The sequence below is a fragment of the Prionailurus bengalensis genome, chromosome E1, assembly GCF_016509475.1.
Source record: "Prionailurus bengalensis isolate Pbe53 chromosome E1, Fcat_Pben_1.1_paternal_pri, whole genome shotgun sequence".
Lineage (NCBI taxonomy): Eukaryota > Metazoa > Chordata > Mammalia > Carnivora > Felidae > Prionailurus > Prionailurus bengalensis.
The window spans coordinates 56,520,876-56,591,571 of record NC_057347.1 but is presented as its reverse complement, the minus strand read 5'-3'; the positions used below and the strand labels follow the sequence as shown (position 1 = coordinate 56,591,571).

The window sequence follows — 70,696 nt, the reverse complement described above, 5'->3', positions numbered from 1 at the left end:
TAATGTCCGATGCGTGGCAACGTGCAGCGACAAAGCAAGACACGGCAGGGAGGCGGAAGCCATCAGACAAGTCCCGAAGGGGGACGCTCCACGAGTCACTTGCCCAGGCTCTTCCGCGGTCGACGCCATACAAACCAAAGGGGCGTGGTCTTCGTCTATGTGACAAGTGACATAAGACACCTGACGAAGGCGCCGTCCTTCATCAGGTCCGGGTCAGAACGGCCAGCTGAAAAAGACACTTGGGGGTCACTGGGCAGGCCCGAGTATGGAGCGGGCATTCCCTGACATCAGAGAATTGCGGTCGGTTTCGTTAGTTGCGATAACGGTCTCGTACGAACTGGAAAAATGTCCTTTGGTTTTGAAATCAGGCTGTGCCCAAGTACTTGAGGCGGAAATGTCGCCAAGACGGTAATTTACTTTGAAGCGATTTCGATCTCTCGAGAATGAAGCAGGTCTGGCAAGATGTTAGCAACTGTTAAATACAGGCGACGGATACACAGGCGTTCATAATGTTACGCTCTGTACTTTGGAAATTTTGGAAATTTTACATGATAGCTTTTTAGACTTAATAAAAGTACGGATCGCCTGGAGAATGTGGGATCCAAAATAGATGTACCGAGGAAACAATAAGGAGTAATTTATGGCTCTCACCAGGCTAAGGGCAGCGATGTGGCTGTGTCGGGAGATTCCACGTGCGTGCTTGTCCGAGGGCGGAGCCCTTGAGGCCCCCCCCGGGGGTGGGGCACTTTCTCAGACTCCCGGATTCCCAGACAGAAGCTGCTCGGGACAGCGGGTGACCCAGGATGGCACAGACAGGGGCCAGGCCTTGGACTGGCCCAGAGGATTCTGGAACTGTGGGGAGGCTGCTGTCCTTGGGTAACAGCCCCCCCACCCCAAGACCTCTACTGTCTTCATCCATTGGCTGCAAGGCCAGGCTGCTGTTCACCTGCTGAGGCTTCTGGCCAAGTTCAAGGCGTTGAATCACAGGCCTGTGCCCTGACTCACCTCCAGTCTCATGGGGACGATTTCCTCTGTTTCTGGAAGGAAGCCGTCATTTGAGGCTGGCGGAATCTTCTGGGGCACAGCGCCACCCCCCCCCCCACCCTGGCCACCAAACCATTTCAGTTGAAGAGCCTCTCAGCTAGTTCCCACAGGTGTGGGAGCCTCTCCAGGAAGCGATGATACGTTAGTTGCTGCATCTGAAAAAAGTCACTGGATTAGAAGCTCCCTGGTGACGGCGGCGAATGGAGCGGCCTGGCCGCTCCGTGAGCCCTCCCGGGCCGCCGCACCACAGCGTGCACGGCAGTCCCTGTCAGAGGGAGGCACAGCGAGCTGTCCCCACGACAGACCCCGCCCCCCGATACCAGACTTAGGGACCAAGGTTTCGTGGGTGCTCCTGTTAGCACGGGCTCAACGCAGGCCCCGTGCACCTCCGCAGGGTTCTCCAGAAGGCCCAGACGTGCTGGGTAACGAGCAAGCCTGGAGCTGGCCCTCTGGACATGCCCAGGGCGTAACGTGAAGTCCCAAGTCAAGGGGAGCGTCTCCAGGAGGGAAGGCGCGTCTACGGGGCCAAGTTCATTGATCTGTGATGATCTCATGTAATTCAGCCACAGGCACGGGAGAGTGCGGACCTTCACGTTGTTACTGTTTCAGTTTGTTTCCCAAATACCAGGTGGCCCTCAAGGGGGCCTGAGCCCCTCAGGAGGAGCCCCCCCCCCCCTCTGCTGGGCCACGAGGGGCTGTGCGGCGGCCCGCAGGGGGCTTTGGGCCGCTTTCCCATCCCGTATCCCGTCCCGGACCAGAGCTGCCAGAGAACGGCTCTCGCCGGGTGCACAGCCAGGCTGAGTTTTGCTCCTGTGTCTCTCTTATCTCCCCTCTGAGACCAAACTGGCCTCCACCAGCTGTGAAGGAACCCTGAGGACAGCAAGGTGCGGCAGAGAGCCTGTGACCGCACCCAGCCGGCGAGGGGAGCGGCTCCGGGGTCCCAGCTGCAGCCGAGCCCTGGAAGTGTCGGGTCAGTTGTGGTCACCTCCGAGTGTGTGATCCCAAGGGCCTCGAGCCAGCCTCTCGTTGCCATCGTCTGCCTCCTCCCAGCAGCGACGGTTCCAGCACACTTCCCACGCGTGTGCCCGGCTCGATGCCCGGACGCTCGTTTCACCCGGAGAATAACCCCCCTGGGATTCAGAGGTCTGACATTCAGTCAGTGGCGGCGCTGAGGCCTGGAGCCCCCGTGCACGCACAGGCTCCTGGCAAGAAAATCCAGGGGGGCTGCCTGCGTCTTGGTCCACAGACGGCCAGGCAGGACGCAGCCCAGACCCCCGGGGCCCTGGGAGGGGCTGGGACAAAGATAAGAGACCCGCACGTGGCTCTGTCAGCTGGCGTCCCAAGGGAGGCAGGAAACCGGGGCTGAAAATAGAACCGAGGTTTGCTCATTTGCATGCCATTTCCCTCTGATTTGCATATTGTGTACCAGAGCCGCTAACTCTAGGACAGTAAAATCAAATGCATGAATGAATCTATGTACAGGATGTTCTAATCCACACAAGCTCAGTCTGTATGTCTGACCGCTTCCAAACCACACACACACACACACACACACACACACACACACGCACGCACGGGTCAGTTATCCCCACCTCCAAATAAATGTGTTAGTGCTTTCAGAAAATTGCACGCTGTGCTCCGTTTCATTTATTTCATCGAAAATCAGGACGTAATCATCAGGGAAATCCGGCATCACGTGGGGGATTCCTACAGGGGTTCCTTTCAACAGCTTTACCCACGTTTTAACCTGCGCTCTGATCTACCGGGAAGGCATTTACTGGACAGGCCGCAGGCCCCCTGTTTCACAAGAACAAACACGTCAGGCACTCGCGGTTTGCAGGATTTATTGTTGATGGTGACGACGATGAGGACGACACCGCTGTGACGTGAAACACAACAGCCAGGATGAACGCCGGCATCACGTGGAGGGGAGCCCTTCGCTATTTCGGCCAAGTGTCCAGGCCCCCGAACTGGAAGGCTGTGTTTTCCGTGCAGGATCGGGGGGGGGACAGGGTCCGTGTTGGGGCCTGGCTCTCTGCACGGCCAAGGACGTGAGTTTTCTGCGCTGCCCGAGCACCCAGGACCCCCGTGATCTCCAGGGGAGAAGAGGACCCTAGGTGAATTCCAGCTGCACCTTTCGTTAAAATTGTGCTCATCACATACAGCTCACAGCAAGGAGTTACCCCGCCCGGAAGGTCAACCATGCTGAGGCTGAGAGACCCTGGAGTAGACAAACCCCTGCCCATTCTGAGTCAGTATCGGGCCATCGGGACGAGACAGGACATGACTTACTGGGCAGGATGTCAACTGGGGAAGTGAAGAAGCCTCACTGCCCAATACCATGCTGCCCCTTTAAACTGATGGAGGCCCACCGTATATTTCCAGAGGGAGAGAAACCAATATTCTTGATTTTATTTTGTTTTTAATGTTTATTGTTGAGAGAGAAAGACAGAACATGAGCAGGGGAGGGGCAGAGGGAGAGAGGGAGACACAGAATCCGAAGCAGCTCCAGGCTCCGAGCCGTCAGGACAGAGCCCGACGCGGGGCTCGAACCCACGAACGGTGAGATCATGACCTGAGCTGAGGCCTGATGTTCAACCGACTGAGCCACCCAGGCGCCCCGCCTTTCTTCATTTTAATGACAACCTGCGTGCGTCTTCCCGTCCTGCGCTGGGGATCAGAGCCCGTGCAGGAACGTCCACCGGGTCCAGACGCCCCGAAACCCATCCCCGGCGGGGCAGGCTGGCGTTCCCGGGCAAGGGCAGCCAAGCATCTGCCGCTTGCCGTTTGGGTCTTCTCTTACGACTTTCCAAACCAAACAGCTTCTTGGGAGGCACGTTGAAGTGTTTAAAAATGAGGCAATAAAATAAATCACTCGTTCTCGGAGGGCCGCCTGTTGGTTATTAGGCTGCATGTTTCTGCTGACGGAATGCTGACCCAGGAATGCCGATGGCAGGGCCTGGGGGCTGCACGCGACCTGCACAGGCAGGGGCAGCAGAGGTCGGCGGGCACGTGGGCCCTCTTCACATCCTCTCTCGGCCGGGGCGGGCTGTCACGGAAGGTGTCCGGGGTGGACCCCGGGCTAACTGGCATTTCTCCTGCACGACGTCAACGCTTCTGAGGCTCGAGTTGTCCACGGGCAGCTGCCAGCCGGCCCTGCCCTCCCCGGGCACCGGCTGATGCCCACCTGCTCCTTCCTGCCCCAACCAGCCGCAGCCCCTAAGGATTTCTCCAGAGAACTTTTTTTTTAATGTTTATTTTTGAGAGAGACAGAGAGAGACAGCAGAGAGAGAGAGAGAGAGAGGGTGGGCAGGAGCAGGGGATAGGCAGACAGAATCCAAAGCGGGCTCCAGGCTCTGAAATGTCAGCACAGAGCTCGATGCAGGGCTCAAACTCACGAGCTGTGAGATCATGACCTGAGCCGAAGCCGGACCCTTAACCAACCGAGCCCCCCAGATGCCCCAAGAGGGCTTTTTTTTTTTTTTTTAAGAATTTTACTTTTAAGTAACCTCTACACCCAACACGGGGCTCGAACTCACAACCTCCAGATCAAGAGTTGTGTGCTTCCGACTGAGCCAGCCAGGTGGCCCCAGGAGGGTTTTTAAGGGCTGGCAGTGAGCTTGGTCGAGCGGCCACGGAATCTAGAAAAGCACTCAGGATTAATCAAGTCATGGCGTCACTCTTGGCCCAATGTCAGATGCATCAGGGGTTTAAACGTGAAAAAATAAAACCATGAAAGTGCCCGAAGAAAATGGAGAAGAATTTCACACGGGGAAGTCCTTTCTGAGTTAAGAGGTAAAGCCCAGAAGCTGTTAAGGAAAGGAAAATAAATTTGATGTCGTAAAGATTAAAATTTTCTACTGGGGAACAAACGAACAGAAGTCCGAGCCACGTGACAAACAGAAGCCAGCTGCTCCCCGTCGCCGGCAGAGTTGAACCGGCCAGCTGGTGGCCTGGCAGGACCTGGCCGCCCCGCCCCCCACCACTGGCCTCACCCCTGTACTTGTCAGCACGGGTTCCTTTCTGCAGCGGTGACGAGCAAACCCTGACGTAATGCTGCACAGATTTACTTCCACTCGTGCAAAGTCCCGGGGTCAGGCAGCTCCCCAGGGTAGGAGCCACGCGGCCACCCGGTGGCACCGCCCCCCAGAAGCGACATCGCCCGCTGGCAGGAGCTGGGCACGTGGGTTGCTGGCTGCAGGGGGCAGGGAGGTTCGGCCGGGCACGGGGCCTGGTGCACTGAGCTTCCCCTGCCACGGTCCCCCCCACTCCTCCTCTTTCGCTCACTCGTCCAGCTACACCCATGTCAATGCTGGGGCTCGAAGGCGGTCCTGTGGCCTGTCCCGTGGCCTCTACATGAGTTCCTCCCTCTTTCTAGAATGTTGTTCTCCTGGAAATCTGCTAGGCTGGCTCCCTCGCCTCCTTCGAGTGAGGCCTTCATTTCCCGGTCACCCTGTTGGAAGACGACAACCTCCCACGCCCATCCCATCACCGTCGCTCGCCGCGCATCACCGTCCGGGACGGCATGCCGGGCGCGGTCCAGTCGGGAAAACTGAGATCAGGTGTCCCAAACAAAAAGATTTCATAGAGAAAACGGGCTACTCGGGTGCACGACTGGACAGGAACACCGTGGGACTCGCGTCTGTGGGCCGCAGTGGCTCACCCCGAGGCGGTGGGGCTTCTGGAAGCTGGGCCTTGCCTGCGGCTCAGGGCACGGCACTCGACCGTCTGCGAGCACCGTCGAGGGCACTCGACCAGCTGCGGGGTCTGAGGGGGCCCAGTCTGGGGGCAGATCTCAGGGAGGGCCGGAGCCGGCAGTGTGCTGCACTTGGTGGGTCATGGTCAGGCCCGGGCTAGACTGCGAGGCTCTCGTTTCTAACCAGCGGCTCTACCCACCCTCCTAGAGCCGCCCAGCACGCAGTGGACGTGAACAAAGGCGGGCGTGAATGAACGGACCGATGGGTAGCTGGGAAAATAGCTGGACCCCAGGAGGACCGAAGGACGCTGTCCTGAAGACGTAAGGAGCGCTCTTCGGTCTGCTTCCTGGCAGCCGGATCAAGAAACGGACCCAGGAGGGGCGCCTGGGGGGCTCAGCCAGTTAAGCCCAGGTCATGATCTCACAGTTCCGGGGTTCGAGCGCCAGATCAGGCTCTGTGCCGACAGCTCAGAGCCTGGAGCCTGCTTCAGAGTCTCTGTCTCCCTCTCTGCCCCTTCCCCACTCACGCTCCGTCTCTCTCAAAAATAAACATTAAAAAACAAAAAAACAAAACGGGCAGAAAACAGGAAGGGACATTTCCCCACAAAGGCCACCCCGATGGCAGATAAGCCGCGAAAAGATGCAGATCTGTGGGAACGGCCAAAATGGAAAACAGCGCAACACCCAGTGCTGGTGAGGATGTGGGGAGACTGGTCCTCTCACCAGCGGTGGGGATGGAACGTGACACGGCCTCTCTGCAAGGCAGTGTGGCAGCTTCTCGTGAGAGCAGACACGGAACACAGATGACGTGGTGTGCATGCACACGCGTGCGCGCACACACACACACACACGATGGAGAATTACTCAGCCATCAAAAAGAATGAAACCCTGCCATTTGCAATGATGCGGATGGAACCAGAACGGATTGTGCGAAGCGAAATAAGTCAACCAGAGAAAGACAAATCCCGTGTGATTTCCCTCATATGTGGAATTTAAGAAAAACAGATGAACATATGGCGGGGGGCGGGGCGGGGAAGAGAGGGAAACAAACCACGAGAGACTGTTAACGACAGGGAACAAACTGCACGTTGCTGGAGGGCCGTGGGTGGGAGACGGGCTGGACGGGTAACGGGAGTCAAGGAGAGCACTTGGGACGAGCGCTGGGTTTGCACGTAAGGGACGAATCACCGAATTCTACTCCGGAAACCATCACTGCGCTACATGTTAGCTGCAATTTAAATACTAAAAAGACGCCACCACATCTCGAGAATTAAAAAGAAAAGGAACCAGGCAAGCAATTACCGTACGACCCGGTAAGTGCACTCCTGGGCTGTTATCCCAGAGACGGGGAAGCTTCTGTTCACGCAGAGCCTGGAGGTACACAAACCGGCTGTCTTCGCGGCACACAGAAACGGGGGGCAAGCCCGGGCCCGTCCGTGGGCGAAGGGCTGCAGACACGGGTGGGCGCGTGGTACTCGCTCCTCCGCCACGAGGCACGGGCCACTGACACGCATCACACCCCCGGGGAGTCTCCACGGAGGTGTGACGAGCGGAAAAGGCCAACTCCGAAAGGTTACAGGCCGCGTGGGCCTCCTCGCGTGGCGTTTTCGAGACGGCCACGTTCCCGAAGCGGCGGACGGTGGGGGTTGCTGAGGGCTGGGGACCGCGGGGACGGCAGGAGGCGAGGGCAGCCAGGAGAGGGCGACGAGGGACGGATCCCTGGGTTCTACTCCTGAAACCACTAGTACACTGGATGCTAACTGACTTGAATTTAGGTAAACACGTTTAAAATACAAATTGAAAAGAAAAAAAAAAGGCGACGCAGGGATCTCCGGGGAAGGTGGTGTTCTGTGCTTGGACTACGGTGGTGGGGGGCACGTGAACCTACACGGGGTAAAACGGTATGGAGACAAATACCCACCCGCCAAGGACACGGGGGGGTGGGAGAGGACGGGTGGGCTTGCGTCAGCTGGATGACCTGGGTGTGACTGACAGTGACTCACAGTTTTGCAGATGTCACCGCTGGGGGAAAGTGGGTAAAGGCCATAGAAGATTTTGCTTTCGGTGTTATTTCTCCCAACTGCGTGTGACGGCATCTGTAATCATTTCAACACACACAAAAAAAAAAAACAAAAAAAAAAAAAAACAGGCACAAGGCTTCTCCTTCTTTACTATGACACCTGATTCAACTGATTCATTTGGATTTGCTATTGGAAAAAAATAACCCAGGGGCGCCTGGGTGGCGCAGTCGGTTAAGCGTCCGACTTCAGCCAGGTCACGATCTCGCGATCCGGGAGTTCGAGCCCCGCGTCGGGCTCTGGGCTGATGGCTCAGAGCCTGGAGCCTGTTTCTGATTCTGTGTCTCCCTCTCTCTCTGCCCCCCCACCCCCCCCCCCCCGTTCATGCTCTGTCCCTCTCTGTCCCAAAAATAAATAAAAAACATTGAAAAAAAAATTTTTTTAAAAATAAAATAAAATAACCCAGAGTGATGTCATCAGCAAAAAAAAAAAAAAACCCAAATTTGCATTCTTACAGTGTGACTAGAAATGCTGGCTTCTGTACAGACTTGGGTCCCTGTTTAATTTGCCTCTGGGCCTTGGCGGCAGGAGGCGCTCAATGGCACTATGGTCTGAGCACGTCCACAGGCGGCTTGTCTGCTCAGTCATGGGACCCCATCCCTAATTAGCTCGGTCCTGCGGTCACAGAATCCACTCACCCCGTAGGGAGAAAATATTAATAGGCGCCTGTCACGGAATCGCACAGAACCCGTCCTGCTTCGGTTTCCCACGCAGAACCCAGACCTGCCCTCTCTCTGGTTTCCAAGCACAAGGGCTTCCCGCCTGTCTGTCTGTGGGGGGGTCCGTGGGGACAGCAGAGAGCAGCGGTTCTGAACGCAGGCGCACCTCCCACCGTGGCCCCGAGGTTGTCTTGGAAACGTCCCAAGCTGGAAGCCGCCCACTCCTCTGTCTGCGGCCCTGGCAGGTGTCAGCCGGCCCGGAGGCTGAGAAGCAGGTGTGGGGCTCTCTCCCCCGTGGCCCAACGGTCGTGGGAGCCCAGGGGCTGGCACCGGACACGCGCACACCAGCGGCAGTGCCTTGACAGGTGTCCAGCCTGGGCCGAGGCCCTCAGGGCCGGGCACGAGGCAGGGCTGGTGCAGGACAGGACGTAGGACACCGGCTTCTTGTGAGGCCACGCTCAGCAGGGACGACGTCCTCTGTCCTGAGATGAAGCCCATCCTCCTGATGCTACGTGCCCGCTCTTTGCCCTTTGGTGAATGATGGGAGTTAACATCCCACGCCAGGACTGTGCGTGCAGCGTGTGTGTGTGCACGTGCGTGTGCGTGTGTGCACGTGTGGGAGCGCACACATACTCCCCTAGGTCACTGCTCACGATTTCTTTGGAAATGCGCTGGTGCGTGAAATCTGAAGCCTGAGGACCCCGGACGAGAAGTACTCTGGCTCCATTCCAGATCACGGGGGTCCCACCTACTGCCCTGGGAGGACCCGCCTTCTCCCGGAGGGGCCTCCCTGTATAACCCACTAACACTTCCCGTGGGACGGTACTGTGCTGGGCCCCGGTCCCACCCCCGAGCCACCCCGAGCCCACAGAAAAGCTTCTAGAATGGGGCAACAAGCGAGATCCACAAAAGGTCTTGGCGTAGCACGGAGCCCGTGCGGGGTTCTCTCCTTCCCAGTGGGAGTGAAGGTCCCGGGCAGAGGGAACAGCAGGAGCAAAGGCGTGGTGGCTGGGCAAGCGTGGGGCGTGGGGGAGGGGACTGGAGCCGTGTGGGGCCAAGCGGGCCTGCAGCTCCTTTGCAAACAACACTGCCTCTAGGAAAAGGGATCGGCGTGGATTCCGCCGGGGAGCTTTAGACAGGCCTTGGTAGAGTCAACGCAGAATAAATTAATTTATCCGTCCGCGCCTCCGGACAACACTCGTGCACCTGGGCCCCGCTGCACGTTGGAGGCCGTGAATAACGGCAGTAAGCCAAGGTCTGCCCCCTGCACCCCAGCACGGCGAGGGGCACCTGCCACCATCACGATCCTGCTCCCCCTGGGCCAGCCCTGCCTTCCTGCTAGAGAACTCCACCCATGGCTCTGACCGGCAGGGCAGAGCTGAAGGAAGAAAAGACCATCAGTGGCCCGGCTGGGGGCGGGGGGATGTGTGTCTCCGATGTGGCCACAAGGTGGCATCGGGGGAGGACATTCCCTGGCCAGAGCCGCGGCTCCCTTCACCTTCGGCGGGCTGGGAAGGCTCCCGAGCTTGGATTGCACTCGGGCTGTGGCACCAGGACGGTCAGGACGCGCCTGCAGACTGGGTTCAACTCCACAGGGATCCAGACCGCTCTGCAGATGGGAGCTGGGAGCATCCTTTCCGCAGCCGGGCCTTCGCCCCTCGCCGGTCCCCAGAAATAGCCCAGGGACAGCAGGCGGCGGATTTGTCTCTCTCCTTCACGACCTCACGGCAGAGAGGTCGGGCTGGTGCATGAAGCTCAGTGATTCGAAGGTCCAAGGGCTCAGGAGTTGCTCCGTGGGTGCCAACACCGGTCCTGGTGGCCGAGTTCTTTGTTAAAGCCAAAGGCGAGGTCACAGCGGGACACTGTCCAGTTGCTTCTATCCGAAGCAGGGATGGGTTGTGGGCAGCACCTGCAATGGCAGGGCTCTTGTGGGGCCAGCCTCAGACCGTGTCCTGGAAAACAGCAGGGCGCTTCACGGTCACTCACCGCCAGCTGGTCTGCTCAGCTCTGCTGTCCTGTGCGCGTGCGTGGCCACCCACACAGGCTCGACCACGAGCCGCGGGTCACAGCAGTGATTTGGACAAAAGAAAGGAAGCCTGAGTCCCAGTGAAAGAGCCAGCGTTACCTTCCTTCAAGGCAAACCACCTGTCTAAAGCCCTAACTGAATGGGCGCCTGGGGGGCTTAGTCGGTTAAGCGTCCGACTTCGGCTCGGGTCATGATCTCACGGTTTGTGAGTTCGAGCCCTGCGTCGGGCTCTGTGCTGACAACTGGAGCCTGGAGTCTGCTTCTGATTCCGTGTCTCCTCTCTCCCTGCCCCTCCCCTACTCATGCTCTGTCTCCGTCTCAGAAATAAACATTAAAAACAATTTAAAAAAAAATAAAAATAAAAACAGAATAAAATAAAAAGTTTTCCAACACAGAGCTTGTAGCCAACAAGTACCACACTCTCCCCATCTGCGACCTCACTGGCCTCGGGCTGGCAGGTTAAGAGCCCTATAGCCCCCCGTCCTCGGTCTCTCCCACCACCCCGGCGATCTGAGGCCCCATCGAGACTCCGCAGGAAGAGTGTGTGGCCACCTGATTCCGACTTGCTGCAGGGACACCTGTGTGCAGTTTTGCTGGATGTAAATTCCTCGGCTTCCTCTTTCTTTCCCTGAAAATCCTAACTATTCCATTTCTTCCCACCTAAAGCTCAGCCTTTGAAAAGCCTGACCTCCCCCCGCCTTTTCGCCTCACCCTTACACTGCGGCCGCTTCGTTCATCTTCAAGACGCGTCCCCTTCTGAATGTCTTCTCCTTGGGGCGCCTGGGTGGCTCACTTGGTTGAGCGTCCAACTTCGGCTCAGGTGGTGATCTCACGGTTCCTGGGTCTGAGCCCCGCGTCGGGCTCTGTGCTGCTTTGGATCCTCGGTCCCCATCCCTGCCCCTCCCCCAGCCTGTGCTCGCTCGATCAAAAATAAACATTTTAAAAGAAATAAATAAACGTCTTCTTCACTTTGGTCCTTCCTTTCTGATTCGTACAATCTTCCTCTTCGGCTCTTTTCGCTTCTCTTAAAGCCTGACCTGCTGTATTTTTCGGTTTGTGTCCTTCCAAGCCAGTTTTCATTTCTGAAGCGATTTCATTCATCTCTGATGCTTGGAGCGTCGCTGCATTTCCAGACTTTTCTAATGCACGCTTTCCTTTCACGTCTGTTTTCTTAGTGACTTTTAGTTCAGGAAAAAAACACAAAACCCAGAAAACCGAAACCAGACTCAACACAAAGAACCAACCGGCGGTTGTCAGAGGGGGCGGGGGTGAGGAGGCACAGACCCCCAGTGACGCAGTCAGTCCTGGAGGCGAGCAGCACAGCACGGGGACTGCCGTAAGGACGCTGTGACGCTGTTGGACCCTGACAGGTGGCGAGCGTGCTCGCACAGAGCTTTGAGTCTGTATGTCGTACACACGAAACTATTAACACGTCGTGTATTACCTTCCATCAGAAAGCCCAGTTCACGTCTGTCCATCGTCCAGGCACGTCCTTCTGGCGGGCGCTCCTTCTCTGGAGCAGACTATTCTCATTCTCAGATTTGTATGGACTTGACTTTGATGCTTTCTTTTCTTTTCTTTGAGGGCGCAAGTGAGCGAGGGCAGAGAGGGAGAGAGAGAGAGAAGCAGGGCTCACCAGATGCGGGACTGAAACTCACGAACCATGAGATCGTGACCCGGGCCAAAGTCGGATGCGTGACCGACTGAGCCACCCGGGCGCCCTGATACTTTTCTGATACTTATTTTTATGTCAGATGATGTCATGAACTTCCAGAACAAAGCGGACTTTAAGAGAGCACTTCTATTTCTACAGAGTCCCCCCTTCTGCTGTTTTTGGGAAACTTAAAAAATGTCTATTCGCTTCCAGGGGTTTCCTGGCTCCTGCCCTGCGGCGGCCCAGCCCTTCTCTTTCCTTCCTGTCCCTCTCCTGATTACTTTTCATTCCGCTCCTGGCAGGCTTCCCTCAGTGTGGGGCCCTTCCTGGCAGGGAGCCCCGTCAGGTTGGCGCTGGGCGTGGCAAGGGCGTGGCTGCCCCACCCCTCGGACTCCTCACCGGCGGCCCTGGCACCCACCGTCAGAAGGGGCGCAGCCCGGGTCCAGCCCAGCGTCCCTCCTGGGCACCTGCCGGGTGGCCTGGACCCTGCTCCCGTCAATCAGACACTCCACCACTGAACACGGGGGGCTCAGGGCTGTAGCTGGGTTGTGCGGATCCCCGACCCCCTAGTTTTGCTGTGAACCACGTCCACAGGGGCGTTTACCGTGGCAGAAGATAAACAACAGACTCTGCCACCTTAACCGTTTTTAAGCACACGACTCCGATGTCCTCGGGTTTGGGGCTTTGCAGTCTCGGTGCTGTTTTCCTATGGGGACGCCCCTACCCTCTTCCCAGAAGCCCTGCTTCCCAAAGCCCTGACTTGCGGATTCATCGGCTCTAGTCATGACATTTTACTGAGAACACCTCTGTCCTGCCCAGAGCGCCGAGGGGTGCCCCATGGCTGTGCTCGGCAACCAAGGGGAGCGACGCGCGTGAGGAGAAACACGTATCGCGCGTTTGGTGGCCCGACGTGACACGGTGACTGTTGTCCGGGACCTCCCGCTCCGTCGCCACGCTCTCTGCGACAGCCGAGGGATGGCCGCAGGGGACAGATGCTCGCTGGATTCTCACCTCCGCCGTCAGAGTCCGATGCTAAACCAAAGGCTTGGTAAAAGCGGGCCTGACCTGAAGACAGGGAGGGACCTCAGAGCACGAGATGATGGTGTAAACCCTGTGCTTCCTGCAGCCACAGGCTAAGGCGTCGAGGTCCTCGCGTTGCCAAGAAGAAGGGGACGGAGACCGTCACCGTCTCCTCTGCCGACAGACCCAGCACCCAGACTGAGCTCGCGACACGCAGACGCTCACACGCCTGCTGCCCATGCCACATCCCCGGCCGGTCCCCTCGGCCAGCTCCCACCCACCCTGACTAGAAAACCAAGTGACGGCTCCCGACCGAGGCGGCAGTCCAGCGCCCGCTCGGCCCTCCTGGGCCCTGCCACCCTGCACCGGCCGGCAACCAGCCGCGGGGGAAAGGGGGCCCAGGTTTCTGAAGGTCCACACCTGCCCATCTTCTTCCTTCTGAAGCCTCGGGATTAAAGGATCCGTTTTATTACTGAAGAAAGGGCGCATCGGACACCCTGCCCCCCGGCCGGGTTTGCCTTCACGGAGTCCAAGAAACCTACGGCAGGTCCTCTGACGGGAGCGAGGCAGCCGCCAGCCCCGGGTCGCCTCTGTGCGCCAGGCGCTCACAGCCGCGATCTGGCTCCTGCACCAGCTGGGCACTGCTCGGGAACTTCTAGAATACCAGCACGCTGGCTCCAGGTCGGCCTTGGCCCCCTGAAGTCTCCTAAGAACGTCAGCCTCTTCGAGGGAGACGGCCGCTCTGCATTTCACAGTAAGAAAGAGACATCCTTTTCTTTAAACGGTTCACGTTTATTATCGAGAACAGTAAAAAAATCTTTTAAAGACTATCAGTATTGTATTACCAAGAGTGAGGTAATATGTTTACAAAACATTTACAGAATTTGATATGCAAATAAGGAACTTAGGAAGAAAAAGGAGTTAAGACATTAGTAAAAGAAGGGAAGCCAAAAGAACCCTTAGTGCAGGGGAGAGGTGCGGGGCACTGACAGTCGGGGCTCGGTCCAGACCCGTGTGCCCGCGGCCCCTCCCGGGAGAAGCAGGTGCCGTGGCCGTGAGCCAGCCCTACAAACGTGCTCCGAACTCTCGGAGGCACTCAACTCCCTGGGGACAGGACAGGGACACTTCCGAGTCAACTTAAAAGGAACACATCTTCAGACTGGGGGAGGGGGTGGCTGCAACTCAAAGAGTTCTACAAACATCCCTGGGCTGAGGTGGGCTGTGGAGGGAAGTGTTTTCCTGACAGCTGGCAGCAAAATCGCCATCTGAGACACAGAGAGAGAGAGAAAGAGAAGGAAGGGACCACCTTCGGGTCCTTAGAATCAGGAAGGAGGAAGCGCTGATCGGAAGCAGCGCGGGTGTAAGCAACCCTCCCGTGCTTTCTGGAAACAAGGCTCTAGGTGCCAATGACGAGCATATCTTTTCAAAGGAAGCCGGTGGCTGCGCCCCGGGAAGGCCGGCAGTCCCGGAGGGGCCCAGGGCTCAGCGTGCAGGCCACCCCGGAGCCACACTGACCGGGCGCCCCTCCCGCCTTGGTGCTCGCAGGGGAGCACAGCGCCCTCCACACGCTCCTCCACTGCGTGGCCACCCCACCTGGGCCCTCAGAGCAGACCGCGAGCACCGCGGCCCGGGACGCACGTGCCCCTCACGCACACCCAGAGCGGCCGCGTGGGTTTTGGCACGGATCTTTAAAGACACAGCCTCTTCCGACACCACCCGACACGTCACGTCCTTATCACAAATGCGAACCCGATGCAATCTGCAGTCGGATCTGTGAATGACCCGTGTTTCCCGTAAAAAGCCGAAAAAACCACGGGCCACCACGAGACGGACCGTGCTCTGTCGCCGGGGTCAGAAAGAAAACGTAAAAGGCAAAGCAAGCCCACGTTCTGATTTGCTTCTAGAAGAATCCCTTGTAACTTGGACTCACTTTCTACTTGCCCGTTTCTCCCCAGCATCGCACTGCTGCCCCCCCCACCCCCCCCCCTCAATGCCACCCACTCGTGCTCGGTCTCACACGCACGCGCCCCCCCCCCCAGTACTGACTCACACACACCCCTGCACGCGTTGACACGCGTCGACATGCACATGCGCCCCAGTGCTGCCACAGGCACCCCCACGGTCACACCCACTCGCACCACTGCCACCCCCCACCCGCATGCCCGCACCCGCAAACACACCCCCAAAGTCCACACTTTTCTTCTACAAAACAGCGGGGCTCCCGTGGGCCGTGCGCTCTCCCGGAGCGGCCACACGGCAAGAACACGGTTGGCTGAAGTGGACACCGGACGATCTCAACGTGGCCAAAGCGACTGGGCCTTCAAAATACCCCTCCAGCGAGGAGAAGGACCACCGGGGCCCCGATGCTGCTAGGCTCTGAGGAGGCACCGGGATTAACGCTGGAGGGAGTTCTGAACCAGCGTCCGCAGGGAGAGAGGACGCCACGCCAGGGGAAGAGGGCAAGAATCCCTTCCCTGTGGGTTCGCTTACAGAAAAATCCTGCTCTGAAAGTATCAAAAAGGTGTGAAAAGGAGGCAAGAGGAAGTGTTTAATGACGGCGGTGGTTTCCTGGCGTCGTGGGGGAGTCCCCGAGGGTCCCCTGACCGCGGACGCACCTGCCCGCGGGGGCAGAGCTGGGGCTGCCACCGGCTGCCCCCGAGGCCTCCCGGAGTAGCAGGTCTGCCCTGGGGAACGGGGGTCGGGGTCGGGGTCGGGGTGGGGGGGGGGAGGAGGCGGCCACTCAACCTGCGGGCCGGGTCGGCTGTGCGACGCGGGGTGGGGACCAGCTGGCAGCTTCCGCTCCGTGGAGGGGGGTGGCTCGTCTCTGAAGGACGGTGTGGGGACCCACCCGCTAACGGGCAGCGTGTGGAGGTTGTCGGAAACGTTTTTTGCATCAGCTTCGGAGACAAAGTCAACGTCTTAAGTGTACACGAGCTGCTCGCCTTTCGAGGGAGCCCTTGTGCTCTGGTTTGATTTTGTGCCCACTGTGTACAAAATCTATGGCTATCGAGTTAGAGTTAAAACTACCTGCCGAGAGGGTCTGGGGCGGAGGACTACGTCTGCCGGCTGGAGAGCTATCCGCTGCCTACAAGGGGACGAGTCGGCACAACGCGGCCGCCGGCAGGGGGCGGAGCGCGGCGGGCCGTCCGAGGAGGCGCGCTGTCCCCTCCGCGCACCGGGCACGGGCGTCGCGGCACTACCTGGAAACCATGGAGCCGCAGTGAGACTGGCTGGAGGACGTGGTGGCGGCGCTCAGCTGCGAGAACCCGCTGTGGCTGGACTCCAGGCTGGTCATGGAGCCCCTGCGAGCGGCACAGGGAGGGACGAGGCATCAGGACCCCGCGGCGGGCCGCCCCCGCTCTCGGCCGCCCCGCCCCCACCGCCCCCGCACACGGAGGACGTCGCGCGCCGGCCGCCCCGCTCGGCCCCCGAGGCCACGGCCACCCGTACGCGAGACCCGGCGGCCCCGGTGGGAGGGGAGCCCGTACCGGAAGTCCTCGGACCCGATCACCTCGGTGTAGTACATCACTTTGCACTTGTGGGACGACACCTGCAGCGAGGCCAGCACGTCGTCCACCCGGGGCAGGTTGGTGGCGGCACACGCGGGCATGCTGTGGAACTTCCACTGCAGGATGTAGAAGCCCGGCCACCGCGTCACGTGCGAGCCCTGGAACAAGTCGGGCGGTGCCGGCTGAGAGCTCACTTCGGAGCCCCTCCCCCACGCCCACCCACCCCCCCGGCAGACGCCACCCGGAGGCTGGCCCCGGTCATCGCGCTCCGCAGTGACCGCGGGCCATCTCGGTGGGTGGCCCGCCTGCGGGCCCCGCGGCGAGGGCCCCGCTGGGCGCCGAGGAGGACCTGTGGCCTCACGGGGAGGACGGCCACAACAGGGGCAGGCGCCTGGGGGGCTGGGTGAGCTCAGGCCACCCTTCGCTCAGCCCTAAGGGGCTCAGAAAAGGTCATCTGACCAGGCGACGCTCTCCTGGACCTGCTTGCAATCATCTACCTAGAGCATTCTGGTGAAAAGGATGTCAACCTAGGGGCGCCTGGAGGGCTCAGTTAAGCGTCTGACTCAGCTTAGGTCATGAGCTCACGGCTTGTGAGTTCGAGCCCCGCGTCGCGCTCTGTGCTGACGGTTCGGAGCCTGGAGCCCGCGTCCGATTCTGCGTCTCCCTCTCTCTCTGCCCCTCCCCCGCTCGTGCTCGGTCTTTCTCTCTCTCTCAAGAATAAATAAACACGAAGAAAAACCTTATAAAGGGTGTCCGTCTAAAGTAGGACTCAACGTCAACGTGGGAAAATGACCGGAGCCTCACCTTCGACTGTCCGTGACTTTTAAAACAGAGTAAAAGCCTCTCTTTTACTCTACTTCTCAGACCAAACACTGACAGGCTTATCCCTGAAAACTGTAAAGGCAGCAAAATCACACACCTATTATGCAGGCTAGAAGCGCCCAAGGACCACTGTTCTTAGTACAAGCACTGAAAATAACCGGCCACGACTTAACAGATGAACCGACAGAGCATTTTTCAACGAATTAGAATGCTCAGTAACGACTGCGGAGAGCTCCCGAAGCACGTGCCTCTCCCCCTGCTGATTTAGGGCACTCTTCCTCTCCGCGGAAGCCGGCATCCAGCTGTACAAGTGCACAGAATGCCTCTCCCTTCCCACCACGTCACTTTCGTGAAAAGAACTTCTAAAAAAACCTCGTGCACTTCAGATCCAAGTCATGGATTCAGTCCAGAACCATCTCTCAGGTCTGAGTTTTCTTCGGGGTCTCACTTGGCTTCCTGAGAGTCGTCCTGACCGGAACGGAAGCCGGACACAGCTACGGGCTCGCCCGCGGATACACCGCGCCAGCCACGCGGGGCATCGGTGAAGCCCGAGAGCCCTCCTTTGCGAGACGAAATACGCAAGCTGCAGGGAATCCCGGACGGGCCTACCTGCACGCTCTCCCCTTCTTTGCAGATCAGAGGGGACTCGACCATGCTGTAGTCACGGCCCGGCTGCCAGACCCGGTCTATCAGCTGCACGTTGTTCCCTCCCGGGGAAGTGATGCTGTGCGCCCCCAGGGAGTCCTTTTTGGGAGGCTGGGGCGACCTCTTGGAGTGGTAGATGTTGAAGACGATGTCCCCTTTGCACACGTCAAAATCCCAAGTGATCACCGAAGAGGCATCCACAATCTGAATGAGGATCTGGAAGAAGAGGTTGCATGAGGCGACCAAGGGAGCACGAGGCCGCCCCCCTCCGCCCCCGCCCTGTGCTGCCACTGCCACTGTGGTGGCTTCGTCTCCGGAGGGGCTTTCTGGCCCAGCGGTGTGGGGAGGGAGTCGTGGGAGGAAGGCAGACGTGTCACGTCGGCCGTCTCTTCACCCACATCCCCCTTCCGGCCACCCAGCCTTCCGGCTCTCCCTTCTTTCGACCAATGGCCCCCGCTCCAGGTCAAGCTCTGTGCTCTTCGCTGGCTGCCCCCACGGCCCAAGACTTCCCACTGCACGAGCCTCAGCGCTCGCAACACCGGGCCCTGGCTGTCAAAATGCCTTAGCCACACAGAACAGAAGGAACTCAACACGGTTCAGAAGTGGTTCCGCGGGTCGCTCTAGGCTGGCCAGCACAAGGAAGGTGCGGGAGAAGGCGCAAGCGGAACAGAGGGCACGTGGAGGAACAGAAGGAAACGTTCCGGGCAAGCGGAGGGAACAGAGGCTCGCAAGGCACGGTGGCAGCCAGCGCAGTCGGGGGAGAAAAGAGCCACGTGGCATGGGGCAGGGGAGGCGCCCCGGGGACCGAGCGCCAACCTAAAACCCGAACTTCCTAACTGCGCGCCCGTATAAAGTTTCCCAGTAGGGGATGATCAAAGTTACATAGTTCAGAACATGACTACGGGAGGGACGTGAGAATTGAAGCCAGCTGTGCGAGGCTCTGTGTTCGCTCGGAAACCTCAGCCGGGGCCGGGGCCCCCTCTTCCCGGGAAGAGCCTTCTGCTCGTCGTCAGGCAGACTCTTCCCTCCTCACCACAGAAATGCCACTCCGGAATTTCCCGAAAGAGCAGATTCCAGGAGCACCGGAGCCCTTTGTGGGAACCGCGGTTTCCTTCCTGCTGCGAGGCGGCTCCCCAGGGGCACAGCTCTCCCGAGAGGCACCCCGTCTGCCCACGGGCCCCCTCCTTCCCGCGCCCATGAGGGGGACACTGAACTCAGCCTTCGTTTCCGGGGTGTCACCATCCTCGATTTGTGTTTTACTTCATCCCCAGAGCAAGTTCTGGTGCTGTGACACAGAAGACGTTCCCACTTCCACAGATACCCCGGGACTCTCAAGAAACGTCAGGTGTCACCGAATTCTGTGCCACAGACAAGACGGGGTCACCGGAGAAACGAGAACTCCGCCTCCTCGAGCCTGGTCTCCGCGCAGGAGATCAATATAAATAATCCTGAAGGCAAAGCCCTGAGAATTCGAGATCTCCCTACAGAATCTAGGAATGAGGCACACCTAATGTGCCTCCGCTTGTTCGAGCACAGTGGCGGTCCCTGTCCGCCCCGCAAGCGACAGGCCGGCCATTCCAGGACACACACCAGCAAGGACAGATGGTGGGTGGCGGGAAGGGGTCAGCTCCCGGCCACCGGCTGCGGCCTGAGCCCGCAGCCCCTCCTCGCTGACCCCTCGCTGGGAGCCCAGGGCCGCCGTCCTCGGCAACAACCCTCGAGGTGGAAAGCTGCCCGGAGCTCAGGAGGGGGGCTCGGCTGGGAGCCCTCACAGCTCAGGCCGCTCACAATTGTCGTCAGAGGACACACCGCGTATACAAAACACAGGCGCACTCTTGCTCCCGCACCAGAGGGGACAGCAAGAAGGGAAGAGAAATGTGCTTTCTCCTCACTCTGCTTGACTTATAAAAACGGGCAAATTCCTTAAAATCTAAACCACCAAGGCCCGGTCAGGAAAAAGAGAAATGAAACCGGCCCTATGTAATCGCTGAACGAACCAAACTGAGGAGTCAAACATCTTCCACAGGAAAGACTTTCCACGGGCCCCTCTCATCCCTGCGCTAAGAGGTTATCCAGTAAAACAGAGGTCGGGAGGCCTGATCTCCTTCCGAGCACAGATGCCTTGAGAGACGCCTGCCCTTCAGTGTAGACATGTGCCTCAACTACAGATTTAAAAAAACAAACAAAAAAAATCGACAACAATCTAAAGACAACAACCAGAGAAAGCATCTGATTTTCCTGAACTAAATCCTATTCGGAAGGCCGCCCGAAGAATTTCTCCCTGGGGAGAAGGGCCCCCACCGCCCTGGGCCGTCACCGCGGAGGGCGCACCTCGTGCGGGGCTCCCTTGAAGACGCTGGCAGACTGGTAGATGGTCTCGGTGCACAGCTTGAGGTCTTCGTTCTCCAGCTCCTCCGCGGTCCTGTACAGAGATTTGGGAACCAGTCCGCCCTCGGGCACCTCACACTGGAAACAGAAACGCGGCAATAAAAGCTGTGCCCGCACACGGGGACCCCCCCCGAACACCAAACACTCCGGCGAGGGCCACGTCCCAGCGTGCTCGACTCCTCCGGGCCGCTCGGGAAACGGAAAACACTGGCGAGGTCGAAAAACGTTCTGTGCGATTTAGCCAAAGGATTTTTAGAACCTCTTAAATACACGTGTCATACTTTAAATGAGAACAAGTTGAAGCTGATTTAGCACAGAATTCACACGAGTATTTACAAGGTAAATTACTAAAGCTCGTTTGTGTAAGAATCGCCAAGCATTCACACGGCACCGTGAAGAGGGAACGTTACGTTCAGAAAAGCTGGATTCTCGGCAACTACAGGCATCTCTTTATTACGTGCAATTACCGTCAATACACACGTAACCAGCGGTGAGAGCTTTGTGTCCGACCCGGGTCAGAGGATCCGTCCACAATGCCAGACAAAAAAATAACAAAGGAGAGCTTCTTCTGAAGCCGCTGCAAACAGGCTAAGTTGAACTAGAATCTGTGTATTTCATAAACTTCCTCGTCGACCTCGACAGAGTGACCCAGCACTCAAGTTCACAGCATCTTAGCAGCTCTCGCACCATCGGCCCCGGGAGGCGAGGACACAGGGAACCCACACGACGGTGTCCGGCCGGCAGTGCGGCCAGCCTGGAGACCTATCCCGGCATGACGTCCTGTTCGGGGACATCGGAGCGCCGAGTGCGAGAAGCACAGCGTGCAGGGACACATGACAGCCGGGAGAGCCTCAGGCGCCGGAGCCCGGACGCGTGGACAGAAGAGGACTCTCAGCCCGGTAATCGCATCACGGTGGTCGGTGCCTGACAAACGTGGTCCGATCCGCCGTGAGCCAGGCCTCCCTCCAGCTCACAACGGAAGGACCGGCCACTCGGGACCGTTCTCATGTAACGCGAGCCGTCTGTAGGATGCTACATGCCTGACCTCCCGATTCAACGTCACGGCGCCTGGTGAGGGGGGCCCTGTAGTTCGCTTACCCCTCGCACCGCGACGCTGCCTGCAATTCCTGAGCGCAGGACCCACGACCTGAAAGCTGGATCCGAATGCTGTTCAACCTCCTCCACCCATCCCGAAAGATTCCCCCGAAAGCCCAGTTCGTTAGCTCATAAACGCACGCGTCAGATCCAGCGTGTACGTACCCGAAGCGGGTAACTTTATTTACCGTGAGGATGACAGAGATCCTTCCTCCAACGAGAGCCTGACCCCCCCCTGGCTTCGGCTGTCACTTCGGGAAGCCACCTGCGCCTCCGCAGGTCTCTTTCGCCCTTGTGTCATGCCCTGGGGCTGTAAGGTCCTCAAGGACCCCTCCTCACAGTTCAGGGCACACAAGAGGAGGTGTCTGCCCGAGAAGCTAGCAACTCAATGTATTAAAACCCCGATTACAGAAAAGAAGTGGTTCTCTTAACGTATCCCCTTTGAAATGTTATCCTGATTTACGGTCCGGGGGGAAATCTTGGAGAATCATCTGGAGTTAAGTGTTTTTATAAAACGCACAGCTTTCCCCCGACAGGTAAAAGAAATCTGATCCACACGAAGCTGAGTGAATAAAGCAAGCCGTAATTAAATTAGAGTCTAAAACGAATCCTCATTAGCATTTAACGACGAAGAAATGGGCATGTTATCGACCATCACTTACATGGTTCTATTTAGTTTAACTCTGGGTCAGAGAAATGTCAGCCAAAAGAAAGACAATACTCCCAACTAAAGGTTCTGAAAATCATGTGTACCAACCAACGCCCACCCTCCCTACCCCTGTAAAGCGGCCAAACGTGTAACTACTTGCCTAAATACGTACCATGCACTCCCCGCTCAGGAAATCTGGAATAATCTCTTTATCGATGTAATCCAGCAGGCCGCCAGGACCCTGGTAGTCATTTCCTGCGTAAATCAGGAATTTCCTTCTGGTGTTGTCATCGATGAATGGACTAACCTGTAGGTAACGAGAAGACCATGCGGTCATCTTTGCTTGGCCATCCGATTTCCAAAGATTAAAATGACAACGTGACAGTATGGGGGGGGGGGGGGGGCGGGGAAGGAAAGTCTGTCCGCGTGACAGAAAGACGCTCGGGCATTCTTTCTTCCCTTCACCGGTTTGAGAGACTGCGTATCTTTCCACGTTTATTTTGTTATTTCCTAGCCAGCTAAGGCTAAGGGTCAGGGACACACGCACGCGGATGCACGCACGTCCGCCTTCCAAGTGGCTCGTCGTTTCTGCAAAGCGGCGTCCACACCTACCAGCGTCCAGAGGACGGGAAACACCCTGGGGGCGCGAAGAATGAGGAGGCGGCCGAGCGTCTCGGGGTAGTTGGCCTCGACCACCTCTATGATGCGCAGCAAGGCCTTGACGCCGGGTCTCCACAGGTGGCGCATGTTCAGACCCTCCAGGTCCACCAGGCAGGTCCACGAACTGTAAGGGCGTGCAGACGTGTGTCACTCGCCAGACGGCACACTCGCCAACCGCGCCCCAAGCGACTGCTACTGTTTTCTCGTTTCGATACTGGGCAACAGCCCTGTACACGCATTAACACAAGTCCACCAGTCTCGAAAAACCAAAGTGTCGCGCACCGTGTTTCTATCTACTCGCGGCAAGCACGCGGGATCGGTGCGGTGGGACCAACCCCCGAGACGGCAAAGCATCAGCGGCTCATCGACCATCGCCACCTCACCCGGGCACACACGTGACCCAGCACCACGAGGTTGACGTGTCGTGCTTGACCCGCTGCGCGGCCTCTGCTGACCCAACGGGGCACGGGCCCGGCTTTCTAATGCGCGCTGTGGCGAACCACAATAAGCTATTCTTCCGCAAGGATCTGAGTCCGGTGCGGCCTCAGGAGCCGAGACTACAGCAGGGAACGGAAAACCCTCGAAACTCCTTCCCGTCATGGCGGAACTTGCGTTCCAGTTAGCCTGCCGTCCCCTTCTGGGGTCAGCCTCTGGACCGCTGCACATTCTCAGAATGGTCTACCAGAGCTACAAGTATGGTTTAGAAATGCAGAGTAAGTTTTTTGCACCCCCGGGGGCTCCCCCCACAAGGACCGTGCAGACTAACCAGACAGGCCGACCCACTCAGAGCGAGGGGACAGCAATGCCTCGGGGTCAAAAATACCAAAACCCAGCACCTGTCCCTCCCAACTAACCGTGTTACACGGTTATCCTTCTTTGGCCTTTGAGTACGCTGTAGAAAACAGGCTACTATTTAGATTGCGTTCTAAAACCCTAAAAGCGTAACAATCAAACCAGACTTGGCTCCTAAAAGCCAACCAGAAGTATTTAACTTGTACTCTCAATAAGCTGGAAGGGAAAACAAAATCAACGTCTACCTGATAGGTCGACCAAAGACTTTTGTGTTTTCCTCACACCGTCTCAGCCCTTCTTCGTTTATGGAGAGAACCTATGTGAAAAAGGGCCACAAAAAACCCACAATTAGCCTAAGCACCACCACCGTGTCAAGCCAGGAACCAAAGGGACAATAACAAAGCCCGTTTTAGGCAAGCGGGTCAACCGACAGAGTCATCGGTTTAGATTTTATGACACGTTCATACACACACAACCTGTGGCTGACAGAGAATCTCTCTCTCTCCCCACAGGGGGTGAGCACTGTCCTCTGGGCGAAGGTGACAGCTACGTCCCGTGAGATCGGAGCTAGGTGTCACCGGATGGGCAGGGAGGGCGTGCTGAGGGGACTCTCTGGTCTGGATTCACTTCCCCTGGAGACACAGTCTATCCGCATCTTTATGTGCACGAGTGCGTAGATGCGGCCACGCGCGTGTGCACGTGTAAACGCTCACACGGTGGCGGGGCCGACAGAATACGCGACGAGATGCCAACGACAGATATTCGAAGACAGTGGGATCACCGAGGTGTCTTTTAAAGTTTTCGTTTGTTTTTTAGTTTAAGGACAACACTCTTCTCCTAACTGCCCGCACTGTGGAGGCTGAAGGGGCAGGGGGGAGCCCGGGGTCCAGGGGCGGGAAGGAAGCATTTCTAATGGCTCAGATGGGAGATGCTAACCCCCCTCCCACCCCCTGGTGAGGCCGTGCTGGGGAAAAGAATACCATGAAGAGGTCTGACCTGAGTGAGACACATCTCAAAAGGAGGAGGGGGGAGGGAGCAATTCGGTGGAAAAAGAGGGCTCAAAATCGGCCCCAAGAAGCCATCCTGAGTGGCCACGGTGATTTTTCGTTCACGCTTTCCTGTGAAAATTATCTCTAGGGCGCCCGGGCCCTCTTCTGAAATTCTAAAAACATACTGAGAGAATTCCTTTCCTGATGGCAAACGCACTCCACGCTCGCTCTAAGGGGACAGTTGTGACGGTCGGAAGGGCGCGGCGGCCTCCCCGGGAAGCACTTACGTATCGCAGCAAAGCCTCCTCCCCGAGAGCTCGCACCAAACCCTTGGTGTCCATCTGCCCCAGCCTGAGCACGTAGAGCGGCCGGCCGTCTACGGAGGGAAGGAAACGCATGATCGGCACCGTTCCTGGCGAGCAGCTGACCGGAGCCTTAACAAGGAGCGTGCTTCCCCGCTCAGAGGCCGCAGCCGGCTGCGTGGGCCCAGCAGAGCCCCCCAGCGGCCGCCCCTCTGCCCGGGACCCGGGGCACCCAGCGGAGCTCAGCCTCCGTCCGGCCCTCCTCTAACCGCCGGTGCCGACCGGGGCTCAGACTCCTCAAGAACAACCAGGGGGTTGAACAGAGCCCACTTTCAACAGCGGGGGGCGAGCGGGGACCTCAGAGTATCCACGCTTCTTCCGTGAGCAGGGAGTATTTTAAATCTTTGTTATTTTTCAGGGAAGAAAACACGTTCATTTCATGGGCTACCAAAAAGTTAACGTCTAGATTTCCTAAAAGTCCGCTTACCCTTGATTCCCACCTAGAGGATCAAGATAATTGAGGACTTTCAGGAACTCTTTACTTTCATAGCAACCAGCACAGGGCGGCTCTACGCGTTAATAGCCTGGAGGCCTAACATGGAGCCTGAGAGGAACCTCATTCGCTATACAGATGCGCTGTCATCAACACGACAGCTACGCGGACGGCATAAAGACCTCAGTGGCCACACTGGGTCCCGGAATCAACAGATTCTCTAGATTCTAGACCCTTGACACTTGCTGTCTCAGGGGAGCAGGGGAAAGGATAGGGAAGGAATCTGCTCCGGACAAGCACCTGAGACCCGTCTTGTGCCGTCCACGGGGGGCCAGCCTGCTCCTCTGACGGGGCCCAACTTTTCCTTGTGTTTATCACCCGGTGAACTTCATTCACCTCCCACTGGCTCTAGACCTGTTCTACTTAAAACAAAAAGGTCTTTGCGCTCCCAAATCCTGTTGAAGGGAAGGTTTATAAAAAGTGTCTCCCGACGTTTATAAAATACATTAATGTTTTACTACCACGCTTCAGTCTTCAAAGGGTCGGAAAACAGAATAAAGAGATGTTTCCAGTAAAAACTAATAAAGCTGCAATTAATATGGAAAAGCACAAAAGAGGACGTCTGGAAAGCAGACACATCAGAGCTATTCCGCTTGGGAAGGGCCTGCTCTGAGGGGGAGGGCGCGCCAGGGCCGCCCCGTGCCCTCTCCACGTCTGCGATCCCGTCCTGTCCGCTGCCCAGCTCCGAACCAGGATGCAGCGGGCACGCCTCTGGCAACGCCGGCCTTCTCGCAACGCGAAGAAATTTGGCGGCCAAGGAGGGGCGAGAGCAGAGGGAAGGAAGGGACAGCCCGTGCCTGCGCTCCACAGGGACGCAGGGCGGGGGGGCGGGGGAGCTCCCAAGCAGGTGGGGGAGGTGTGGGGCTGGCCGCGATCAACGGGCGCCCCTTTGCCCAGGCGGGGGGGGGGGGCAACCACCCACAGGCCCTCTGGACTCCGCGCGAGGCGGCCTCTAAGCGTGCCCGGGATGCCCAGCGCACCTTTGTCGTGATGGTGCCAGCCTCCGGCGTAGTAGTCCTGGAGGACCTGGGGGGGCCTCCAGGTATCGAGGATGTAGTCCACCTGGTGCTGCTTCCGCCAAGTCAAAGACTGACACATGATCTCCCTGGCTTTGTCGATGTTGAAGTCCCGGGCACGTAAGAACCGAAGAATGTGCTCGTCCTTTGGAATCTGTGAAGAGAGTAAGATGTTTCTAAGCAACGGTAAAAGCTGCTAAGGGAAGAAAACCAAGTGACTAAAGGGGAATGAAACTCTAAAACTCACTTCTCGTCCAGAGCAAGCTGCATTATTGCACTATTTTTTTTTCTTTTTTTTTTTAATTTTTTTTTTTAACATTTATTTATTTTTGACACAGAGACAGAGCATGAACGGGGGAGGGTCAGAGAGAGAGAGAGAGACACAGAATCGGAAACAGGCCCCAGGCTCTGAGCCATCAGCCCAGAGCCCGACGCGGGGCTCGAACACACAGACCACGAGATCGTGACCTGAGCTGAAGTCGGACGCTTAACCGACTGAGCCACCCAGGCGCCCCTATTGCGCTATTTAAAATAAGCCGCTATTTGTCGCTCAAAAAGAAACGAACATTCAAAAACAATTTTTTTTTTTAAATCGGCCGTTACTAAAAAACCCCCCTCAAGGCTTTAGAAAATCACTACCGCTAATCTGAGTAATCTTTCCAGAATTCTATTTTTAGTGTCGGCAAAGCAGAGCAAAGGCAGAAATAATCTGTTAAACGTCAAATGCTCCGGCCTGCCGGACCGATCCGTGATTGTGATCTGCGTGCACTTCTGCACATGTGTATTGCACCCGAACAAAAGTCAGGACGCAAAAGTATTGCTGGTTTTGGTGGCGGTGGCGGTGTCGCTAACACACAGGGACCTTCTCTGGAGAGTCTGCTATCGGACGAGTCGGCTCCTCTGAGGGAAGGACCAGGCCAAGACTGTGTCCGAGTCGTATCTGGCCCGGCCGTCTTCCTCCACGGCCACACGCTCGCTGGTGCACACCACCGGTCCACGGCGGGTGGGAGGGCAGGGAAGGGGGAGCCTTCCGACTCCCCCACTGCTGGGAGAGTAACTCCAGGCACGGAGATGGCATCGCTGTGACTCAGGAAGGACCAGCATCCCACGGACGTGGTAAAGAACGAGGGTTCTGGGACCAGAGGGCCTGGCTTCAAACCCTCACGCCAGCACTCCCTCGGGGGAAGACCTCGGGCAAGCTACTTCACTGCCCTGTGCCTCGGTTTCCTCGTATGTACAACAGGGGTGGAAAATACGTCACCGTCTCAGAGGGACGTTGGGAAGATCTCGTAAAGGTCGTGAGAGTGTCTAGCCCGTGGCAAGCTCACGACAAACGACAGCCATCATTACAGCGGCTGTGCTCCCGGTAAGTGCTACCAACAGTCGCGTCAGACACAGAGGTGCTGGTAACCAAGGCCGGCAGAAACCAGCGCGTGGGTGGGCTCCATGCAATGCCCAGCTTCCCTTTACTAAGCGATGCCAGTAACTAGCGGGACATAGCAACGTGCCTGTGTTCACTTCTAGTCCCCTGTTAGCATGAGGTGGGTTAGAAAAACCCGACTCCTCGGGGCGCCTGGGTGGCTCAGTCGGTTAAGCGTCCGACTTCAGCTCAGGTCACCATCTCGCGGTCTGTGAGTTCGAGCCCCGCGTCAGGCTCTGGGCTGATGGCTCAGAGTCTGGAACCTGCTTCCGATTCTGTGTCTCCCCCTCTCTCTCTGCCCCTCCCCTGTTCATGCTCTGTCTCTGTCTCAAAAATAAATATAAACGTTAAAAAAAAAATTAAAGGGGCGCCTGGGTGGCGCAGTCGGTTAAGCGTCCGACTTCAGCCAGGTCACGATCTCGCGGTCCGTGAGTTCGAGCCCCACGTCGGGCTCTGGGCTGATGGCTCGGAGCCTGGAGCCTGTTTCCGATTCTGTGTCTCCCTCTCTCTCTGCCCCTCCCCCGTTCATGCTCTGTCTCTCTCTGTCCCAAAAATAAATAAACGTTGAAAAAAAAAAATTTAAAGAAAAAAAAAATTAAAAAAAAAAAAAACCCCAACTCCTTATAAGGCTAAAATTTTACCAAAAACCTCAAAATCGAAACTCAAACACTTCTAGTCTTAAAACAATCCGTGAATCCCTTCCAAAGCTTCTGAAAATTAAAATGTCAGAATACTTGGAACCTGATATCGCTTTATAATGTGACATGTAATTTTTGAACACCTTTTATTCTTTTTATTGCCGAATTTTTTTTTTCATTTTTTTTTAACGTTTTATTTATTTTTGAGACAGGGAGAGACAGAGCATGAACAGGGGAGAGTCAGACAGAGAGAGACACAGAATCTGAAACAGGCTCCAGGCTCTGAGCTGTCAGCACAGAGCCCGACGCGGGGCTCGAACTCACGGACCGAGAGATCATGACCTGAGCCGAAGTCGGCCGCTTAACCGACTGAGTCACCCAGGCACCCTGCCGAATTTTTTGTAATGTTATTATTTATTTTTCAGAGACAGAGAGAGAGAGAGAGACAGAGCATGAGAGGGGGAGGGGCAGAGACAGAGAGAGACACAGAATCCGAAATGGGCTCCAGGCTCTGAGCTGTCAGCACAGAGCCCGACACGGGGCTTGAACCCATGAACCACGACATCACGACCTGAGCCGAAGTTGGACCCTTAACCGACTGAGCCACCCAGGCACCCCTAAAGATTTTATTCTTAAGTGATCTCTACGCCTAACGTGGGGCTCAAACCCACAACCCTGAGATCATGAGCCACACACTCCACTGACTGAGCCAGCCAGGTGTCCCGACGTGTAGCTGTTTTTAAGTGAGACCCTTCTCTGGTAAACCTAGAAAAATAAACTGATTCTAAATAGAAGGGCATCACAATTTGCCGTCCAGGACTCGGACGCCACACAGAGAAACACAGATCCTGTGACTCTGGGACTGGGAGGGGCTTCCCCAGCTACGGTAATCGGGAACATTTACTCCGAGGAACCACGAACAGAACCATGAACAGGACCCGGAACCATGAACAGTTCCACGGACAGCACCACCACACACGGGGGGGGCCGGTTCTCACTTTGCCCTTGTGGGTTTCCTGGAGCCACTGGCGAAGCCGGATCAGGCAACTCTCCTGCAGCGGGGTCAAGTCCCCCAGGTATCTCTTGATGTAGTCTGCGTCTAGTTTGTCTGGAACAGAAATTACATGACAGCGTTTACAACAAAGAACGCTGGAACTTGGAGGCGTCCAAAGTCGTCCTGCTCAGCAAAGTGCGGTCCTCCGGCCACAGAACTGAAGGATGCCACGGGGACAGCAGGGTCAAGCCGGCCCCCCCCTTAGAGACCCTCAGTGATCGTCTGTAAGACCAAATCCCTGGCCAAGCCACAGCTCAACCTACTGACTCAATTACCTTTAGGGCCTAGCACGCGGGAAGCACAGAGCATCTGACGACGCTACGATTGCAGTAAAAGGCTTAGTTGCTATTCGTTTGCTAAGTACGCCTTCAATTAAAGTAACTGAAAAGCATCTCCCGGTTTCAATAAAAGAACAACTTGATAGAACTCTTCCTGCCCATTAAAAAAAAAAAAAAAAAAAAGAAACTTTTCTTCGTTCTAAGAGAAAACTACAATGGGTTACCTAAGCCAGAGGAAAAGGGACAGTGACAAAATGATACCTAAAGGTCCTAAGGAGACAAGAACGGGCCGAGGAACCGGAGGGAAAGGACCCCATACGACCCCCGGTCCTGCTCGTGGGACACCGCATCTTTCCTACCTTCAGGGGTCCCCGCCGCCGGCTCGGGTGGCCCGCTGGGGCTGCTGAGCGCCTCGCCGCCCAGCCCCTCCGCCTGGGCAGCATCTGAGACGACAGCAGCCGAGGACGCCGCCTGTTTCTTGCAGGACGAGGTCGTCTCTGAAGAGGAAGCTATGGGAGGCGGAGTCCAACGGGGCACAAACGTGATGCCTTCTTCTTCCAGCTGACGAAGATAGTATTCAATGATTTCTTTCCCCTTGAAAATAAAACCGATTTGACGGTTAGGATGTGATCCACGTTCAAATTATTCGCCCCTCCCCCAGATTTTTAAGACACTAACAAAAACCGAAGAGCCGCGGAAGAAATCTATAAAAGCAAAAGCCAAATGCCTCTGTGTCTGGGTTTTTCATAATTATTTTACTTCCTCTTCTCCAAAGGTCCAGGAAGTAATTTCTAAAGAGACGGGGTTTTTTTAATGACTGACTAAAAGCACGCACGTATCACCCTTGTACGCAATCTGCGCTTTGTGTCTCGACCCAAGTTCTTTCCAACACCCTGAAAATAAGGCAAGCCTTCACATAACACTCATGATCTCACACGGACACTCTCAAAACCCAAATCCCACAGCAGCGCTGAGCAACGGCACGAGAACAAGAAGGCAAGTTTTCCACGCAAGGTGAACCTAAGAACCCGAGGCCCGGGGGCCCCCGGGGATCCCCGACAAGCGCTCCCCCTGCCCACAGACAGGTCCGCTCCCGCCTCGCCCGCCCACCCCAATCTGCCAACGATTCCGGGCAGAGGGCACAGCGGCCAGTGGCCGCACCTTCCTGCTACGTCCCTGGCGACAGCGATATCTGAACTCCCACCCAACCCTCCCCCTCCCTAGAACGCAAGACTCGGGGGAGTGTCAAATCGTTTCCGCGTCGTGAAACGGCCGGGACCCCCGACTGGCCCGTTTCTGGCCTTCTGAAAACACTGCCAGCCTCGAGCACCTCAGAGGCTCCTGCCCCCCCTTTTCCATAAAATCCCAAGCTGGACTCACTTTTTTTATGTTGCTGGTGTATTGTTTCATTGCAATTTTTTCCACTGTACTTTCGAAACCAAAGAAAGATTTAATATCTAAACTTGCGGACTGTTCAAAACAGGTCCAATCTTCGTTCTCAGGGTGAACCTGCAGACAAATGAGAAATCGTTCCCATTAAGTATGCTGATGAGTGACGGTATCATCTGTCGGCTTCTCCATCAACTAGTAACCAAAAGAAAACACTTACTCTACCAGTAACGTTACGGTCATGAAAGCAGCAGATGGAAAATTTACACAAGGGAGGCTCAAAATCATAAAAAGACCTAAATATTTGTAAAATATCCTAGAAAAAAAAAAATCGCAAAACGCCTGTTAAAAGGAGAGCTCCGCTTTCATTGGTGGTTCATCCATTCACCGTATTTCCTGAGCAGGGTTCTCCAGTGTAGACCAAACGAAGATCCCTGCCTGAGGTAGCTTACGGTCTGGAGGGGGAGACAGCCAATTAGCCATGAACATAAAGAGGTAAGAAACTGAAGATAAGCGCTAAGGGAAAAAGGAAAAGCTGGAGCAGGTGAATGAACTGGGGGGCGGGCAGCAGAATTGAACAGGGTGTTCAGGCTGGCTTCATCCAGAAGGGCAGATGTGAGCACAGACCGAAGGTGAGGGCGGGAGTCCAGCAGAGATCCGGGGGCACAGCGCCCCCGGCAGAGGGCGCACTTGGAGCAGAGGTCCTTAGGGGAAGCAGCCTACGCCATCAGGGAACAGCAGGTGCGTGGGCTTGTGCACAAAGACAGCAGGACAGCAGATGTGTGAGGACGAGAAAACGAGGGGCCCTGTAAGCCACTGGGAGGCCTCTGGGCTTTTCTGTGTGAAATGCAGGAAGGCTGCAGAAAGTATGATACGATCTGACATTATTTATTTAAAGTTTTTAATGTTTATTTATTTTTGAGAGAGAGAAAGAGCAGGGGAGGGGCAGAGAGAGAGGGAGACACAGAATCCGAAGCAGGCTCCAGGCTCTGAGCTGTCAGCACAGAGCCCAATGCGGGCTCAAACCCACGGGCCGTGAGATCCGTGACCTGAACCGAAGTCGGATGCTTCACGGACGGAGCCACCCAGGCGCCCCTGATCTGACATACTTTAAATGGATCACTTGGGATTCCGCGCTAAGGATACATTGTAGAAGGGTGAGGAAGAAGCAGAGAGACCCTATTAGATTATTCTGATAATCTGGTGGCAAGTTAGTGATGAAGAACAGCAGATCAGCCTGATACAGAGGTACCCATCACAGGCAAGCCCCGCTTTCCCGAAGTCTGCATTCCGCCCCATGGCTTCTACGAAAGACTGACATTCGTGCCTCTTTTGGCTAACCAAAAGAAACCTAAAGAGGATTTCCTCATTTAGGAAAATGGGTGAACGTGAAAACAGCATTCACCGTTTGTTTTGCAAAAGCCGTTAAGCGGCGAGGATGGCACCACGCCCCCCACCCCGCCTCCGGAAGCCTCGAGACTCCAGAGCTTAGAACAGCGTCTGGGGGCCTCTGGGCTTTATCTCCGTTTATTCTGTGCGCCTGTTAGCAAGACGGGTCCTGGGGCACCAGAAGCCCCTAAACAAGCTATGTTTTGCTTTGCATACGGGAATGCTAAAAAATCTTCCCATATACACTCGTAACTGCTGCTTTGCGCTGCCCGTGTTCAGCGTACGAAAGCCTTCACGGGAATGCTCTACTTTCAGAGAGCGGAGGAAAACTGTTCTCTTGGGTCCTTCCCGTGTACTTCTGAAGTGTTAGAGTGGCGCCGGAAAGGAAGGGACACGGGAAGGTCACAAGGCGACCCTGACTGCTACAGCCACGTGACCCATTCTGCAGTAAACCGCAGCTGCCACCCGCTGACCCCACGCGTCAGAAGCGAGGGACGGTGTCTGAAGAACACAAGGCGGTGTGCCGTTTAGCGCGACGGCCACGCGGGTCCCAGAAGCACAGGCCGGCCCCAGCCTGCGTCCCCTGCCCTCCCCGGCCCCACCCTCGCGAGCGCGGTTACTCACAGTGTAGCAGCAATGTTCGTGGATGATGACCCGGTTGGAGAATGTTTCGTTATGGGCCTCGATGTGCAAAGTACGTTCCCGAGAATTCAGTGAGTTTTTTTGGACAAAATAAACATAATCGACTCCTGCAATCTTTAAAAAAAAAAAAAAAGGAGAAGACGGACTTATTAATGACACCGAGTGCAACAGAAGCCACGAGCGTTAAGTTCGTCTGGCAGGGGGACGGCCTCAATGTCCCCGTGGGTACCTTTTTCAGCAGCCTTGGTGCGTCTATGTCCAGCTTGCAGCGCCGTTCTATAATGTGAACGGCCCCGTCTTCGCTCTTGAACTCGTTCACGGTGTCACTGTCCACAAACATCGGGATCAAAGGACACGTAGGGAACCTCCTTTCGTAGGCCTGGGGATAAATTGTTTTAAAAAAAGGAATTGAACAGAGATGCGACCCGCCAGCCCGTCACTGAGATTCTCCCAGGAATAAAAGCATCTCCCGGGGCGCCTGGGTGGCTCGGTCGGTGAAGCGGCCAACGCTTGATCTCAGCTCAGGTCTCGATCACAGGGTAGGGAGTTCAAGCCCCGCATCGGGCTCCACTCTGGGCGCGAAGCTTACTTCAAAAAAAAAAACAAACACGACATCTCCTGATACACGTCCACGTGTCACCACAGAGCTGCCTTTGTCTTTACATCATAAGCTTTTGTTAAAAAAGAAAAAGACGTTCTGTGTTCACGGACTGGGAGACTCAGGGCAGTAAAGACGTCAATCCTTCCCACGTGGCTACAGAGGTTTAACACAACTCCTATCGAAATCCCGGCAGGGCTCGTCTTTGTCTAAGCTACAGACAAGATTATTTTAAAATTTATATGGAGGGGCGCCTGGGCGGCTCAGTCGGTCGAGCATCCAACTCGATCGCGGCTCAGGTCACGATCTCACGGTTCATGACTTAGAGCCCTGCGTCCGGCTCTCTGCTGACAGTGCGGAGCCTGCTCGAGAGTCTCTCTCTCCCTCTCACCCTGCCCCTCCCCAGCTTGCACTCTCAAAATAAATAAGCTTAAAAAAAAAAAAAATAAAGTTTACACGGAAAGGCAGGAGAACTAAACCGGCTAAAACAATTCTCAACAAAAAAAGACTAAACTGGGAGGAATCACTCCGAGTGGTGTGGGATCGGTGCCTGCGGCGCAGCCACGGTGACCCAGGCCTGCGCGGCTGGCGGTGGAAGGGACACAGAAGTCACAGGGCAGACAGCCGTACATCGACCCACACAAATACGCCCAAGTGATTTTCGACAGAGGGGCAGGAGCAATTCGACGGAAGAAGGACGGCCTTTCTGTCCAACAAATCTGACTGGAGGCCTTGCACACCAACAGGAAGGGACTAAAAAAAAGGACCTCAACCTGAACCCCACACCGTATGTACAAATTAGCTCAAAACGGACCATGGACTCAAACGTGTTTGTAACCTGCTTGAAATGACAACTGCAGGGGCGCCTGGGTGGCTCAGTCGGTGAAGCGTCCGACTTCAGCCAGGTCACGATCTCGCGGTCCGGGAGTTCGAGCCCCGCGTCGGGCTCTGGGCTGATGGCTCGGAGCCTGGAGCCTGTTTCCGATTCTGTGTCTCCCTCTCTCTCTGCCCCTCCCCCGTTCATGCTCTGTCTCTCTCTGTCGCAAAAATAAAAAATTAAAAAAAAAAAAAAAAAAAAAGAAATGACAACTGCAGAAATGCAGAACAGATCGGCGGTTGCCAGGGGCGGTGGGTGGGGGGGGAGTGGGTGCAGCCGTCAAGGCACTCGGAGAATGTTCAGTATCTTCGCTGCATCCGCAGCGATATTCCGGTTGTGACGACGGACCACAGTCTCCCTAAATGTTACGGGGGGCGGGGAGGAACGGGTAAGGAACACAGGGGAAGCCCCGGTGTCATTCCTGGTGAATAACAGGGTATTGACATATCGTGACTCTTCAATTATCGCAAACTACGAAACTTAAAGCATGAAAAAAAGCTTCACTCCCTGTATAATTCATCCAAACTTTTCGACAATGCACTCAGGCGCCCGATTTAGTTTACGGCGTAGCGAGTGTGTGGTGATCTGTGAAGACAGCTTTGCTGACGACCTGACTATTGAATTTACGCTAAAACCGAAGCCACCCGGCGGCTCGCGGGGCTGCAGGAACAGGAAACCGAGGCGGCCGGATGACAAGTGTCTGGGCTCTAAGAAGAAGCATGAAAAAGCAGCCTGGGGCTGGGCCCAGCACCTCGGTGATGTGATCTTCCTATTAAAGTGACAAATGCCACTCCTCCACCAGCTGTCCTAAAAATGGGGGGGGGGGGGAGCTGACTTCCCGCCTTAAATTAATCACAACCACACACAGATTTGAGGAGAAATGTATGCTGTTGACAAGATGAATGACAACCTCAAAGTGGCACCGACCGCTGCGATGTGACCTCCGACAAGGGGCGAGGCGTTCCGGCGCACGGCCAGACTAACACGCTGCCTTCCGTGGAGCAGTTTCCTGAAGCTGCCCGTGGACAGACCTGACGTCTGAACAGAAGTAATACTCAGGTCACAGCAGCTGCACTGAACCCCCCCATAAAGCACCAGAGCAACCTATTTCTTATTTTTTGTATTTACAATTTTTTTATATTTGTTTTTTAGAGAGAGAGGGAGGGAGGAGCAGAGAGAGAGGGGGACAGAGGATCCGAAGCGGACCCTGTGCTGACATCAGCGAGCCCGATGCGGGGCCTGAACTCACGGACCCTAAGATCCATGACCTGAACCGAAGTCGGGACGCCCCTACCAGAGCGACCTATTAATCCCTCCATCCGGTTTTCACTAATCTCACTCTAAGCATCCTCGATAATCTGGTACATATCTCCTCTCCTCTCCACAACATTACAGGGCTACACCAGTCTGCAAATTTCCGGCTGTGCTCCTGCTGTCTATGTAAGATACCACGCGAGGCAATAGGGGAGGCAGTGGAAAATGAAGCAGACAGTTCAGGAAAGGGAGTCAGGGTCATAACACGAGTGTGTCCTAAGAATAAGCAAGTGCCACAGAGGTGTCAGGAGAAAGAGAACACCCTGAGCTTTGGAGAGAGGGGTGGTGTAGGAAGGCTTCGTGGAAGAGGGGGCATTTACACTGGGCCTCAAGGCACACGACTGTTTATAGTCATCGAGGAGGGGAGAGATTTCTAGGAAAGAGAACCCAGGAGCGTGGCCTCAAGGGAATGCCGCAGGGCGAGCAGGGACCGAAAGCCAGTGGAGGAGGGAACGGTGGCCTGCAGTGACACTTGTGACAAGGCCTGTCCCTGCTGAGCACAGCCCACGTGGCCACACCAAACCCAACGGAAGGCCTGGCTCTCCTGGAGTTGACCTACCTCACGGGGCGATGGAGAAGGAGGGAAGTCTACCTTGTGACCAGAGTCGCCCTTTCAGAAAATCAAGGACAGTCATACACAGGGCGGTCTGGAAGGGAGGCAAAACTTACGTGGTGGCCAATTATAACTGCTTTTTAAAAGTCTTTACTTTGGGGGTTGAAAACATATCCTTCCTATTTACCTACTCCCCCCTCCTCTCAAATATATTCTGCATCCCATTAACTGCTATAATCTTGACAAATCACACAGCATTCGTCTCTTAACGCATTTGAAATCAACAACATGGAAGTTTATCGAACTGCTCAGACCATACCACACAGAAGTCTCTGGGAGGCCCTAAAATACGCCTGTATTGAGTACTGCACACGGGAACAACTCTAGAAAAAAAAAATTTGCTATCATTTGTTCTACAGACACTGAAAACCATCTAAACTGAGTTTTAAATTTTAATACATTACAAAAAAAAAAAAAAAAACCCTGGCTTTGTATACTCCAGCGCTATGACATATCAAAAAATTGAAATACAAGGATTCAAACAAAAAGATTCTTTTTGAGTTACATACGGGGTAGAGTAGGCACTCGCCAAGAAATACCCGAAGCCGGGATCTCTCCTATCAAAGGACCTATTAGATCACTTTCAAAATGCCCACAACAGCCTCTAAATTCCTGCAACAGAGTGGTCAGCACAGGGCACTACCCACACAGCCCAGTCTTCAATTTAAGACACAGCACAAACCCTCCAGTCCCTGTAAAATCACCCATCCGTGTAGACGCCTGTTTTCACAGAGACTCGCTTTTACCTTGGCCAGATGGCCTTAGGCGTGACAGTGCTAATGCACGACCCACCCGGGGAATCGGTACACTCCTCTGCAAAGCTGTCTGTGCGGAAGGTTCCTAGCGAGCTTCTCCCTGCTTCCCTGCGCACCCCGGTCGGCACCCGCCCCCCGTCCCCAGGAGCACCACTCAGCCACGGGGCAGGGGCCAGTCCATGTGTCTTCGCATCGCCTAAAACAAAGTCAGTGTTCAATAAACATTTTTTGAATTATGGAATAAAACCTTGCTAGATAGGGGCGCCTGGGTGGCTCAGTCGGTCACGTGTCCGACTTCGGCACAGGTCACGATCTCAGGTTTCGTGAGTTCAAGCCCCGCGTCGGGCTCTGTGCGGAGCTGATTTCAGATCCTCTATCTCCCTCTCTCTCTCGGCCCCTCCCCTGTTCGTGTGTGCTCGGGCTCTCTCTCTCTCAAAAATAAACATTAAAAAAAAAACAAAAAACAAAAAAAAACCTTACTAGATAAAGCAACAAACCCAGCTCTTTGTCCCTGTGCTCACTTACCTGGGCCAATCTTTCGGAGATATATAAGGCTCAGGAATTCTGCATAATGTTGGTGCAGAAAAGCCTAACTTTCTAGAGGGTTATAGAAAAGGAAGATCGCAAAACGGTGACAAAACTTTAGTCTCTGAAACTGCTTACGGACACCAGACCCCAGTTTTTCAGCACAAACTACAATCTACAAACTTGCTGCAGCCTCTGAAAAACAGAAGCATTCCAATCTTATTAGAAACATTTATGCACATTCTAGTTTTGCCCACAGGAAGGGCCTAGAAGCAATGACACCTCAGCAGCAACAAGAAACTTGGCATCTAGAGCTCGGTTTCTAAATACCACTCAGGACTAGAGAAGAAGGCATGCACTGTCAAGAAATGACTGATTACAAGTCTGAAGGGAAAGGTCAAGGTGAATCTGAAGTACTTACCAGAAATAAGGATGTGCTCAGTGACGGAGGGGGGGCATGTCAAAAGGACACAGGAACCAGCCTGAAGGGGTTCCACTCCCCCCGTTCTGAGATCACTTGAGCACCAGAAAAAGATAGTGATACTCAAGAGAAATGGGCGGGGGAGGAAATCTTACAGACAAATGTCACCTAATAACCACAGGAGCAAACAACACAATCAGAAAACCACAATTCTGCAACCACCGATTTATAACTGGTTCAGGCAAGGATCGACACAGGGCACCTACTGAAAGGCTGGAAGAGACAGCACGGTCTCCAAGATCACCCTGCAGGTTGTCAGTTACAAAGGGACAGATGATGGAAAGCTGTCCCTTTATAGGGGAAAGATCTAGCAGATACCAGCTCCGGCCAAGGATTTAACTCAGGACCAAGCACGGGACAACCTGCCGAGCTGCTGTGACACAAAGGAAGCACGCACGACCTCTGCAGACCTCACAACAGAAAGGGAGGAAATAATCAAGACAAGTCCAAGTTACGGGGCACTGCACAAAAGCACCGGCCTGGACTCTTAAAAAATGAGAAAGGCCAGTGTCTTGAAAGATGCACAGAAAAAGCCGAGAACTATCTAGCAAGAAGGCAATTAAAGAGCCAGGACTACCAAAGGCTATGCTGCATTGGCTCTTTGGAATAAAAATAGCTCTAGAGATTATTTAAGGACATGTGCCCATGCATCACACACTAAATACTACCATTCTGTCCGTGTGAAATTTCGCGGGTGTGATAACGATGACCGTTAAGCAGCGTTTCTATTCTGAGGCAATAATGCTTTAGTACTTAGGGCAAGTGTAATGATACACACAGCTTCTTTCAAATGGTTCTGCAAGACTCAGGCTGTGAGTGTGTGCATGTGCGCGCGCACGCGCGCGCGCGCGTGTGTGTGTGTAAGAGATAAAGAGAATATATTAGACATGTATTTGCTACACTTCATCAACTTCTTTAATAATGCAAATTTCTCAAAGTAAAAAACTGGGGACACTAGCAACAGGGGAAGGTCACTTCGGGGGGGAAGGGCAATATGGAGACCAACAGTGCTTTTGCACGGAACTGAGTACGACCTTGTCACATCTTACCCAGCGTGAGGTTTGGCCCAGCTCCAGCCCGAGGTGGAAGGCCAGGTGAGAGGTCCCCCGGGGCCCTGCGCCTCGGCACGGGGGCCTCCGGCCCGGCCCGGCCACCGTGGCTCTGAGGGGACGCGGACCCAGAGAGCTCCAGCTGCCGGCTCTTCACGAGAAGGCAGCAGTCTGGATTTCTGTGTGCCGCTTCCCCATTCTGAAGGCTTAGTTCGTGCCCACGGGCCCACGTCCGCAGGCCTTCGAGTCTCCTCCCTGCACCTATCTCTCCAGAACTGGGCAGGAACCCAGGCTTCAGTTCTCTCCGGGTTCAAATCACCGCCTCGGGAGAGCCACAGGAATTTCCCTCCGTCTTAGTTTTCAGGAACTATCTGCAATATTATTATGTCACTTCCTAATCACACTCGGCATGTATCAACCACAAAAATCAAGAAAGGCCTCAACAGAATTAAAGTTTCCAGAAGGCATTTTTCCAGCGCGAGAGAAATGTTCTTCGATGTCCTCTCTTAAAAGGAAAAGCTTCTTTCGCAAGAGACCAAGAGACGTTGACTATTAGAATCATGGGCTCACTCGTTTTGTTTCACACAGCCATTGTTTCAATAATAAAAACAAAAGCAGGGCCTTACCCATTTGCCCCAGGGAGGAAAGCTGCCGGCTGGGTAACTCGGCTTCCTCCCACCTTCCTACGCCCACTCTTCCTCTCTCGAAAGGGATTTCTGAGCCTGTAATTCGGGAGCTTGGCAACAGCACTTTAAGTCTTTAACCAAACTTTGAATGCAATTTTGAGATATTAAAAGCTTGTACTGTGCTAAATAAAACCATATTTTAGTGAAGACATTTCAACTTGAGAAGTAACGAGCTTAACAGCGCAATCTGCCAGGAGAACCCATTTAAAAGAAATTCCATTTAAAGACTCTACCTTCAGATTGAACTAGGTTCATACACAACTTAGCCAGCGAACTAAGCCAGCCGCTTCCCGTACGACTTGGAGATCCTACGGCACTGGACGTGACCCTCAAACGCACTTAGACGCAGAGCTGGTTTTACCCCGGAAAGACTCCAGAAGTGGAAAAACCCTAAATACGGCGGGAGTCTCTCAGAAGTTGCCAGTGCTCGAAGAGGCAAATATAAAACGCATCGGGGAGACGTGGGAAACCGACCGAAGCCCCTCAGAGTCGGTTCTCCGTAAGTCGCCGACTTGGCAGACATGACAGCCACATACAGAGGGCCTGCCGTATAAGCCACCGCGTTGAGATCTAGACAACGTGACTGTGGAAGACACAGGGACGGGGCTTCTTCAGAAGCAAGACACAGACACACATACCGTCCACAACGAAGAAAAGACAGGGAGGAGGTCACGGACAGCAATGCACCGTGCTGACAATAAAAAACTGCTTCAGACAGTGGGGGGGGACATGGCTCCAGGATGGGTGGCGAGAGCGCGTGTGCAGAAGGGAACGTTCCCGATGGGGGCCACGGGAGCGACAGCACAAGGGAGGAAACACTCCGTGGACACGCTCCGGAGCAGCCGTTCAGACCCGCGGACACCGCGTCACCTGCCTCAGAAGCGGCTCAGGCACAGGAGTCGCCTCGAAGAGCTTCGGGCACCTGGTCTGTTGCTGAGACTCCAAAGCATACAAACAGCTCGTGAAGGCGTGAAGAGTGTCAACGGCCCAAGGAACCTGGGTGCCCCACCCCCCGACACTGCACGTGGTCGCAGCTCAAGTCCTTGATGGGCTCTTGAATTCCGCCTCCGCTATTACAAGACAGGCGGACTTCTATTTAGTCCACTAGTAAGGCGAGGTTCCGAATCACGTGCTACTTACCTGTGAATAAATGTGTTCATTCTTTTTTTACTTTTTTTAAGTTTATTGATTTTTGAGAGAGAGAAAGAGAGAGAGAGAGAGAGAGAGAGATAGTGTGGGTGGGGGAGGGGCAGACAGAGAGAGAGAGAGAGAATCCCAGGCAGGCTCCGCACCGTCAGCGTGGAACCCAACGCGGGGCTCGAACCCACGAAACTGAGTGAGCCAAAACCAAGAGTCAGACACTCAACCGACTGAGCCGCTCAGGCCCATTCAGGCGTCCCTATATATATATATAATATATATATATATATTTTATATATATATAAATATATATTTTTATAAATATAAAACAAAGTATTTATAAAAACTTAAATTTTTGAAAATTTGAGTCCTTTCCAAGAAAAGTTATAATCCAATCAGTTGTGATACACTTCCATTCATCCAAAGTCTTCATGACCAACCCAGTCAGATTAGCGATTTTCAAACGAGTTCAAGACCATGAGCGGACTAAGTGGGGTAACGGTACAGACAACTGTCCGGGCCAAGTGCTGAGTTAACACCAAAGTCCCCATCCTCAGTCTCCGGCCTTCAGTGGGACCCACAAATCAAGTCACAACAGACTGGACTAGCCCTGGGAAGGTCACACAAGAACACACAAAGATTCTATGGCAGCTAAAAAAAATTCGCAAACATCTGACAGGTGCCAAGCCGTCTCCCTCTGGGATCAAACACATCTGAAGTGTAAATGAGGGATTTCGTCTTAGACAACCTCAATTCCAGGGTTCTGAGGACACACTCTCTCTGGGTGACATTTAGTGTGGAGAGGGCGTGAGTCGGGCCCGCAGGGCCGGGAGCTCTAAGGACAGGGCATCATGACCGACGCCAACGGGATCCAGTACAAGAGGCTGGACCCTCTTCTAGGACCTTCTCCGTCGAGCAGGGCGACGATGAGCGAAGACAGGAGCGCAGCCGAAGCGCGGATGGCGGACGTGCGGCTCCCACACCTTGCGCCACAGTGTCCCGACTGCACGCACATTCTTCTGACCGTCCCTCGGTCCCACGGCCGCCCTCACAGCCACCACACCGCGGGAGACACCGGCCGTGTTTCCTGGCGACCGAGGAGCCGGCTCGGTGCGCTCCCCCACCCCCCCGGGGGAGACAGGCGGGTACCGGGAGGCACTGGGAGGAGCGCAGGTCAGGCCCCGTGTCCCTCGTTCACACGCCTGTGCCCCTGCTCTGGACGGTTCTCAACACGGAACGGCTGTGTTAAAGGACAGAAAAACTTCGCAATTTCTTCCCCAATCCACCTATTTTCGGTGGGACCACCGCACACGGACGCGGGACATGGTGCCAGTGGACATGGTGCCACTCAAGCAGAGGGGACCGTGCACGGCGGCCACCTGTGTCCCCTGCCCTGTCACCGGCCTGCAGACGACCAGCAGTGGCAACAGCGGCACGAGCAGAAAGGGCCTGCTGGAAATTACCCACAAGATCAAAGGACTTCACGTGCGAGGAGTTTCAGTTTCAGCGAGGTCGCTACCCTTCCTTATCCATACTACGATATTTGTAAAGAGGGCCCCAAATCACACAGCAGGAGGGTTTTTGCCGACCTCTTCGACAACTCGGGGGAGTGAGACCCAAACCGTGCCTGACTCCGCTCCGAAGGGCAGGGTCCCACAGCCCTGAGCGCGAGGCGGGACGGGAGCCCCCTAAACCCAGATGCCTGGCAAAGGTCTCTCCGCGAGAGTAGCGGGAACTGGCCCTCCATGAACTTCTATCTAGTTTAGGATGTTCTACCCCAAACGTTTCGACCGTGAGGGTCCCAGCCCAAGTAACCGCGAGTCCTTGACAACAACAGAACACTGAGCCGAGGAGCAGGTGCAGGTAGGTGCAGCGGGCGGACCGCAGCAGAATGTGATGGCGCCCGTGACCGCGCCCCTGCCAGTGCTGCCCCCTCCCCCCCCAACCCCCGCACCCAGGACAGCAGGACGTCAACCTGCACCCACGGCAGCACGCGGCCCGAGCACACTGCTCCCGGCTCCCGGCAGAGAAACGCGAAGTCGCTGACTAGGGCCAGCAGAGTCCCGGGACTCCTCAATGTTTGAACCGCTGCTATAAGAACCAAACGAGCAAGAAAACAAAGAACTGTCCTTAGAAGAAAAATAATCAATCATCCGAATCTATTTCAAAATTAGCATATGTTCGGGGAGGGGCGGCAGCGCCTGGGAGGCTCAGTGGGTAGACCAAGCGACTCTCGACCTCAAGGACGTGAGTTCAAGTCCCACGCCGGGCACAGAGCTTATCTGGCTCCAGCAAAGCTACCAGGCACAATAGTTTCTAGTTGTTTCTGGTTAAAGACAAACGTGAAACCATTCCTTCTCTCCTTGTGTGTGCAAGCAGCTGTACGGCTACGCTCCTGATTCAGTAAGGTCTTCTAGAATGCTCTACCTTACGGTACTTGTAATGTATTCCTTCTCGAGAATTTCCGGGCAAGACTACGTGGAAACTTCTGTGAACACAATTTAATAGACCGGCACAGAGTTCTTGAGCTTTCAAATGAAATTCCAAGAACCATCTAGGATGCTCGATAAACCAGACCTTCTGCTTTTTAGCCTAGAGTAGAAAGCTAAGGCCCTCACGTGTTGCACGGTATTATGTTTCTGGAAGAGCTGGAGATCGACATCTCAGACACTAGCCTGGGGGTGACTTCAGTTTGTTTACAGTCTTGCAGATAATCGATGAGGACATTTCTGACTGGCTTCTCTGGGAACGTTTGTCCTCGGGCACCACCACATGGTGCCCTACGTCAGAGGATTCTAAATGTCCCTTCACAACACCCTTGACATCTCAGTAACTTTTCCACGGTGCCCCAATGCCAGAAGAACGATCGGTTGCTATTAGGTCCAGACAAGCTTGAAAAGCACTTGTGTCCTAATAACTCAGTAGCCATCTGAAACAGTAATACTCTCAAGTCGAGGGAAAATGTGTTTTTGTTCCATTCCTACACGACCAGTGTTACTTGTGAGGGTGGACGCTTGGGTGCCACCAGGGCTTGGAATCACACGGGGCGCCTGTGCTCTCGCTTCCTGTTGCCCACGGATTCTCGTGCCGCACTAGCTAATTTTTAGCACAGCAGCCAGCGAAAACGCAGCTCCACAAAGACGCGACGCCATGAAAAGAAACAGTGTGGGGCGCCTGGGTGGCGCAGTCGGTTAAGCGTCCGACTTCAGCCAGGTCACGATCTCGCGGTCCGTGAGTTCGAGCCCCGCGTCGGGCTCTGGGCTGATGGCTCAGAGCCTGGAGCCTGCTTCCGATTCTGTGTCTCCCTCTCTCTCTGCCCCTCCCCCGTTCATGCTCTGTCTCTCTCTGTCCCAAAAATAAATAAATGTTGAAAAAAAAAAATTAAAAAAAAAAAAAAAAAAAGAAACGAAACAGTGTGATCCAATCTTGAAACGTGAGCTACCGTGCACGCGCCAGGAGTTTGCACGACGTCCAAGAAATGTTGACTATCAAGCGTGTTTTCTCAAAATGTAAAAAACACCCGACAGCACTGTGGTGCCCTGGGGTGCCTCGGCACAGTGCGGTAACTGCGGCTGCAGGTGCTTTATTTTTTTTATTTTTTTTACATGTTTGTTTATTTTTTGAGAGACACAGACAGAGCCCAAGGGGAGGGGCAGAGAGAGAGGGAGACACAGAACCGGAAGCGGGCTCCAGGCTCCGAGCTCTCAGCACAGAGCCCGAAGCGGGGCTCGAACTCACAGACCGCGAGATCGTGACCTGAGCCGAAGTCGGACGTTCAACCGACGGAGCCACCCAGGCGCCGCCAAGCAAGTGCTTTAAATGTTACTCATTTGTTCAGCAGTTCTGCCTGCATAGAGAGGCGGTATTCAAAATCCGAACAAACGAGCTTCAATCCAATGGATCACTCTCTACCATCAAACTTTCTATCAAAAACAAAGGGTCCAGTGTTCCGGTAAGTTTCCAACTTCCGCACAGAGATCCTGGAGAAGCAAAGAGATGGGTGAGCAAAGCTTCTGTAGTAAGTGAAGGGCCAAAAAACAAAGACTTTCAGCTTCACGGGCCAGGTAGTCTCTGTCGCAAATACTCAACTCTGCTTTCATAGGACAAAAACAGCCACAGATAATACGCGAACAGATGAGTGCGGCCGTGTTCCCTTAAAACTGTATTTACAGACACCAAAAACTGAATTTCATATACTTTTCACATGTCATAAAATATTATTCTTTGGAATTTTTCCTAACCATTAAAAAATATAAAAACTATGGGGCGCCTGGGTGGCTCAGTCGGTTAAGCGGCCGACTTCGGCTCAGGTCACGATCTCGCGGTCCGTGAGTTCGAGCCCCGCGTCGGGCTCTGGGCTGACAGCTCAGAGCCCGGAGCCTGTTTCAGATTCTGTGTCTCCCTCTCTCTCTGACCCTCCCCCGTTCATGCTCTGTCTCTCTCTGTCTCAAAAATAAACGTTAAAATATATATATAAAAACTAAATATATATATATATTCATACATATATATAATTTATACATATTTTTATATATCATCTATATGATCTATATATAAAAACTAAGAGCTGTCTGCAAAGACAGGCAACAGGGCACAGTCTGCCCACCCCTGATCTAAGAGATGAACTCTAACATCCTTAATTGGAATTCCTTATGGAATTCCATTCCTTAATGGAATTAAGGTTCCATTTAATTATTTTCCCACAAAAATTCCAGAGTTCTTGAAAATGCCAGTCAGAGGGTGGGTGATGGGTATTGAGGAGGGCACCTTTTGGGATGAGCACTGGGGGTTGTATGGAAACCAATTTGACAATAAACTTCATATACTGAAGAAAAAAAAAAAAAAAAAAGAAAATGCCAATCAGTGAAAACTGTGGACAAAAAAACTTTACATAAAATAGAAAGAACTGTGAAGCCACGGATGGTCACTTCATACGTTTTATGTTTATTTACCTGAACCGTTCTCCGTGAGAAGGCAGGATTCCAACAAATACACATCTAACTGACATCCGCAAATCTGACTATGTACATTTCACCCAAAAAAGGAGTGGGGAGGAGGGGAAAGGAGAGAATGCATTTGAACGATGAGGAAAACACCCACCATTCCACGCAATGAACAGTCGACTCTGGAACTCTGTCATCGAAACCAGCAGCCACTAACCACATGTGGCTAGTTAAAAGGTAAGTAACTTTAAAATTGAGTTCCTCAGCCTCACTGGCCACATTTCAAGTTCAAGAAGTTGCTCTGATATTCTTGGCTGATTTACAAGGAACATTTTGACCTGACAACTACACACCTTTGTCCTAGTTCGTGTCCCTAGAACGTCTGTGGGGACTGCGGTGAGCCCTAAATAATAAGTCTAACGATAAATGTCTTCTCTCCTCGAGACCCAGAGAGTCATTCATACTTCTTGATAAGCTAATTATACTAGTCTGAGTTTCAAATCTGTTTTATTAACTGGGTCTTGTTATTTAAAGCCTTTTGTCCAGACGCAGAATAGAAGGCTGTATCACCTATTTAAAAATTTCTGGGGGCGCCTGGGTGGCTCAGTCGGTTGAGCGTCCAACTTCAGCTCAGGTCATGGTCTCATGGTCCGTGGGTTCAAGCCCCGCATCGGGCTCTGTGCTGACGGCTCGGAGCCTGGAGCCTGCTTCGGATTCTGTGTCTCCCCCTCTCTCTCTGTCCCTCCCTCGCTGGCACTCTGTCTCTCTCCCTCTCTCTCTCAAAAACAGACATTAAGGGGCGCCTGGGTGGCGCAGTCGGTTAAGCGTCCGACTTCAGCCAGGTCACGATCTCGCGGTCCGGGAGTTCGAGCCCCGCGTCAGGCTCTGGGCTGACGGCTCAGAGCCTGGAGCCTGTTTCCGATTCTGTGTCTCCCTCTCTCTCTGCCCCTCCCCCGTTCATGCTCTGTCTCTCTCTGTCCCAAAAATAAATAAACGTTGAAAAAAAAAATTTTTTTTAAAAAAAAAAGAAAAGAAAAGAAAAAAAAATAGACATTAAAAAAAATTTTTTTTTTAAATTTCTGGCATCGGAGGCAATTTTTTAGAAAACAGGCAGCTTCTGACCGCACACACCAATCACAAAGGTGACTTCGGGTGAACAACAAACAGTTCATTCCTTCCAGGACTGAGGAGGCCCCCCTCCTCTCGGCGCCCCCACCTTCCTGCTCCACCCTCCCCTCCCCTCCCCTCTCGTGGTCTGAGTCCCAGATCCAGTTGCCTTTTCTGCCTAGAATAGAACTTTAGCAACTACTTTTCATCTTCCTTTTTGCTGACAGCCTGAAAAGTATCCCTTTGTTTTCCAGCCTGCAAGTATTAATCCAGATTTGAAAATAAATTACAGGAGCAATAAAAAATAATAACAATAAATCATAGGTTTCCATCTTGATTCTAACAGATCCAAAATCTTAGAAAGGTGCTACGAAATCAGAAAGCGTTCTCTTTTCGGGGCGCCTGGGTGGCTCAGTCGGTGAAGCATCCAACTCTTGATTTCAGCCCAGGTCACGATCTCACGATTCGCGGACTCTGCAAGATGCCTGCTTGGGATTCTCTCCCTCCCCCTCTCTCTGCCCCTTCCCCACTCGTATACCCACACGCTCTCTTTCTCTCTAAAAAATAAATTTTAAGGAAGTTAAAAAAAAAATGTTTAAGTGTTATTTTTTTTAAACGCCAATGTCTTCTGCTGCAGTATATATAAATAAACCCACCCAAGGAGACCCTCTTCAGCAATACAATGTGATGAACGATTCATCCGTGCATACATGAATGAATCAAAATAATTATGCTGAATCAAAGAAAACAGGCAAAAAAAAAAAAAAGAAGTACGTGCGATTCTGTAAAATTCTAGGAAGTACAAACTAATTTACAGTAACCGAAAGCAAATCAGTGGCTCCCTGGCGTTAGGAAAAAAGGAGAAATTACAACGGGACATAAAGAACTTTTGGGGCGATGCCTACGTTAATGATCTTAATTACAGCGATGGTTTCAAAGGTAAGAACACATGACAAAACTTACCCGACTACGTAGCTTTAAAACGTACAGTTTATTCCTAAGAGACTCTTAAATATGGAGAACAAACAGAGGGTTACTGGAGGGGGTGGTGGGAGGGGGATGGGCTAAATGGGGGAGGGGCACTAAGGAATCTACTGAAATCATTGTTGCGCTGTATGCTAGCTAATTTGGACGTAAATTTTAAATAAATAAATAAATAAATAAATAAATAAATAAATAAATGTATGTATGTACGGTTTATTATTCCTCATTTATACCTCAGTAAAGCCAAACAACAACAACAGCAACAAATTCATCGAGTTTCAACTGGCAGCCAAGTCAGGAATTCCTAACATCTGCAGCAGTGACCAGTCTGACTGACAAAGGAACTTGATCCACCAGAGCAGGGAAGCGGCAAGGGTATGTGAAAAGGGACGCAGGGTGAAAGGCTCTGTCCCTCACTGTCCAAGGCCGGAAGCAACCAAGGTGTCCTCCGAAAGAGGGATGGATTGGTAGACTGGGGCACGTCCATACGGTGGAGCGTTATCCAGCAACAAAGAGCAATCAGCCATCAACCCCCAAAAATACATGGGAGAAACTTCGATGACTACTGTTTAACGAAAGAAGCCTGTGTGAAAAGGCCACATGTCATAGGATGCCCGCCACATGGCATTCTGGGAACGGAAAATGACAGAACCAGCCGAAAGATGAGTGGCTCCCAGGTACTGGAGGAGAGGGGGGTGGGACAGACAGGCGGAGCACAGAGGGTTTCCTGGGCCACGAAACTGCTCCGTGTGATACCTTAACGTGGACACGTGATGTTCTGCATCTGTCCAAGCCCACAGGATGTCCAGCACCAAGAATGAATCCTAATGGGGGATGCTAATGAATAATCACGTATTGGGGCGCCTGGGTGGCTCAGTCGGTTAAGCATTCGACTTCGGCTCAGGTCATGATCTCACGGTTTTCGTGAGTTCGAGCCCCGCGTGGGGCTCTGTGCTGACAGCTCGGAGCCTGGAGCCTGCTTCGGATTCTGTGTCTCCCTCTCCTTCTGCCCCTCCCCTGCTCACACCCTGTCTCTCTCACTCCCAAAAATAAATAAAACATCAAAAAAAAAAAAAAAAAGATCATGTATTAATACTGGCTTATCAGCTGAAACACAGCACACAGACTTTAACGACAGGGGTATCTGGAGACCCTCTGTGTGGTCTCCGCAATCTTCTGCAAACCTAAACAAACTATTCTAAAAAGTAAGACCTATGAAATATGATAAAAGAGCAAAAATCTATCAAGTGTGCTCTAAGAAAACAAAAGACAAACTTCTTTTCAGAAGAACCTAGAGAAATTACTCAACAAACATTCACTCCCTTCCCCACGGCGGGCGCTGAGGAGGCAGGGACACAGGACAAGGACCTTGTCAGCACGGGAAATGAGGCTGACGACACTCTACCCCAAGCATCGCCTACTTACTGACCGCTGCGTATGCACCGTAATTGGCTTCACAAAGTCTAATGCACTTACTAGGCAGAATCTTTCTACGAAATGAGTTTCTCTCTACTTAGAAATGAGGAAATAGAGGCCGAGAGAAGCCAACGTCCCGGGGATTTGAACCCGGGTCCGCGCCCCCTCGTACAGACCTTGGGATAAAAGCCCGCCTTCAAATCTCAGCTCCGAACAGCAGTCGGCAGAGAGCCCCGGGAGATTCCCGAATTTCGCCGAGTCCCAGCTTCTGCATTTTCTTTAGCGTACAGAATCGTGGAAGATTCAAAAAGGAACTGGTTAGCGGGCCCTGACACAGACTAAGTACAACAGTCAAAAAATGTGCCTCCTGTCCTGTGCTGAACTTCCCAAAGAGGAAGAAAGCGAGCGCGCATTAAGACGCGGCAGCCCAACGGTTCCAAGGAACCAAATTGTCTAGGCTCAAAAAGGGGAAGGAAGCCTTTCTAACGCAATCGGCTTTAAAAACTAAAATATTTTTTGACGTTTATCTTTTCTACCATGCTTTGAAAACTCACCCCCCCAAAACCCCTCTGTTCACCAGACTAAAATGGTAATCATATTCCCAACGGCCCTAAAAACACACGACGCAAATCTCATGAGGCTTTGGTGAAAACCCACTATGTGAAGCTTCTAAACAGCCAAGTTAAAACAAAAACAAAAACAAATACTCGGTGTAAATAATATCACGTAGGTCTCCTTCCTATAAAGAAAAGGCAAACCGAGGATACGGACAGAAATCATCTTTACTTCGGTGTAGGTATTATGGATAAAATATTCCCCCTGAAAGATGAAATAAATACAAGAAATAGATTTAGCTAGTTAAAGAACTGATTATTAGCTACCTATACGATACTCAGTTGCGGGAATCAGAAGATAGGGCCCTGAAGATAAACACGACCAGGGCTGGGAAGAGACCTTTCACAAAATACAGGGGGTGGAAAGAGGGTGCTGAACGAGACGACTTCTCTGAAAAGGTTTCGGTTCCAGGGAGCCCCGAAACAGGCCTCAGGCTACTGGTGTTAACATTTTCCACAGAATGAGGAAACACAATACCCTGGAAGGGAAAGAACTCGCGTCAGGAAACTAATCAAACTAATCGCTCGGCTCCCATCGCGGCCTGAATAAATGTAAACATTAGACTGCTGTTCCCCACAGTCCTGGGAGAGTCCTCTCCTGCTCCAAGGACAAAGCCTTCTCCGGATCTCGCACCGGATCTTGACCGGAGATGTGGTGCCGCACCAGCCCTCACGGCCTCCAACGGACTCCTTGGAGCGCAGGGTGCTGGCAACTTCCTATCCACCCCCCCAGTTACCAGCTGTGGGACTCGGCTAGTCACCAGTGTGCCCTTTCCCTTTGCTCCTGAAGCACTGTCACCTTGGGCCTGAGACACAAACCAGGGAGAGCCGCACGACAGGGCCAATGGACAGCTTGGGCTCTGGTGTCGACGGGCCCTGATTTGAATGCCACGGGTACCAGCCGTAAGCAACAGCCTTCGATGAAGAAGACGGCTGTGAGCCACCGAAGACAGGGCACGAAGGGGAAAAGTGTTATCGCCCGGCAGGCAACCCAGTCGGGCACAGGCAGATCCGAGGGAGAACGAGGAGGAGAAAGGGAGAGGAATTTTAAAGCAAAGCCCACAGACCTACTCCAGAGTACACACTCCCAGTCAGAAGACAGGTTGAGCCCAGGGGCACCCGGCGGACTCGGTCGACAGAACGTGCGACTCCTGATCTCAGGATCATGAGTTCAAGCTCCACGGTGGGTGTGGAGCTTACTTAAAAAAAAAAAGTCCTGGTGATGTAACGCACGGCACAGTGATTATAATTAATACTGCACTGCATGTTTGAAAGCTGCTAAAAAAAGGACTTTTTTTTTTTTAACATTTGCTTATTTTTGAGAGAGAGAGAGAGAGACGGAGTATGAGCGGGTAAGGAGTAGAGAGGGGGACACAGAATCCGAAGCAGGCTCCAGGCTCCGAGCTGTCAGCACAGAGCCCCACGTGGGGCTCAAACTCGCAAACCACAAGATCGTGACCCGAGCTGAAGTCAGATGCTTAGCCAACAGAGCCACCCAGGCGCCCCTAAAAGAGGGTATCTTAAAAATTATGATCACAAGGAAAAAAATGTGTAACTATGTGAGGCGACAGAGGTTGAATAAACTTACTGTGATGGTCGTTTCACAAATCTGTACGTATCTCAAAACATCGGTATACACCTTAAACTAATACAATGTTAAATGTCGATTATATCCAAATAAAGCTGGTGGGGCCCTACCTACAAAGTAAGTGTAAGCAATCAAAAAGACACTACTGGTAGGGTCCTCAACTTCTTCCGGGTCTAATTTAGATCTGTGGAAATTAACACAGCGTGTACATCTCTTTTAAAGATTTTATCTTTAAGTAATCTCTTACACCCCCTGTGGGGCTTGAACTTACAACCCTGAGATCAAGAGTCACGTGCTCACTGAGCCAGCCATGCGCCCCTAAGGTTTCGTCACACAAACGAATGACAAAATACTTATGCACCCAATAAATGCTCACCATTATCCTTAGACCTTTTATATGTTCTTTAAGTATTTCTCAAACACTTAAAGGGAGAAACGTTGGTTCAAATTCAGCAGGAGGGTCCCTGTTTGCCCCCAGGGCCCGGACAACTGGGTCTTCTCATTGGATTATAAGCTTGCTGAGAGCAGAGCCCAAGAAGATGGCTCGGTCACTCTACAGGCTCAAGGCCTAGCTGATCCCCTGTCAACCTCCTCCAGGAGACCGGCCTCTGAAGGCAGGACCTGTTAGAACCCCTTCCTGTCTCCCTGTGGCATCCAGCCCTACTGTAACCTCCTGGGCACATGACTACCATTCTCAAACTAAACTGCTTTGAAGGTCTTAAACTTTCTTTTTTTAATTAGTTAGTTATGTAATCTCTGTACCCAAGACGGGGCTCCAACTCAAAACCCTGAGATCAAGAGTCACACACTCCACTGGCCCAGCCAGGTGCCCCAAGAGTTTTACAGAGTTTTTTTTTTTTTGAACGTTTATTTATCTTTGAGACAGAGAGAGACAGAGCATGAACGGGGGAGGGGCAGAGAGAGAGGGAGACACAGAATCGGAAGCAGGCTCCAGGCTCTGAGCCGTCAGCCCAGAGCCCGACGCGGGGCTCGAACCCACGGACCGCCAGATCGTGACCTGGCTGAAGTCGGACGCTTAACCGACCGAGCCACCCAGGCGCCCCGAGTTTTACACTTTTAAAGTTGAAAACATGATATAGTTGTACTTGAGGACCATGTGCAAAACACTCTAAAATTCCTCTCGTGAAAAAGATACATGACTGTAAGAATCACAAACGTAAAGACTTCCCGCCTCGACCTTTCCATTGTCAGGTGACAAGGGTTGAAACGTATCCTTATGATTTTTTCTTTACCTTATTTGGTTGGAGGAATACGGGACAGAAGGCACGTGCCAGATACGTGCTGATCGAGTGCTTGTGCGATCGGGAAGGCTTCGGTCAACAGTGGGCTATTAGCGAAGTTGCTGGAGAATCAAAGGTTATATATGCAGATTTCTGACCGCATGCGGGGATGGGGGGGGGGTGTCTGTGACACTAATCTGTGTTCGAGGGCCAACTACAGTTGGAAAAAACGGAGGTATACACATCTTTTAGGTAGATCTTTATACGTAAGCTATACGTCAATACATTTTGAAGGTCAAAGGTCTCACAGGTGACAATTATTCAGGCCCCAGGCAAACACGAACGCCTGGAGCGCCGTGACAGGTCTCTCTGGGGTTTTCACGTGCAGTCACGTGACGGACCCATGCGTGATCCAGTGGGATCCAAGACACCCCGTGATTTACCAAAACCACTCCTAGTCCGTACGTTTTTTTGTCTAATAAAGAGCAAACACAGTGTGGGTGACAACAAAAATAGCGGTTCTGCATATTCCTGTTCAAATCAAGTTGGATTTGGCAGAGTACGGCTTTACTTTCCAGAGTGTAAAAAAATAAACCCAAGGACTTGAGAAAAAGCATTTGGTGTTCTGGGGAATTACAGCTGTCAGCTTTGAAAGATGCCATGTGTTTGCCCACATAAAAGAACGTAATGAGCTATGGAAATATTATCCGGTTTCATGAACCAGAATAAAAACTCCATCATTAGCGGACTGAAACTAGGAGCTGTTTTAATCCACCAGGAAAATAGCTATCACGTACTATTTATTAAAGGCCTATCAGACCCGTCGCACCTCACACACCCGAAGCGTCTGATTCTCTATTGTCTCTTCGACTTCTCTTCCCTTATGGCAGGAGCCCAGCGTTTTACTTCGGTGGCCCTACCCCTGCTTCTTTCTTAAGAAACCAGGAACACCAGCAACCACAAAATGCACATTATAAAGATATACTCTGGGGGCGCCTGGGTGGCGCAGTCGGTTAAGCGTCCGACTTCGGCCAGGTCACGATCTCGCGGTCCGTGAGTTCGAGCCCCGCGTCGGGCTCTGGGCTGATGGCTCGGAGCCTGGAGCCTGTTTCCGATTCTGTGTCTCCCTCTCTCTCTGCCCCCTCCCCGGTTCATGCTCTGTCTCTCTCTGTCCCAAAAATAAATAAACGTTGAAAAAAAAAATTAAAAAAAAAAAAAAAAAAGATATACTCTGAGGGGAGCCTAGGTGGCTCGCTGGGTTGAGTGTCCCTCTCTTGATTTCGGCCCAGGTCATGATCTCACAGTTTGTGAGATCAAGCCCCAGGTTGGGCTCTGTGCTGACAGCATGGAGCCTGCTTGGGATTCTCTCTTTCCCTCTCTCTCTGCCCCTCCCCCACTCGCACAAGCAGGCTCACTCGGGCTCTCTCTCTCAAAATAAACAAACTTAAAAAAAAAAAAACTTGCTTAAAAAATATATATATACTTTGAATATATGGAACAAAATACAGTGGCAGAATTCTTCAAGGAACTTGCCTTTTGGATCTAGAATCTATTAATATAAAAGACAAAAAAGAAATGAACTTAGATATGCAATTTTTTGGTTGATATTAGCATCAAAAACTAGATCTTAAAAATGTTCAGCCTTGGGGCGCCTGGGTGGCTCAGTTGGTTAAGCGTCCAACTTCAGCCTAGGTCATGATCTTGTTCCGGAGTTCGAGCCCCGCGTCGGGCTCTGTGCTGACAGCTCGGAGCGTGGAGCCTGTTTCAGATGCTATGTCTTTCTCTCTCTCTCTCTCTCTCTCTCTCTCTCTCTCTCTGCCACTCCCCCACACATGCTCTGTCTCTCTCCCAAAATTAAATAAAACATTAAAAATTTTTTTTAAAAAATATTCAGCCTTTTAAGAAGAAATCAAGTTCCGGGGTGCCTGGGTGGCTCAGTTGGTTAAGTGTCCGACTCTTGATTTCGGCTCAGGTCATGATCTCACGGTTGGTGGGACTGAGCCCCGCATCAGGCTCCACGCAGACGGCACAGAGCCTACTTGGGATTCTCTCTCCCTCTATCTGTGCCCCCCACCCCCCGCTCATATGCACGCTCTCGCTCTAAATAAATAACTAAATGAGGAGAGAAGCTCTGACACGTGCTACGACGTGGATGGCCTGTGAAGACAGGTCGCTGAGTCAAACAAGCAAATCACTAAAGTACAAACACTGTCTGGTTCCACTTCTAGTAGGAACAGTCACAGCGCCACTCACAAACAGAAGGTAGAAAAAGGGGCAGAGGGTTTGCCGGGGCCGGGGGATGGGGAGCCGGGGTTTAATGGGGACAACGGTCCTATTTGGGAAGGCGAAAAACAGAAGTGCTGGGGGATGGAGGCACAACAAGGCGAATACGCCCAACACACTGACTTGTCCGCTAAAAATGCTCACAACGGCAGATTGTATAGCATTGTGTATTTACCACAAGAAAACACAGCACAGATCTTCTCCACCTGAAAATTCGCGGAGTCACACAAATAACTAAGACAAGTTCAAAGCAGCACACGTTATGACTCTGTGTCACTAAGTAAACACAGGAACAGTCTGGAGAAGCATATAAAGCCAGCAGTCTCCCTGTTGGCATGTTAAATCCTTCGAAAGAAAATATGATGTGAGAACAGGCCACGGCCTGTTAGAGAGTCTATTCCTTTCAAAAATTTTGAATTAAAAAGTTATAACTGAAACCAGCTTCCCTTCCTCCCGTTCCATGTGCTATAAATTCAATTTGAGGAGACCTAAACCAGTGTTTCTCAAACCCGAGCAGGTATCCGAACCGCCTGCGGGGCTGGGACACCGGGCTGCTGAACCCACGCTCAGAATTCCCGATTCGGTAGAGAATCAGAACTTATTATTGTCAGAATTCTCACTCTAAGCCAACTCTGTGTTAAAAGTAAAATGGAGATAGGAGGTGTTTGGAGAAAAGTTTTCTAAATATTAATAGTATAAATCCTGCAATATAATCAATGATCTCTTAGATGAATTTCTTCTTAAAACCTGTACCTTGCAGCTTTTCGCTCTGGACTTGATTTTTAAGACAGACACGGGGATTAGGCTAGAAAAAATAAGAGAAACATATCCCTTAAAATTAGACCTACCTCATGTTACAGGATAACATTCATTAAGAAAAAAAGAGGCATCTAATAACCAACCTTTCAGGTTTAAACCTGAAGAAATCTTAAAAAAAAAAAAAAATCAGACTACCATACTATCTGAATCAATAATTTTTTTTTTAATTTTTTTTTCAACGTTTATTTATTTTTGGGACAGAGAGAGACAGAGCATGAACGGGGAGGGGCAGAGAGAGAGGGAGACACAGAATCCAAAGCAGGCTCCAGGCTCTGAGCCATCAGCCCAGAGCCCGACGCGGGGCTCGAACTCACGGACCACGAGATCGTGACCTGGCTGAAGTCGGACGCTTCACCGACTGCGCCACCCAGGCGCCCCTGAATCAATAATTTTTAAGTGAATTTTATGTTCTATAGGAGAACCCCAGAAATGACATTCTCTTACACTTGGTATTCGTCACTACGGGAGAAAAGCCACTCCAAACACCAAATAATCCATAAAGCAGGACGCGTTTTTTTTTACTCAACTACACTGATTATAAGCTTCAGTTCACGGACTATAAACACTATTCTACCCACAAAACATGGTGTGAGTCAGAGTCCTTCGAAACAGGAGTTGAAGGGGTAAGGGGCATCAAGGAGGACACTTTTGGGATGAGCACTGGGTGTTACATGTAAGTGATGAATCGCTAAATTCTACTCCTGAAGTTATCGTCACACTATCCGTTAACTAACTTGGATTTAAATTTGTTCAAAAATACCAAAAAAAGTTTTTAAAGAACCACGATTTAAGTGTAAGGAGCAAATACCTCCGACCGAAAGAAGACGCTCCAACGTGCCCTTTTGTCAAAATTCTCACTGGCTCTGGGTACCAGGCCGAAGAAGTTGAGCCTCACCTTGAAGGTGTGGGGCGGCCACTTAAAGAACTCTCAACACGAAGCGTGTTCAGAGTTTCAGTCGGAGCCCCCGGCGGCAGCCCCGAGCGAGGGCAGGTGGGTGAGGGGCAGCGGGGAGGCGGCGTCCAGGGGCCCGAACGGGGCATCAGGCGCTGTCATCGGAGAGGAGCCAACACGATCAGAGACGGGCAGACTCAGACACGGTCCGGGAGACATCAGGGAAGGTTCTGGTCATCACAGAGTCTGAGGGGTGGGGAGGGAAGGCGGCCAGGAACGCCGAGGCTTCCGGTCTGAGAACAGGGCACGTGGTGATGGCACTGGTCAGGAGCAGGAGTTCATAGGAAAAGGCAGAGCTGGGGCGGCTGGGTGGCGCAGTCGGTTAAGCGTCCGACTTCAGCCAGGTCACGATCTCGCGGTCCGTGAGTTCGAGCCCCGCGTCAGGCTCTGGGCTGGTGGCTCAGAGCCTGGAGCCTGTTTCCGATTCTGTGTCTCCCTCTCTCTCTGACCCTCCCCCGTCCATGCTCTGTCTCTCTCTGTCCCAAAATAAATAAACGTTGAAAAAAAAAAAAGAAAGAAAGAAAAGGCAGAGCTCCTGAGGGGCATTTTATTGGGGGGGTGTGTGTGTGTGTGTGTGTGTGTGTGCGCGTGTGTGTGCGTGTGTGTGTTCTGCTGGGCTGTGTTCTTTGTGCGGGCAGGAGGAGGCAGTGGATTCTGTTTCAGAAACGCTAAATTTGTACAGCGTCAAATGGAGACGTCCTAGCAGGCAGCTGGCTAGGAATCTGGAAGTTCCTGAGTGGGAGTCTAGGCTGAAGATAAACTCTGGGATCTTCTGTTTATAAAGTGACAGTTGAAGCCATGGGTTTCAGAGGCTGCCCAGGAAGAGATGTCAGGTGAGAGAGAACCGGATTCTTCTAAAACAGCACGAACTACCAATTAAAACAGCACGATGTTTACGATGGCCAGAAAACACGAAATACACAACCGGCGGTCCCAAAACGGCAAACCAAGTGTCATCAGAGGAGGGGTCCATCTGTCCCCGAGAAGGCACGGAAGTGGGAGAGAGAGGCAAGATCGGTCAGAGGGGCAGGCCAGAGTGTTCCACGTGCAGCCTCGATCAAATATGCAGGACACTCACACATTGGCTGCTCATCAATAACTCAAAGTGCACGCTGAATACTCTAGTGCGAAAACGTGCAGGGGAGCCAGGAAACACACGGCAAATTTCTGAATGGAGAAGGGACCCGGTACACATCAAGACACACAAAGCATAAAGCTTTTGTTCATTCGACAAAAAGACTCGCTCTCCTAACCTCAAACCGTGCCTCGCCAGGGAATCAGAATGCGGTCTATGCTCTGTTTCAACACGGGAAGTCACTCCCCTAGAAATACACGAGACTGGTTCCCTCTCGTGCAGGTTAAAAAAGAAAAGAAGAATCAGTAACGACAACAGCGACCAAAGTCCTCTCTTCAGTGAACCTGCCTGCGGGCACTTCTCCACGCGGCACCGCCAGCCCGGCCCCCCTCCACCAGATTCCCCCAGGCACCCCACTGCTCACGCTACCCCGAAACCCTCCCAGTCGGCCCTGCCATCAGATGCACTCCTTTACTGCTTTCTGTAGGAACCACAGGGACCCATCACAGAAAGACCCGGTTTAACTTGGGAAAAGAGTATTTTGCCTCTTATTTGTGCTTCAGCTTTCCGGGGGACGGCCACAGGGCCGGATGGGGAGGCCGAACCGATCGAGGCCGCGTGTGCTCCCATAGGCTCCCCGGAACAGTGACGGCGGCTGAGGGCCAGGGTGACAGGAGAGGACGGTGGCAGTTTCTCTCACAAGGCGAGGGCACGAAAGGAAACGAAGGGAAGGGAGGAGGTGGGAGAAGCAGGGAGACTGAAGACAAGAACCACGAGCGACAGCTGATCTGCAGGGGGAACCAAAGACACTGTTTTAGGCGCTCGAGAAAGTCTGAACGTGGACCCAGTATTTTTGTTAAGTATGACAATGACGTACATGGCGATCATGTTGAAAGAATAAAAGGTCCTTACTGGTTACAGACCCTGCTGAAGTAGTTATGGGTGAGCTCGCAAGATGCCTGAAGGCTGCTTTAAATACACCAGGGGAGGGGCGCCTGGGCGGCTCAGCCGGTGAAGCATCCGACTTCGGCTCAGGTCACGATCTCACAGTTCGTGAGTTCCAGCCCCGCGGCGGGCTCTGGGCTGACAGCTCGGAGCCTGGAACCTGCTTCGGATTCTGTGTCTCCTCTCTCTGCCCCTCCCCGACTTGTGCTCTGTCTCTGTCTCTCAAAAATAAATAAATGTAAAAAAAAAAAAAAAAAAAAAAAAAAAAAAACAACTTTAAATACACCAGGGGGAAAAAAATGGGGAAAACAGATCTAACAATAGTGGCAAAGCACTGCCCCCGCCGCCAGAGGAGGGTGACGGCCCCTGGCACTGCCTGGACCCTTCATTCTCTCAACTTGGAGAGGCTTGAAAATGTCCATATCAGTGTTCGGCGGGGGGGGGGGGGGGGGGGGGGGGGGGGGGGGGGGGGTTGTCTTTTTTTTTTTTTTGCGTGTTTTTGCAAAAACAGGTAAACCAAAGAGGCAAGGAGCTGAGTCAGATCCTGCTTTATTTTTCCTTCAGAACCACAACTGGCTCCACCCGAGCACATTAAAAATAATTCAGGATGCATGATGTGTTGGAGAGTGGGTGTAAGAGAAGGGAAAATGCCTAGTTCTCTACAGAGTAGGTGCGTACTGAGAATGTACTATAACTGTCTGTTTCCAAAACTAAGTGAGTCTGACTAATTACACCCCAATCTGTATTAAATGCGGTAGGAGTCACACCCTGGCACTCAAGAACCTTATAAATAAGAAGTCTACCATCTCCCCGCACTGGAAAACCGACCGGGATCCTAATATACCATCAGAGGGACTGGGTCCTTTCCCTCCACTCCCAGGAGGAAAACTGTTGAAAGGCAGCCCCCGAGATACACGAGCGCGGCTTGCTCAGCCCTGGGCAAAACAACCGCTCCCGCCCACCAGGCCGCTGGCAGATCTCACAACACTTCCGTTAACGAAAAGGACGCATCTCAGTGTCACCTCGAGAAACTGGGAAACCGGAGTCGGGGACGCGAAAAGGCCCAAGGCTGAAATCTAGGGGGAGAGGAGGAAGCCGTGCTTCGAGAAAAAGGACGACAGATGGCACGACAACACCTCAGACTAAAATCCTGCTCAAAACCCAACGTGCACAGCACTCGGGTCAGAGGAAAAAACCAGAGGAAACGGGACAGGTGGCTCAAAATGTCTTCGGGAGAGCAGACGGGGCTTCGGGAGGCGGCCGGCTGCCACACGGAGCGAGAAAGGACAAAACAGGAATGCGCTCCGGCAGGACCCGTGCCCCTCTATCCCAGCCAACCCAAAGAACAACCTGGAAGCGGCTGCCCGCGGGGTTGGCTTGGGCGCCAGGCCACCTCCTCAGGAAGCACTCCACCTCCCAGATTTCTGCACACCTCGCACTCGCCCCCCCAGAAGACCAGACTCGGGGCTCTCCTCACGCTGCGGTCACACATGCAAGGCGCCTGGGGCCCCCGCGGGTCTCCCTGGCTGTTTTGACAAAGGAAATCTGAATGGATGCAACAAAGCCTAAATAAAAATACAAATGCCCGCTTAATGCAAAAGACATAAAAGACAAAAAAGAAAAGAAAACACACACGTTCAGAGACGTCATTAACTTACTGATGCACTTCACTTCTACGTGGAGGCAGGCACAGGGCTGGCTGCGAGCAAGGAAGAGGCGAGGACGTGTGGGTCCTCGCTAGGCCCTGCCCTCCCCCACCCTCCTCTCTGCGGGCTAATTCCAGCACCTCCTCACCACAGCCTGACACTAGGAAACTGACCCGTCCCCGAGCGGGTTTGCGGCAGGGCCGGTGGGGACCGAGCCCACAGCCAATCTCTCCCTCCTGCCCTCGTCATCTGGTCTTAGCAGGAAGCCAGGAGGCACCTAAGGAAAAAGGGACTCGAAACAAAAACAAACAAAAACCAAAAAAATGGGATGAAACAAACAAAAATGAAACACGAGAGAGAAGAACAAAGAGTCAGTCTTGTGGTCGCGGGCCATTTAATCAACAGCGGCACCCGGCAAATAGCTTCTCTGTTTATTCAACCTACAGAAATACATTGTCCAAACTCCTAATAAGGGGTTTGTCAACAGGACTTCGTAGGATTTAGGAAGATGTAAAAACAAAAAAAGAATTCGCCACATTCCCCACCAAAAGGGCTCTGCTCCTAAGGGGGGTATTAGCTCACTGAAGCATCAAAGTGTTCCGTGGGGAACACGTAGATCTCGTGTCCGAAAACGGACCACAGGGCGACATTTCAGAGCTGAGTTTCTGTCAAACCCACCTCCCGAGTCCTCGTACTCAAAGCTCAAGTGCACACATGTCGGCTGATCAAGTGCCATCCGAGAGGCTACTATGCATTTAGCGCTGACACTCGAGGGAACAAGGAAAATAATACACGAGGTCACTGCCCCCGAGGAACATTCGAAATAGCTGCATGGAACCCTGAGGATGAAAGAAACGCTAATTACAAGGGGGAGTAGCTACCACGGATGACCCTGATAAGGGATCGCGAAGAAGGGGAGACAGACCCTAGCAGCGGTGCTCAGAGGCCTGGGAAAGTCAGCTGGGTCAGAGGGACGGAGATTCAGAGGACAGATGGGAGAAGCGAGCAGCGAAGGGAAGGAAGGAAGGGTCAAAGGGGTGTGAGGGCCAGAAAAACACCGTGTGGCAAGCCAGGACAGCACAGAGCAGACTTAAACGTCCATGTTCGTGCAGTAAGGTGAAACAGAGAGGGGGGGACAGGAAGGGCCTCGCAGGAGAGCAAAGGAGTTTAGAGCGGGTGAGACAGATAAGGGGTCAAACAGGCGACCGCCGGGCAGACACAGCGTATGGCAGCCGAACGCAGGGCGACCTGTCCGCGTAAAAGACGTAAGGACAGAACAAATAACTCAGGTGGTGCAGGGAGAGAAGGGGACAGGAAGCGTGTGACCCGAAGGCACGACCAGAGGACAGGTGTGCTGGGACGCAGACGGGGGGCGCTCTGGAAGAAGGACGGGGCTTCTGAAAGGAGGGAAGCTGGCCAGAGCAGGGCAGGAGGGGAGGGCACCACGCGGCTGGCGCTGATGGCCGGACAAGGTGGCGGTCCGCGGGGTGGCAGAGCCTCTCCCGTCACGCGCTCCAACTGGTCAAAACGACGGCTGTCCTCAGGTGAAAAGGGATCATTGGCAAGGGGGCGCCTCGCCGGCGAATGCTGGCAGAGAGCCGTCTGGGCCGCGGGCTTTCCTCCCCCTCGGGGCCCTGGCCTCCCGCGTGTCCCTCCATTTGCTCTCCAGCAACTTCACCCTACCTCTGGGTCACGTAGGAAGGGGCCCTTAACCGTCAGCGGGGGGAAAGCTGTCACTGAACACGTCTAAGTTTTAAAATTATGTTTTAGCTCAGAAATTTCCACGTGCAGCCCTCTCGAGCCAGCACGCCAGAACCTTCCTGCCCATCCAGAGCCCCTTCAATCCCCCTCCCCACGACCCAGGCAGGGGAGCCCCAGGAAACGTGCTTGGCTGAGACTGGACAAGTCCAAGGCGCCCTCGCGAACAAGAACCTTCGGAAAACACCGCGGGCACACGCGGGGCGCCGGAGGCCTGGCAGGATAAAGAGAACCGAACGCGGGCAGCAGACCTCTACCACGAGGTGTGTCTCAGGTTCCTCACCCTCCGAGGTGCCTCAGGTGGTCTCGGGTGATTTCTCAACTCACTGAGGCTCTCCCGTTCCGTTTCTGGGCAAATATGGCATGAGAGCGGGCCCTTAAAACGCCACAACCGTTTTTGCTGGTTTCTGCAGAAACTCCACCTCCGTTTTGCTGGTTTGCCATTTAATTCAAATGGGTTAGTGAGAACGCTCACATGATTTCCTAAGGCTACGGGTACACTGATCCCAAAACAAACGCTACACTGAATCGATCATATGCAATTAACATGCTTGATACACCCCCACCCCCACCCCCCAGCAACTTACGAGCAACTTACACTAGTCGCTGTTCCCCTAAGCCGTTTTCAGGCCATACTAAATTACAGTAACGCTCTCGGTTAACAGACAAGGGCATCCGTTCACGGAGTGGCATCTTCCCCGACAGTCTCCTCCCCACGGGGCCCCCGTAAAGCAGGGCTTGGATCCACCCCCAGATCCCACAGGCCGACCACCTGCCCAACGCCGCTGTCACCGCCACGTGCTGTGACTAGCGCCGCACACTTTCTGAGGCTGGCTCTCAAAAACGTTTCCCTTGGGGAGCCTGGGTGGCGCAGTCGGTTAAGCGTCCGACTTCAGCCAGGTCACGATCTCGCGGTCCGGGAGTTCGAGCCCCGCGTCGGGCTCTGGGCTGATGGCTCAGAGCCTGGAGCTTGTTTCTGATTCTGTGTCTCCCTCTCTCTCTGCCCCTCCCCCGCTCATGCTCTGTCTCTCTCTGTCCCCAAAATAAATAAACGTTGAAAAAAAAAAAATTTAAAAAAAAAAAAAAAAAAAAAAAAACGTTTCCCTTGAAGCCATAGTTCCGTTCTCGCTTTAACTGGCCATCTCTCTCCTCACTCTGAATGAGCTGCAAAGACTATTTCTACAGGAAGTCTGTTATACTCCTGCTTATCCTCAAGGAAAAAAAACGGTGACAGAGCAAGGTAAATGAGGATTTTATGACGTACAACTTCAGCCTGAAAAAATGGCAAATGACACCACACCAAAAAATCACTAAAGACTGAAAACGTTCTAGCTTCTAATTCCCGAAGGAAAACACATTTCGTTTTCAGATTAAAAAATATTTTCGGGGGCACCTTGGGTGGCTCAGTCGGTTGAGCATCCGACTTCAGCTCAGGTCATGATCTCCCAGCGGGATCGAGCCCTGAACCGGGCTCTGTGCTGACAGGGAGGAGGAGACTGGCTGGGATTCTCTCTCTCCCTCTCTGCCCCTTCCCTGCTCGTGGGCATGCAAGCACGCTCTCTCTCTCTTTCTCTCAAAATAAATAAACTTAAAAAATATATATTTTCTCACAACTCAAAAGGAAATGATTTCTTGCTTCAAAATAAAAGCAATTTAAAAACGCATTAATTTTAAAAGACTGGGAGGTGGTTCAGAATTTGAATTTCAGTCTCCTGTAAATCCATGCATAAAAATGGGCAGGACAAACTTTACCACTTTGAAAATAACAAAGTAAGGAAAATAAGGAAGTTGATCTAGACAGTCAAAACTCCTCTTTATTAAGCTAGTGTCTGCAGAAGAGACCAAAATACCTTTGCCACACAGAATCAGGGTTGCACGGAGCTTTTATAAGATAGTACTTCATGTTTTAGAAAACAGAATGGCTCCTGTCCCCCTGCCCCACCGGGCTTGGCCCAGTCCTCGGGGCAGTCCTCTGCCCCACACGGTGCCCCCGGGCTCTGTTGCTCCCTCACCCCTCTCCCCCAGTTCCACCAGCCTCTACCAACTGAAAAGGGTCAGGCCGCCAACCCTGGGCAGATAATCCACAGGCTGGCCAATAACCTACATCCTAGCTCCAGGGGAGAGATGACCGGATCAAGTCTCTCCAGAATCTGAACTAGGAAACGAGACCAGAATCGGTCACTTAGAAACTGAAAGAATACAACAAGAAATGCCACAAACTGGGGCCTGCGGGGTTTTGAATAGCTCAAAGAGCACGTGAGCTGAAGCCACAAGGGAGGGAAGACCAGGAGCGAGCAAAGCAGCCAGCTGGTAGGAGAGGGGGGCTCCCGCGTACGGAGCAAGGCAGAGTCCCACGGGGTAAAGTTCCAGGGACAACTTCTGCGGACAGACGTTCCCCAGAGCTGCCAGGAACCACCCTCCAATGCCAGGTCCTTGGAGCTCAGCCCATCCAGCTTGCATTCCTGCATTTCTGTGCAATTCACATCACCCCACATGTGCTCCCACGAACAATGCCCCTTCTCAAGCTCTCTGGAGTGGGTCTGTGCTGCACACAACCAAAAGCCAAAACAGCACGTATAACATGCAAACAGGAAGCAAGCCTTTCTTGATAAACCATTCACAAAACATACTCAACAGTCCTAGTATTTAAGGGAAATACGGGGGTGCCTGGCTGGCTCCATCAGTAGAGCACAACACTCTTGATCTTGGGGTTGTGAGTTTGAGCCCTACGTTGGGGGTAAAAAGGACTTCAAAATAAAATCTTGAAAAAGAAAAAAAAAAAAGGAAATACAGAACTAGAAACACCACCCCCACACCAAAAGTAAAACCCCCAAAACCTCACACTGACTGAGGAGAGGCACAAGGCAACTTTCTGAGGTAATGGATGGAAAGGCTCTACAAGTGACGTGTTGGTCACTCTTCCTTCAAAACCGATCAAAACGGACACTGAGTACGTGACCATTTCACTGTATGTAAATTATACCTCAATTTACAAAAACAAACGCCCTAAATCTAAATTGTTTCCTTGAGAGGACTTGAGTTTTGGGGGCTATTTTTCAAAACTATATTGACCTGGATAAATCTCACGACCAAGGTTGAGCAGAAACAACCAGATGCGGGGCGCCTGGGTGGCGCAGTCGGCGAAGCGTCCGACTTCAGCCAGGTCACGATCTCGCGGTCCGGGAGTTCGAGCCCCGCGTCAGGCTCTGGGCTGATGGCTCAGAGCCTGGAGCCTGTTTCCCATCCCGTGTCTCCCTCTCTCTCTGCCCCTCCCCGGTTCATACTCTGTCTCTCTCTGTCCCAAAAATAAATAAACGTTGAAAAAAAAAAAAAAATTAGAAACAACCAGATGCAAAAACACCTGAGTTTCTAGTTAAATACAGAAACGAAACAGCCAACACTCATCAATGGTGTTCAAAGTGAGAGCGGCGGCCAACTTTGAGGTGGGAGGGAGGTGGGGAGTGGGACTCGGGGGGGGGAAAAAAACCCCTCTCCACATCCCTCTTCTTCTTTAACGAACAAAATCCGGAGGAAAAAGTATTTCATCAGAATCCTGCTTCTGAGGGGCAAAGGGGGAGGGAGAGAGAGAGAAATCTTAGGCAGGCTCCAAGCTCAGTGCAGGTCCCCGGCACGGGACTCGATCCCACGACCCTGAGATCACGACCTGAGCTGAAATCAAGAAATGGACACTTAATCAACTGAGCCACCCAGGCGCCTCAACTCAAATCCGTGTAGCAACCTGAGGTGCAGTTTTAAAAAAACGAACAGGCAGGTTTTGATTCTCAGAGACTGACAGTTTAAAGACACTTCACAAACTGTAGCCGGGGCTCGTCAGCATAAAAACAGAACAAGTAAAAATGGGAGAATGGAGACAAACGATAAACATCCGGCTACGGATCAAATCTGAATACATCCAGCTACGGTCAAATCTGAATACTTAAAACAGGCCAAAGAGCAAATCAAAATATAAAGTACTTACAGCCATAATTAACTCAAAGGGGTGTTTATACACCCTCACTGGTGACTGGTATTTCTGCACCATGATTGTAACACGACAGCAAACCTCTCACACCTGCAAGACACAAATGTATTGCGATTAAAAAAAAAAAAAAAAACCCGTGATACAGGGAAAATTTAAATCCGTGTTTACTCAGCAAACCACAGCCCGAGTGTACAAAGGGACCTCAATAGGTCGCATCATTCTCTACACGCAAAAATCAAAAGATGCTACTTTGATTACACGAGGAAGGAGAAGGTAATGAGACAGTTTAAGAGTCGGTGAAGGAAGTTCAAGCGTAATGAGGGAATCCCCTCTGGTCGGCCTCCCGGGGCCTCTCCAGGGGATGTACGGGGGTACAAGATCCCAGTCCTTTCCGGCACCGAGATGTTACGATCCGAGGATTAGTTCCCGAATCATTTTCTCTTCCACAACTTTTACAACAAGCCAAGCCAAAATGACGGCACTTCGGGATACGAAGTCTGGAGACACACAGGCGTAAAAGTGGAAGAAAATACTACCGTATCTCAAATGATGGAAAACTCCTCAAAAGCGAGCTTCGGAGTCTAACGGTCCATCCCTGTTTCCTAACTGCGGTGACCACAATTTCAGAGACTTGTCTTCACGGGGCGGCAACACCAAGCACTCTGGCTAGAGGCTCCCCCGAAACTTCCAAGCCTCAAATAGCTGTGGTATCTGTCGGCAATCAGCTCAAGTGCTGGAGCCTACTTCCCCGAGGTACACCCCCTGGCACCTTCCCCGAGGTACGTATTCCTGCCCCGGTGGTGCCAGCCGCCGGGCACTGTCGTTGAAAAAACACACTCTTTTTGGGGGGGGGGGGGAGTCCTCCGCGAGACCCTACTTCCCTATTTAAAAATGAGGAAGAAAAAGAAATCCAAAGAACCTACCTGTCCTGCTGAGGATAATCATTAAGAAGGTTACTTCATGCTGGATACGGTGAGGGGCTGTTCCAAAGTACAAAATGGAAAATACTCAAGGAGCCCAAAGTCTAGCTGTAAAAAAAAAAAAAAAAAAAAAAAAGGATTACGGAAATATATTTTATTTCAGAAGATTCCTATCTACGTTATTACATTTAAACAGGTCTGGAACTCTCTCCGGCATGTTTGTGTAGCTTATCTCTCTGAAGGAACAGGTTATGTTGGAAAACAGCGCTGACAGTCTGAAAACTGCCACACAATTACTCTCGGTGACCTCAAGCACGTCCCTTGACTTCCCGTGGACTCAGTTTCACCTCTGTACAATGAGGTTTGGAGAGCGATAACCTTGAAAGACTTCCAGCTCTAAAATCATGACACGCAGAGCCCCAACTCCGGAACTCTCCACCTCCCCTGGAAGCCCCGCATTAATCCTCACTCTGCGGCTGGCAGGTCCTGATGCGCTGGGACCACGATCTATTCCGTTTTGCAACCCTGGCGATCGATGCTGGAGCACAATTTGAAAACTGGGAAAACGGATTTCCGAGGACCTCCCAGAGAAGGGGAGGGCGATTACGGGGTATACAAAGGGATGCGGGGGGCTGGGAGACTCAAAAAGCAGTGCTCGGCTGAGAGACTCTAACATCCATTCACGATTCCACTGCCCGGCAGAACCCACGCTGGGGAACCTGCTAATTCACGAACTTCTGAACTCCTGCCAGTTCCCAGCTTCGGATGCTCGGGTCCAGAGAAACCTCCTCCGTGGGAATCCGGAGTTACGACGGCCAAGTGGCACCCCGGACCCGGGCAGCCTCTATTGCATGACAATTGGTGCTTAAAAATCAGCCAATGGCCAGACCCAGGGAGTCCACCGCGCGCAGGCTGAGGGCAGCCGGGCCCTCGGGCCGGTACCGGGGCTCCAGCGCGGCGGCCCCCGCGGGCCCCCAGCCCCGACCGGCCCGGGGGAGGGGAGCCGGGGACGGGATCAGACCCCAAATTCTGTCTCCCGCAGGGAGGGCTCCCGGAGTGGGAAAGCGGAGGGGGGAGGGGGGAGTGCGGGAGCGGGGTGGGGGGGGGCGCTCCCGCCGGGGCGGAGGAAGCCGGGGGGCCGCGAAGGGCCCCGCGACGCCAGGAGGGGCCGGGCCGGGCCGGGCCGGGCCGGGGGCGCGCTCGGAGCCCGCCGCGGCGACGCGCGCCTACCTCTTGTCAGAAAGGCCGGGCCCGGAACGCGGGGCGGCGGGGGGAGCTCATGCCGGCGGCTCCGGGGTGCCGTCGCCGTTCCACTGCCTGCGATCGCAGCTCCGCCGCCGGTTCCGGGGAGTGGACCGGAGGGGGGGAAGGGGGGCGGGCAAGGGAGGGGCGCGGCGAGGCTCCAGTGGTTGTTACGGGTGACGGGGAGGGCGGGGCCGGGCGGCCGGAAGGGGCGCGCGTGCGCGAGCGCGGCCGAAGGACGGAGGCGGGCGCTACGACCGTTGCCAGGGGAAGGGGAGGAGGGGGACGACCCGGGCCGAGCCGCGCTGCGCAAGCGCCATCTCGGCGGCCGGCGGGCGTGGGAGGAGCTCGGAGCTGGCGCCGGCCCTGACGCGAGGCTAGTCTCGCAAGAGGCCGCTGGCCCCGCCCTGTTCTCGTCACAGGGCGTGGCTAGGCTGAGGGGCGGGGCTCGCGGGCCGCGGTGGGGGGGGCGGGAGGCGGGGCGAGACACCGGAGGGCGGGCAAGCTGGGCCTGGAGTTGCGCCGAGTTGGAGCAAGCCGGTTCCTGCCAGGTCAGAGTCAGCTCGGGGCCGGGGCCAGGCCGCTGCTGCGAGGCCTGGCCGGCGCCGGAGGTCCGGTGCCTCCTCATTTTTTTATGGACTGCTCGGGGGCGGCAGGCCTCCCCCTGCAGCGCCCTGACCGCATTCTCGCCGAGTAATGCAGCGGAGGCGAGTGCCAGGGCTTGGGAGGGGCTGGGTGGAAGCGAGCATCGTCTTGTCAACACGTCCAGGCCGCGCGGTGGAAGGAACGCGCGGGGCCAGGTCAGCCCCTGGGGACCAGGAGGGCTGCATTCCAGCGGGACAGCCGCACTTCCAGCTGTAGCTTCCGAGCGCGAGGGGGATGCACCTTGAGACCCGGCGCCTTACGGGGAGCGAGGGCTGGAGGGGGGCACGGCGCACGTCCCCCCCACACACCTCCCTCCCCCCACACACCCCAAGGCTGGCTTTACCGCCAACACACAATTTCTCCGGCCGGGTCACTACTGCGCCCTTTGCATTAGTCACCCTGGGTGGCTGCACTTCGGATGCTGCCCCTGCACAGAACATTTCCGGAACTGCTTTGGAATTTCCTTCAGGGTCAGTTTAGCAGGCACCCAAGAGCACCATTTATAACTTGATCACACCCTATTTTTCTCTGACCCTCATTTTCCAACTTGAGCAGCCACACTGCTCACTAGACTCAGCTCCGACGGGCTTCGGCCAGTTTGTAGAAATTGCATCCACCTTCAAAAGATGCTTTCGGAAAGAAACATCCCGGGAATGATGAACCTCCCGGTAGGAGTAAACAGCGGCACCCATGAGATGGTCTTGTCAAAAATTGACCTGATCTGATAAGCTCTAGGTGTAACCACCAATTTACTGGAAATAGAGAACAGAGAAACGTGGCAAATGATTTCAGGGAAAAAGAATCGCCCAAGTTTCAACTGTGGGAAACACTGCATGACAAACATATTATTTATCGAATCAATTCTAAAGGAAAAAGGGGGGGAAGGACCTAACAGAGATTGGGAGATCATTGAGCCATACACTTAGGGTTTGTAGGCTTTTGTGTATATATAGTATACTTCAGTTAAAACTTTTCCAAAAGGGGCACCTGGGTGGCTCCGTCGGTCAGTTAAGGGACCAACGCTTGGGGCGCCTGGGTGGCGCAGTCGGTTGGGCGTCCGACTTCAGCCAGGTCACCATCTCGCGGTCCGT

At 53.4% G+C, this 70,696-nt stretch overlaps 1 protein-coding gene across 2 annotated transcripts; it reads right to left on the bottom strand.

Moving 5' to 3' along the window:
- Positions 1–13,948: 13,948 nt before the first annotated feature.
- Positions 13,949–69,303, bottom strand: SEC14L1 (SEC14 like lipid binding 1). Of its 2 annotated transcripts, none has more exons than XM_043585681.1 (17): positions 68,949–69,303; positions 67,722–67,826; positions 66,796–66,888; positions 33,637–33,786; positions 33,390–33,521; positions 31,368–31,496; positions 30,347–30,581; positions 29,654–29,763; positions 26,562–26,751; positions 25,014–25,102; positions 23,983–24,053; positions 22,898–23,069; positions 22,458–22,592; positions 20,485–20,619; positions 18,118–18,369; positions 16,666–16,844; positions 13,949–16,479 (listed from the first exon to the last, which is right to left on the bottom strand). In XM_043585681.1, exons 3-17 carry the CDS (start codon positions 66,856–66,858, stop codon positions 16,374–16,376), a joined length of 2,148 nt encoding a protein of 715 aa, XP_043441616.1. In that variant the 5' UTR covers positions 66,859–66,888; positions 67,722–67,826; positions 68,949–69,303; the 3' UTR covers positions 13,949–16,373. The 2 variants fall into 2 exon arrangements, with proteins under 2 accessions (XP_043441616.1, XP_043441617.1); XM_043585682.1 differs by having other exon boundaries at positions 67,722–67,822; positions 68,949–69,121.
- Positions 69,304–70,696: the final 1,393 nt, after the last annotated feature.

Coding starts and splice junctions, on each gene's coding strand:
- SEC14L1 (XM_043585681.1), bottom strand. CDS start 66,858: ATGGTGCAGAAATACCAGTCACCAGTGAGGGTGTATAAACACCCCTTT. Junction 25,103..26,561: donor CTGGCACCATCACGACAAAG/GTGCGCTGGGCA, acceptor TTCCCTCCGTAG/ACGGCCGGCCGCTCTACGTG. Junction 20,620..22,457: donor TCCTGAGCGGGGAGTGCATG/GTACGTATTTAG, acceptor TTCTGTTTCCAG/TGTGAGGTGCCCGAGGGCGG.